A 59,176-nucleotide genomic window follows, 5' to 3' on the forward strand; every position below is an offset into this window, starting at 1 on the left:
TGGCAGAGGCAGATTTCTGCTGCATCCGAAAAAAAAATAAAAATTCCCATTTTCCTTCCTTCCATAAAATTAGCACTAGAGAGGGAAAATTAGAGCCAATTGAACCTTGTACACACTGTAAAGTGGAGTTTTTTTTTTCTTCTTTTCACTGGACTTACAAGAATGGAATAAGTGGAGTAAACAGGTAGAGGTTTATATCACGCAGTCAGTCATGAGATAACCATTTCCTCTGCAGACTGCAGGTGGCAAATTCTTTTCCATGGAACAATTGCTGATGTAGTGGAATCAGTAAAACATCAGATTAGAGATATCAACGCCTACACTACATATATAGCGGCAGAAATTCAGTTCTATTCGTATGCAGGGAGTTGCTTCTGCTGCAAGTGCATGAATGTCTACAACCCCACTCACAGGACAGTAACACAATTCTGTCAGATATCAACTCCGCCTAGTTGTAAAAGAGAACCCTGTTCACACGCGTGGAAAAAAGAAGCGAGCTGCCCTTTCTTCAGGCAGACTCCGCAACTGATTCAGCCCCGTCGTCCACCTCGCTGCAGCACCCTCCAGACTAGGCCCATTCATTTGAGCCTACTCTGGAGGGGGAAGCTGCGACTGTCGGAAGCCACGACAGTCGTGGTAGGCGCATTTTGGCCCTATTGTGACACGGCATCCTGCGTCACTCTGAGGACCAAAATCCGCTCCACGTGTGAACGGGGCTTAGTACTACATAGGGGCACACTAGTCCCACCAGGCTGCACAGCCTGGTCCCCTTTCAAAAAGGAAACAGCTTCCCCTGTGTGATGTCTCCCTGTGCGTCTTGTTTGTAAAATTTGTCCTTCATTTTTCCTGACAATTGATACCCGCATGTTTCGGGTTTTTGTTCATGTTTTGTTTGTAGGCTCTGCTGCACCCCAGCGTTTACAGGTTTCTTGGCCTCCCCCCCGCCCCCCAACTCCCGCCCCCCTTTTCTTTCCCCCATGCTGTGCCGTCAATTGATATTTTTGTATGCCATTATGGTTCCCCCCCCCCCCTTTTCTTTTTGCACCCTCCCACCTCCCTGGTTTTGTAAAACTTTCAATAAACTTTTAATGGAAAAAAAAAAAAAAAAAGGAAACAGCTTTGTACCTATTTTGGCAGTTCCCCTTTGCACAGGAAATGGTGGTCACTGCAGAACATAAGCTTAAGCAGACTGTGGAACAGGCTAAATAGATCAATATATATCCTTGGGTAGGTGATCAATTGAAAATCTGTGTAGTTCCAACCTCAGTGACCCCTACAGATCAGCATGTTGAGACTACAGTCTCTTATATACTTTCCAAACACGGCACCATACTTTGCATAGTGGTTGCACTTGGTATTGCAACTCAGTTCCATTCACTTGAATGGCAATGAACAGCAAATCAGGCCATGTGACTGATGAACATAATGTCCAATAACCTGTGAAGCTCAGGCAGTGCCACAGCCTACAAAGGTGCCACATCCAAAGGGCCTGGGTGTTAAGAAAACCCACAGGTATGTGTTTTTTCCTGTTCTTTGTCCTTACTAGCAGCTTTTTTTAAGGTGACAGTTATTCCTCTCGTGCTCCCCAATTTCATCGAGTTTGTGTGTAAATGTACCAAAAATGGACAACAGAACCAAAAGAAAGTGGGGGAGGGGAGGAGGAGAGATTGGACCGTTGGCATTCAACATATATAGTCAGCAGGTTTGGCCCATAATCATCTAATGTCCAGCATGCAGTATGGCACAAAACAAACCTGAATAGTGTCATACTATGTATGTATTATTTTAAAAAAACACCTTACCTGGCTCTTACACAGTCTGAGACTATTAACTACATAAACCAAGCATAGAATGTGCATAAATTTCCACCATTACTAATTTACCTTATTGCATAAACGCCACCTACTGGAATAAATGCAAAGGCACAGCAAAGTAAACACAAAGAAAAACTCAACGCATAAGGAAGGTTAAATAAATATTTTCTGAATTGAAAGGAATAAAAAAAAAATTAAAGTTTAACTAAATATCTCCCACCTATATACAGAGAAGACCAAAAACAAAACTATCACTAATGGCTAAAATATTTGATATTTTAGCTTTCAGTGCTAGTTTTCTTTCTAGTTTTGTCTTTTGAAAGAGCACTTGTTTACTCCACTCTGGTATTCATCTATATACAGAGAAAGTGTCCATATTACTAAACTTTTATGTTACTTGGGACATATGTAAAATAGCAGCCCTTATGAAAGAGATGGTCCAGAGGTAAGTGTCTCAATGACCCCAGCATCAGCAGGGGGGATAACCAGTTTTTTTTTTCTCCAGAAATGCTTTGATTTTAAACAAAAAAAAAAAAAAAAAAAAAAAAAAAAAACAACCCCATCCCATATCAGGCAGCAGGAACATCCACCATTCAAGTAAACAGTATATGCTATAAGACTAATAAACCTTGCCCATCATTCAGTAAGGGACTGATCGATGAGTTTCAGAGCGCCCCCAACTAGATGCAGACTTCCGGTGATGAGAATCTGAATGTGAGCAGCTTCCCGCAGCAGTACAGAACCAGAACTGGCAACGGGATGGTGGTGAAGGAGATTGGTGTCCAGACATGGGAAGTCAGGGTCCCTACCCTGAGTGGCCCACTGGAGAGCATGAGAGATACAGGGGAACACCAGGGAGTTGCAGTTTAAAAGCCTCTCTGAAGAAGGGGCAAGGAGTAGGGGCGCACCGCGTGGGCTGTCCTTAATCAGAGTATCTACCGGCAGGGAGGAGCTCCAAGTGTCAGAGCAGCTTCTCTCCTCCATCAGGAGGTTCCACTTCTTCTGGTTCTCCAGACATCGAGTGAGGACGTTCTCCAGAGTCACATTGTAATTCTGCTGATCTAGGGAAAGGAAATACAGAAGGTTGTAGAGAACGTATAGATGAAAGACAGCATTAGAGCAGTTGTCCAGGAATTGCTCTATATTATGGCCAAGCTTTGAGTTTTGATGGTCACATTGTAGAAAAAAAAATATATATTCCTGTAAATGGGTCATTCTGATTATACCATATTCATAGAGATTGTTAGATATAGTAAGAAGTAATTTTAAAGAAAAAAAAAATGTCTAGGGCAGCATTTTATAGCTATAGTTTGTAGGTTTTTTTTTTTTTTGGTATATGAGGTCTATTCTGAAAATAGCCATTTTCGTTTTACCGGCACCACTTACCACTGTTTATTCCTTCTTAGAAAACAGAATGGTCAAAAAACAAAAATTTTTTTTAAGAGCATTAAGGGAGGGTTCACACGGTGTGATGCGGCACGTCTACGCCACGGGAGGCGTTGCGGGCCGTACACGCTCCCATTGATTTCAATGGGAGCGGGGATCGTATGCGCCGCGCTATTTTGTGGCCGTGATTTTGCGTTACACCGTGTGAACCCTCCCTAACTCTGCGGGAACAAAAAAAAAAAAGGGGGGGGGGGCTTCCACCTTCCCCAACCACTTATATGGTGTGATCAGTAATGCAAACAGGTAAAAGAGGCGTCTTTCTATCAGATACTCCCCAACATCTCTTGAGCACTCCCCTTCCCAGTATTCCTCACCAGGCCAATCACCTCAGAAACCTACAAACAAGCCAACAACTAAGTTTGGTGAAAACATTTGACCCAAGTGCTAACCATCACCAGGAGACCCCGTTCAACTGACAAAAGAGTGTGCCATCAGCAGAATGAGGCTAAATGGAAATTTGCTCATTGGGGTGATGAACGTTGGTCACATTCACAATAAGCATAAACAGCCAAGCATGAAAGATTATTTCTACCAGCATTGCTCTAATGCAGGAGCAAAGACTGGGCATGCTGAACTTCACATCTGCCATGGAGGAAGTTACACTTAGGGGGACACCATAAATAATTTGGGGCTGGAAAATCGCATTAAGAGTTTCCATATTAGGGTCCATTCACACAGAGTTTTTGAGCACTGATTTTGACGCTGAATCCACGTGGAAAAAACTTCGCCCCATAGAGTTCTATGGGTTCCTCTCGCTTTATTTTTCCACTCGCAGAACTTTTCCGGTAGCGGAAAAAAAGCGAAACCCCCCCCCAATGCAGTCACAATGGGATACGGAAAATCCACGTAGCGGATTTGGGCGCGGAATTGGCAAAAACCGTGCAGAAAAACTGCTACTGGTTTTTTCAAGGTCCATACACTGTGCTGGAGGGAAAAAAAACAAAAAAAAGCCTAAAAAAAACGCTCCAAAAACCGTTTCACAAAATCATTTCCTAATTCCTAACACGGATGTTTTCCACCAAAAAACTCCATGTGAATGGACCCTTAATGATGTAGGTCACCAGTATGTGATTTGTTCAAGTCCAACACCTGGACCCTGCGCAGATCATCTGTTCTAGCATTCTCCCAGGGTGCTGGAAGCTGCTAGCGGACGAGAGGCGCATGCACTGTACAGTGCTTGGTCTGGAGAACTGCAGAGCTTCTGCTATTACAGTGCTGCATGTGACGCCTATCCACTAACAGCCTCCGACACCTGAAGGTTAGTCCAGATAATATGTGTGGGGTATAGGTGTCGAACATCTACACATCACATACGGATGACCTAGGCTGGAAAACCCCTTTAAAAGGCCATGTAAGGGGCCACCAGGGGGGGGAACCCATAAATAAAACCCCCAAATTACACACACACACACACACACACACACACACTCTCTTCAGGAGAAACTGCAGCAGATATGCAGAGACGGAAAAGTGCCACTTTATTTACTGCAGAGTTTCCACAGCAGCCAAACCTCGGGGTTTACGCCACATGGAGCCCTGGCCTGAGATAGGCTGGCTGAGTAGCCAATATTTATCATGCATGATTAGCTCTAAAAAGGAACTCATCACCCCGCCCCCACCCAATCCTACTTTTATCTTCAATTCTAAGAACTTTCTGAAATCTTCACATACGAGCTGCTAATATCAGTCTGACGTCTGTATCAGTCTTGTCATCACAAATACGGATTCGCAGTGTATAGAGGAACTACAGTATCTAGTCCCAATTCTAGGAAGCATCCCTGGGATGTCGAGACCCCACTCTGTAGTCTCACTATGCTCCATTGCATAGGCTCTCTGGACAGACAGAGACTAGATCAGTTTATGCTCGGATTTTGGCAGCAGTACTTCATACATAGCCCAGGAATGTCCTCACTTTTTGCCAAGTGTCTGATTTACTTCCTAACCGTTGGACCAGACAATGTTTAGCAGTGCAGGTTACAAGGGACACACAGAGCGCTGGGAAGTCCAGGGAATGTCTGCTAAATAATTAAAGGAACATTTATGTGGCGGTAAACACGAGATAGAAAACAACAGGCGTTAAAGGCGCACAACGACTTTATTTTATCTCTGCCCCTACCTCATGGCAACGTGGCATATCATTATCCGTCCGGTAACAGAGCCATCTCTTGACAGGGGTCAACTCATATTGAGGGCTTGCCAAAAATGGAGAGATTTGCCACCTGTTATTCCATATTATGTATCAATGTAACTGTGATATTGAAAATGTTATAAATTTTAAAAAAGTATTTTTTTTTTATAAATATATGTTTTATATTAAAAAAATATGTATATTTATTTCATTATTCTTAATCAGAGCAGGGTATGCACCAAAAATACCCAAATAAAGGCTCATATAAAAACTAGTAGCTAAAATATAAAACTTGATTGGAATTCACTGTATATGCCACGAATACACAGCATATAAGACAAACAATTGAGGTAGCCACAAGGATATATGTACAAATAGCTGCAAGTAATGTAGTAAAAAACTAGCTGCTCCACGCTGTGCTTATACTGTCATCATGACCTCCGCTACATAGTTCTTCAGATTGGATCCACCTATACTGCTAGCTATTGGGGAGAGCCTTTATATATATATATATATATAAATATATATCTTGTATTACTTGTTGGCTCTATATGTTGTTTAACTGCATTTTTTGCAGATACACATATAATATATATATATATATATATATATATATATATATATATATATATATATATATATATACACACACCGTATATACTCGAGTATAAGCCGAATTTTTCAGCCCAGTTTTTGTGCTGAAAAAGCCCCCCTCGGCTTATACTCGAGTCAGCAAAAAAAAAAAAAAAAAAAATTTTTTTTTTTTTTTTTTTTTAGGGCGGTGGGTCTATGACCAGCCACAATATTAATGTATATAATCTCCCATAAAATAGTGCAAAAAAATAAATAAATAAATGTTCTAAATCGCTCCTTTCCCTAGAATACATAGAAAAGTAGAAAATGACTGTGAAACACATACACATTAGGTATCCCTGTGTCTTAAAGTGCCCGGTCTACTTAATATAGGGGATCTGCAGTGCTCCTGTTCCATCAGGAAGGGGTTAATAGGAGCACTGCAGATACCCTATAGTCAGCCAGGCTGAATTCCAAGTGGGGGAAAAAAAGGAAGGGAAGGCACAGACAAAACCAAAACACCCTTCCCCATCACCCAGCACCTACTGCACCCAAAAACTACAACCATTTTAATTTTTGAAATTTTCCAGTAGCTGCTGCATTTCCCCCCCTAGGCTTATACTCGAGTCAATAAGTTTTCCCAGTGTTTTGTGGTAAAATTGGGGGGGGGTCGGCTTATATTCGGGTCGGCTTATACTCGAGTATATACGGTATATCCTTGTGGCTACCTCAATTGTTTGTCTTATATGCTGTATATTTGTGGCTCATCTAATTCTTATATTGTATCTGCTAATTCTTATATGAGCACTTATTTATTTGGGTATTTTTTGGTGCCCGTTTATCTACGTATAATATTATATGCACATATTTTATTAGCGGTTGTTCCCTCCATGGAGTTATTTGTTTCTGTGTCCTGGCATTTTTATTTTTTTTTTATCTTGTCAGGGTTTGTGTTATATGTGGTCTATTTTTATATTTATTATTGACAATAAAATTTTGTGAATTTTTTACATTGTTTTTGGAGGTTTCCCTTCTTTTCTGTATACTAAATTTGCATATGGGGCGATCCTATTTTATAAGGTATATAGGTTTTGTATGCAAATATTGTCCAGGATTAGAAAAACATGGCCGCTTCTTCCTAAAACAACACGACAGGTTGATTTTGGTATTGCCTTACTAATAACATCAATGGAGCTAGGCCGCAACTCCAGAAATCCATGGATAGTTTCTGGACTACAGAAGTCATGCTTAAAGATAGAAAAAAAAAAAGGTGAGAAATCACCCCCTTTTAAGTTCACCTATCAGGTTCCGCTATTTCTTTATTAAACTAGTGTCTCGACCAATCCGCTGGAGCAGTTACAAACAACCAAGTCCTAGAAAGTCCCTGCCAAGATACTAAAATGACATAGAAATTCTTCTTACCTGCAATGTCCACCCCGGACACCTCACTGATGTTGGGACAGAAGATGGCATAGTCAAAATGGCAGGGCTGAAAGAATAGACACAACTAAGTACAGGACCTGCACACACAGTGTGATTACCATAGCTGCCACTTATAGTATACAGCATAGACTTTGCCATAGACCATTGTGGAAGATACTCTTTTTTTTTTTTTGTTGCTCTATATAGTAAATCTGCCTTCACGATCTATGCTCACTGTCAGTGAATAGAAACACTGGAGGGAGATTAATGAAGCCTGGTGTTTTCAATGTTAGTCTTCATACCGCATACACCAGCAGAGGTTACACCTCATTTATGACCATGTACACGCTTTGCAGGACCATTTACAACTGCAGCATAGTCTACAACAGTGTGGATTTTCAGGCATTATTTACACCAGCAAACTGGCGTAAATGATTATAAATCTGATGGAGTCATTGCCCACACCATGCGGTATAAAACGGGCAACGTAAAAAAGGATGAAGTTGCAAATTTGTGGCCATTTTCGGTGTACAAGGAATACTAAATCTCCCCTATTAACCTTTTGGATTCACTGGCTCAAATCCTCTCCAGACTTAGGTGAGTGTTTGTTACTACATTTCAGTATATACATAAAGCAACGTGCATCAGTCTAGTCATGGCTATCAGGCTGAGGCCACTGCCTAGTATAATACACTGTAGCAAGCCCAGCAACTGTGCAAGCTGGAAATTACTAAGTTCACTGACAACAAGCAAAGATCTTGCAGAGGGAAGCAGATAGCGCCGCTCACTGCGTAGTGGCCAAACCAGGTTATTGCAGGTAGATTTCCAACCACTTGAATGGACAACAAGTTGTAGTGACTCAGTTCAGCCATTAAACAGAGAGTGGAGCTGTCTGCTTGTATACGTGTGAACCCAGCAATTGGTGATAACCACATACAGTTGGGTTTCACTGTGTACAGTCACCCATAATCTGTATACCACTGCCAGCGGGGCAGGTTTTCAGTTTCTTGATATAAGTTGCCATTCATTGCCAGCAAGAGGTCCTGCAACTCCACTTGAAACTAATGTAAGATTAGTGGATAAAACGCAGAGGTCTCCACACTCACCTGTAGAAGTTTTAACAGAGCGGCAGTGTCCCTGTCACCCGTGGCATTGAACAGCAAGACCCGCACCACAGAGCCTCTGCAAAATAATAAAACCGCTAAGTGATTATTATGGTTAGTTACACAACGTCACCTACTAACAGAGAGAAGGGCACCTACAAATAGTGAACCCCCCACCCCGGTAATACAAGGACAGCCCATTGATGGCAATGAGAACTGTGTAATGCTGCATTTCTCCTGAGGAAAAGCTCCAAGGAAACTAAATTATCTTTTTTCACAGATAGCATATGATCTCAGGGGTCTCTATTAGGGTAAGTAACCTCCAAAAAGCCGCCTTCTCAAGTCAGTGACATCACATTCATTTGTCATGTGGCTTTTGTTGTGGTTGTTGTCAAAACCCCAGTTCCATCATGAAAAATCCAGGTAAACTTGGAGGCCCCAAGTAACGAACATTATAAATATCCAAGTCCTAGAGAATCTCTAACCGTAGTAACACCATGTACAGAACACATGCCTGTGGTCTATAGTCAGGATTGCACCGTTGCACTGTAGCCATGGTAAACTAACATTACTATGCTAAGATTATGAAGAAATTGTAAGCACTTACTCTCCAGCTTTCTCCTCATTGAGCGCCATCTCCTGGAACCATCTGACACAAGCCTTTATACTGCTGTTGGTGTGTGCACCATCAATGTAATAAGATATGGGCCCTCGCTGTACAACCTGTGTACGTCCCAGCCATATCGTATGCTGTAAACCTACACGGATGAAAGGGTATAGCGTAACAGAGTATGAAACCCGTGGCAATAAGTTACACAAGCTGCATCACTGCCACCTAGTGGTCAAATAGATAAACAGAATTAAACAGTTGTGATTCTGCAGAATTAATTTTTTTAAAATTCTCTTACTTGTATAGTGCCAACATACAGTGTAGGAAATAAGTATTTGATCCTTTGCTGATTTTGTAAGTTTGCCCACTGATAAAGACATATATAGTCTATAATTCTAAGGGGAGGTTAATATTAAAGAGGACCTTTCATCAGATTGGGCACAGGCAGTTCCATATACTGCTGGAAAGCCAACAGTGCACTGAATTCAGTGCACTATCGGCTTACCTGAACTGTGCCCCGGGTAAAGCGCTATCGGTCCAGGTACCGCTTTACAGTCAGAAGGGCGTTTCTGATAGTCAGTGAGGAACGTCCTTCTTCCCAGTAGCGCCCATCGCGCTGTACAGTGTGAGCGGGGAGGAACGTCCCCTCCATCTGCTCACAGTGCTCGTCCATAGATGAGTATTATCAGGAGGGGAGGAGGCGTTCCTCCCCGCTCACAAAAAAAAAGGACTTAATTGGTGGCAAAACCCCTGTTGGCGCACACAGCAGTCAGATGTTTTTTGTAGGTTTGCACACATGTCAGGAGGAACTTTGGGCCACTCCTCTTTACAGGTCATCTTTAAATCATTAAGATTTTGAGGCTGTCGCTTGGCAACTCTGAGCACAGGCGGTGCGATGTAGTGACATCATCATGCCACCTGCGCTGTGATGTCCTGCGAATTACCGGCAGTCCTCTATGAGACCTTTCAGTTCTCTGCTGTGTCATAGAATTAAACTGTATCAGCGTGCACAGGACAGCATGCCAATACAGCAGAGGAGCTTCTGGGATTCAAGTCATCAGGCTAAAAAGCCTGATGCTCTGGGTCCTGGGGTCCCCTTTGAGGACGAGGGCCCTGAGCAACTGCCCAGTTATCTCCAGCGTTCCCCATTTAAATAAATAGAGCAGAACATGGAGTCCAACCAGTGGGAAACCCACCGATCAGCAAGTCACTCTCAAACCTGTGGATAGGTGGCAATTTGCTGTGGCTGGACAACACCTTTATCACAACCCCCACATTTATGCCAGGGTAATGGATTCACTAGCAGGCCTTACCTTGTACCATTGGAACAGAGGGTCGGAAAACTGACGCAAGGGGAAGAGGCCACTTCACTTTAGGAACTTGCTGACTTGGATTTTTTGTTTCACCAAAACCTGCAGGGTCAGGTAGAAATTGTTGGATAATTGATTGTTAATAGTCATTGTTAATACAACAATTGTTGATAATGACCATACTTCTATCAATCCCATTGAGTTAATAAAAGTGGTCACTTTTACAAATTTTGGAAGTCAAAATACCTTGACAGCTTTGTTGCCGGAGCCATGTTTGTGCCAGCTGCAGCGCCAAGGAAGCATTGATTCTTTGATGATCTCCAGCCAAACCAAGATGAAGGGCAGTGCCATCCTCCTCATACTCTGCCAAGTCTGGGCACATATACAGGGGGCACTGTGACAACAGAGCACCAATGAGTAAAGATGCCTAAGGCCGCAGGACAAGGGGGGGGGGGGGCTGAAAATGGGCAATAACTCACCCCTATTTCTTGGGATCTGTTTCTTAACACATCCAGGGGGCTTGCAGGTTGAGGAACAGTAAATGCAGGAACACCTGGCTGAGAGACCCAAGAAGTCAGTCTTATAAACATTCACTCTCTCCCAACAGGGTCAAAATATGCTTAATACATCAAGTTATACGCTTTGTAAGTTTTTGGTCTGCTAACAACATATAGTCTGGAGGGCTACGGGATTTTGGTACCTTTTCTGTCAGCAAGTCAAAAAGACAGTGCAGAAGCATCTTTACTACACATTGTCCATATTTGTGTACTGGTTACTGTAGGCCCACTAATCCTGGGACTATACCGCAGTACCAGATATAGCCAAACTGATGAGCATGGCAACATGTGGAGCAATGCAGTAAAGAGAGAAACAAGGCACCTACTCTGGAAATTGATGGAGCCCTGGGAGGGCAAAAAGACCACCATCGATTACAGATTGATATTTTACTTTCTGACATTAAACAGAATGTCCAATTACTACTGCAATTATTTGTCCCCATATATTTTACCCATATTAAAAGGGGTTTTCCTGGACTTAAGTATCGATTGCCCGTTAGGTGTTGGGTGTAGGACCTCCTCCACTCTGATATTGATAATTTGTCCCGGAGGATATACTCAATATTCTTCTTTAACCGATACATTACATAGCTGATGGCTAGACCCTTGTTCAACTGACCACTTTCTATACCATCTGACCTACACACATGCATGCTTAGTCCAGATGAGATGGGGATACAGTCATCGCTACACCACTTATGTGCTTGGGAACAAGAAGCACTTGAAACCCAATAGCTCATCCCATCTCTCTGATCTAAATCTGCAAAAACCACCTCACGCCTAGAGAGAACCAGATTAAGGCTGAGGCCCCATGATGCAAAAAAAATAAAAAAAAGCAGATTTTTTTGTTGCAGATTTCGTTTGAGCCAAAGCCAGGAATGGCTATAATACGTCTACTTTATGTTCAATCCACTCCTGGCTTTGGCTCAAAAAAACGCAGCAAAATCTGCAACAAAAGAAGCTGCATTTCCAAAACATGGAGCCTCAGCCTAAAGGGATTTTGTCATTACAGACACTGTGATGAGGGGCTAAGTGTCAGATTACTGAAAGAATGGGATCAGGAGAATGGGGACCCAGAAGTCCCCCTACATCCTCAAGGTGAAAGAAGCACGCTGGTGTGGATGAGTGACTGCCACTCCATTCCTTCTATTAAGCTTTTGGGACCACGATGATCTCCAGACACTCCACAGAAGTGAATACAAAACCAGTCAGGCAAGCACACTGGGGCTTCATTCACATGCATAGGAACTTCCAGGACCCAGTTCTCATGATCTCTTGGGTTGAGACCCCTTTATGAAAACATGGAAAACATGTCTCGACTGACTGGGCAGATGAAAGAAATGCAAACATTCTCCAAACCTTGAATATGCCAGCTTTCTGCCAGGCAATCTTCTCAATGGTGTCCCCCAGGACAGCTGTATGGTCGATACCAAGAGAAGTAATCCCACAAACAATGGGCTTCCTGCAGGAATAAGGACAATTGGTGGTAGCTGTGTTAATTAAAGGAGAGCAACATTGAAAACTTGGTCCATGTCAGATTATTAGCATAAAAGCAAGCTCATTCTAACACCTTCAGAATATTGACAAGGTGGCACTGTGTTATAACTGCACCAAGTTATTCCATCAGGTGATATAAAAATTTCATATACATTGGGAAATAGATCAGGACATAGGCAGGCACCTACTTGATGATATTTGTACAGTCATAAGCTCCACCAATCCCAACTTCAAGCACAGCCAGGTCCACCTACATCACAGAGGAGGAGAAGGAGATGGTAAGACATGAAATAATAATGAGAAAAAAAAAAAAAAAAAAAAAAAAAGATACTCTGAAGAAGGAAGGCTTGGTCCCATAGGCATACAAACCTTCTCCTGCAGAAATATGTGGAAGGCCATTATCGTCAGGAAGCGGAAGTAAGGCGGCATGGAGCCCACGTCATCGCTCTGAGGAAAGGAAGGAGGACATGAAATATGAAAGATCAGACAAGGACACAATAATTTACACAACCTTATTTACAAGATACACACAGCTGCTAAGACAAAGAGGCAAGACTGAGCCACTGAGTGCTGTGGCCCTGAGCCTATGAGCTCAGACTTTGATGAGTTAATCAAAGCTGATCACAGCTAGGGGGCGCAATGCTCAGGAAACTGCTTCAGACCTTTTGTTTTAGCAATTATGGGGGCCCTATCTAGACAGTCTCATGTTTTTTTTGTTTTTAATTCCCCTGCATCAACTTGGTAGAGTTACAGGTTGGACTTTACCCTTATCTACTATGTAAAGCATCTAACATGACAAAACATTTGATAAAACAATATTTGCAAGTAAAGTCAAATAAAATTGAAATGTAATTAATCCAACGTGACTTTTGGTGCAGAACTCCCTCTAATCCAGCATGTGACAGAAGTCACATGGCAGATCAGCAGGAAGGTACGTGACAGTCTGACCCAGCATCTCCAGGGGCACATGTGTAGGCTGCACTACTTCAGAGTGTGCATCCCAGGATGTAAGATGGGCACAAGATGACAGCACTTGATGACTTGGCATAGCAGCGACCCCAAGGCTACATTCTACAATCACATCTGTGCCGGGTGTCCGTCAGTAATTGGCAAAGAAAAATAAAGTGCTGTGATTTCAGACCAGAAGAATGGACATCCCAGCACAAATGTGAACATAGTGTCATCATGCCAGATCATGGAAACTATCCTGCACAATTTAGCATGACTAAGACTGTACAGAGTCCCTATCCATAGGAGCAGTGAGGGTCCAACACCTGGGACCTCAAGCTGATCAGTCAAGGTGCTCATGAGTGTTGCCACCTCTTCCATGTGACGATGACATCAAGTCTATTGGTCACTTGGTGCGGCACCAGCTGAGTCCCCTTCAAGAGAATAGGGCGAGCTGAAGTACTAAGCACAGCCACTATGATATCTACAGCGCTGTAATTGGTATTCAGAGAAGAGCTCACAGTATTCACCTGAACATAGCAGCCTCTTCAACCAGTTGATTTGTGAGAGCCCCAGGTTTCGGACCCCACTGTACAGATTATTAGTTTATCATTAATATAAATCCTAGTAAACCTCTTTTACACCTTAAAGATCCTTCTAACAATATTGAAGGGGGTTGTTAAGGGCTAAAAGGAAAGGTATGCTGTATTTATAAAAACAGAGCCACGTCCATGGGCTGAGTGTGGCATTGTAGTCACCATTTACTGAAAGGAGCAGGAGCTGCAGTTACAGCTACAGAATTGGGCAGAGATGGTGCAGTTTCTGTGGATCTTCTATTCTACTTCTGAACAACCCTGACTTTCATAGATAAAATGCAAGGAGGATGCCTCCAGAAGGCCATACTGCCAATGTCAAGGGAACACAGGAGCTCATTTGTGTACTGAGAAGGATCTGCAGATGATAAGGAACCTGCAATTTAAAGGGGTGGGGGGGTTGTTCAGTCCCAAATGGAATATTTTCATACTGATGACCCATCCACAGGAAATGTGCATACTGATCTAATGAAAGTAATTGGAGTGCTGCTGCAATTCCCGGAAACACCACTATACAGTGGACAGGGCTGCAGTGTTGATTCAATTACTTATGCAGGAGTGGTGCTGCACATGCTCCCTCTCCACTGGAGCAGCTTCCAATGTCTGGTGGCTGCCCGAACATCGCATCTGTGCAGCGTCCATGTGTCAGTCCCCCACAGTGCACATACTAAAGACTAGAGATGAGCGAGTATATTTGATCGAATACCTCCGCTGCATAGTTCTTGGTATAAAAAAAGCGCCATTGAAGATGGGAGGAGCAGTAAAAATGTTATGCCACTCCCAGCTTCCCTGGCGCTTTTTTTACACCAAGAACTATATTTGATCGAATATACTCGCTCATCTCTAAGACTATACTGTGGATATGTTATGACTATGAAAAGTCCACATGGAGCCCGACAACCCCTTTAAGACTTATTACTAAGTCTAACCTTCACCAAGACCTTCAGAGTTCACACAGGGACATTGTAGACATGTGTGTTTTTGTACAAACAATGCTGCATTTTGTCTACACCAGGTAGTGCCAGCTATTACATCATGCAGAGTGATGGGTCTTTACAGAAGAGACTTTCGGTGTCACACCCCTTGATGTCAGTCAACTACACTGTCTGTTCCCTCAGCAGTCTCCACAGTTATTTGAAATGTAAAAACAAACAAAAACCCTTAAAAAGAGGTTTTCTGGCCCCAAAAGGATTTTTCATACAGATGACTGATCCTGTGGACAGGTCCTCAGTATGTGATCAGTAGGTCTGACACTAAGTTACAGCAGTGGATAGGGAGTGTATCCAGGCGCTCCTATTGAAGTTATAGGAGCGGATCTGCCCCATCCACTGTGCAGCAGTTGTTCTGAGGAACTGCAGCACTGCACCCATTACTCTAAACAGCAGCGTCTACATGCTCGCCCACCCATGAATAACACTTTTTGCGCCTGGATATGCTATCAAACTGTACTGCAGGAAATCCACTGTCATAGAAATGCTATCAGAATCCGAGACAGAGTCTAGACAACATAAGACTTTTGGCACGACAACGGCCCTGCAGTTAGCCAAAAACTGACCAAAACCAACAATTTCAGCCATCTATGTAATATGTATGGGTTTCTTCAGCCATTACCTCTGATAGATATCATTAGGAAGGACACGAATCTTAGCACGATGCAAATTTCATATAGTCAGGGGGTGACATTTGTGGTGTGACATTGAATGCACTGGGTATAAAGCTTTATCATATGAAATAATAAACAGCCATATATTCATCCACCCGAGCTGACCTTTGTTTCTTCCAAGCGGTTGTACACTTGCCAGAAGTATTTACTGAATAGCTCCTTGCTGATCGGCTGCCCATTGATCCGAATCCTCTCCCTGACCTGTACCAAGTGTGGAGAGCTGGGAGGGAGCCAACAAGAGAAGAGGTTAACAGAGTGGATAAGCATGCGTTTCATCAGACTCCATGCACATTAAACATTTTATAGGATCCTTGTTTCCAGAAATAAAACAAAAAAGGGGAAAACAAAAGATAAAGAGTCTCATACAAGGAGTGTCAACAGTTGCCTCTAGCAAAACTAATACAGCATTACATCTAGTGCAGGGCCTTTTTTGGGCAGATTTTGACATCAAGGTACCCTCCTAAGCGTTCTTTGAAGAACTTGAGGACTCCTGCTCCACTGCCACAGGCCCTGGATCAGGTATAACACAATATTAGTTTTGTGGAATGCTCCTTTAATAACACAACAGCACAACTATACCTGTAGAATCCAGTCTTCAGGCCACAATTTCTAAGAATCTGCTCAGTGAAGGCACAAGTGGATCCCTTAAAAAGAATAAAAGGCAAAGAGTTACAGCTCAATATGTATTTATAGCAAGTTAGAATCAGAAAATCATAACAAGTCCACAAGGGGAGTGACAAGGTAGGAAGCAAGATCATAGAAAAGAAACTAGGGATGTACTGCTTGACACAATCTAAAGATGCTCAAGAACAGGATCGTTGACCATCTAATGTAAATAGTAGTGTCCTGACAGTGGATTTTAGGAAAGGCCTGGGCCACCAGTTGTCTAGCAATGGCTTACTCCTCTCTTTATCTACAATACATGTACATTCAGCAGAGTGTGCAGGAGTGTAGGGTAAGAATACGTATTTTTCGGACTATAAGACGCACTTTTTTTCCCCAAAATTTTGGGGGAAAAGAAGGGTGCGTCTTATAGTCTGAAGGTGGCGCCCGGCATCCGCTGTAATAGAGAGGCGGAAGCCGGCAAGTGATAGACCCCGGGGCCTGAGACATCGCTGCGCTCCCCTGTCCTGACTTCATGCAGGGCAGAGGATCGTAGCGATGTCTCAGGCCCCGGTGTCTATCCCTCCCCGGCATCCGCCTCTCTAGTACAGCGGATGCCGGGTCAGTATCGGTGGCCCCTTCTCCCCCGGGGCCGGTCCCCACCGGCCCCGTACCTGTGACGTTGCAGGCCGGCTCCTGCGCGGCGATATCGCAGGAGCCGACCTGTTCGGGTGACAGCCGGGAGCCTAATGAGGCTCCGAGGCCTGTCACTGCTGTATTAGTATTGCGGCTGGTCTCTATGACCAGCCGTAATACTAATAGACAGAATGGCCCATAGACGGCAATACACTTGTATTGCCGTCTATGGGACTTGCGATCAAGTGACCGCAGGTTCAAGCCCCGGGAGGGGAATAAAATAGTAAAAAAAAAACAAAAAAAAAAAAACTTTAAAAATATGAAATAAATAAAAGTTCTAAATCACCTCCTGTTTTTTTTTTTTTCAATACAAGGTGATCTAAGCAATAGATATCCTCCAAAATGGTATAACTAAAAAGTACAGCTGGCCCCGCAAAAAAAACGCTCTATGCATCCCCGTACAGCTGCAGGGTCACCTGTCAATGTGGCCTTGCAGCTGTTGCAAAACTACAACTCCCATATAGTAAATATTTTACCAGTTTTTGCTTCAAAATTTTTTTTCCCTATTTTCCTCCTCTAAAACCTAGGTGCGTCTTATAGTCCAGTGCGTCTTATAGTACGGTACTCCGCTAGAAGTGCATGGCTGGCTTAGCTTCAACAATTTTGTTTTAGTTCACACATGGGCCGGAGTTCAGACCTTTGGGGACAGAAAACCCCACCGTCAAAAGAGCAGACACAAACAGGGACCCCATTGACTATAACGGGTTGGTAGGATGTCTGTTACTAACTGGAATCTCTGGCCAAAAACCATTAGTACCTTTTCATCCGGGGATTTAAGACAGTTTTGTCCTGGGCGGACGGCACAGATGTGAACTGAGCCTTACCTCTACAATAATCATTAGCCTATGACCTTGTGATTTTATATAGATAGTAGTAGGTACATCATGCCATATAGAAACTTTACAACCTTGTACAATCGTAGAACCCCAGAACCCTGTGTCTAGTTCTGCAGCACTGTAGAGTACAGAAAAGTCACTGTACAATTTACCATTCTCCAGCCATGAAAGCTGAATGTGGTCACCCTTATATAGAAAGCAGCATAAAAATGGCATCCAGCTTTCCTAGAAACTGATATAGCTAAATAAATACAATGTGTAATTGATGCAGACACTGAGCACCTTCTTCCATAACTCACCTTCCCCTTTGTTCCAGTAACATGTATTATGTTCAGCTGATCCAAGTCCTCAACCTGCAGACAAATAAAAAGGTATCAGACTACACCCAGTGTGTTCACAGTCTGTAAACATGAAGATACAAATTACAGCAATTAAGAAGTATGCACAAAACAGTAGGAGTATCTCCATCAGTCCTATAAAAAAAAAAAAAAACCTTGAGTCTTCAGTAGTTGATACCTTTTTTAATGGCTAACTAATGATGATGATGATGACAGATTACAATCTTTCGAAGCTCTCGGCTTCCTCTTCAGGTAAATTTATTATTAGTTAGCCATTAAAAAAGGTATCAAGTACTGAAGACTCAAGTTTTTTGTTTTTTATATTTCGTACCCACTGGCTAACACGGTACTAAATCAACCTTTTTCCTTATACATCAGTCCTATAGTAAGCGAATAGAGAGATGATGCACTACATTTATTTAGAGATGACACACACGTTTATATCGTTTATATCTTCATATAATAAGAAAATTAATTTTTCATACTGATGATCTGTCCACAGGATAAGTCATCAGCATGTCATCTGTGGGGGTCTGACACCTGGACCCTACAGAGATCAGCTATTCTATGCAGCCTCAGGTTGCCGGAAGCTGCAAGTGGATGGGAGCGAGTGCAGCATCACTATCGGTTCTACACGCTCTCCCCGTTCAATGCAACATATTCTGGTGACCGAAGGCTGCAGGAACAGCTGATCTATGCGGGTCCAGGATTCGGATCGACCCAGATCACATATGGATGACCTATGCTGGCAGGACAACCCCTTTAAAAGATACACAGTGCTATTTACCTGCAGACCACTCCTCTCCAAGAACCCTTTCATAGCAACAAGCTGTTCCTGGGGATCGCAGCGTTGTCTCTTTATCTGATCCAGGAAGCTGGCATTTGTCTGGAGGGTATTGAGAGTACGTATGGCATCCTGCATACAGAAACAACATGATCATTAATGGCACCTTGGAAGCTACTGTAAGAAATATTCATGCAGTGATTTCTGTCCCAAGTCTCCAGCTCACCGTATACTCGCACAGTAAAAACAGAAAAATGTATCAAACATGTACAATAATCCGGCGCTAATGTCTGGTCTGCCAGAGCATTGTGAAAGGCTATACAAGTCTTCAAAGCCAAATATAGGCTCCCAGGTGGTCATAGGTTAAAATTGCACATGAGTAGTGCTGTGGTCCTCTGCCACTCATTGTGTACAAGCTTAGTATGTTGTACATGACTTGTGACAACACCAGCCAATTGCTTACCGCAGCTGCGACAGGTCATAGCAACAGAATCCAAACATCAAGTATGATACCATTGGTGATCCATTTGCAGGCCCTTTCAGCTTATGACAAACTGCAACAAATCCAGCAGCCGTGTTATAAGGACTAGGACCACACGGATTCCATTCCCTGACAGCAAGCATGTCTAAAGCTGAAGAACCTTCCATTACAAGTCATTAAATTGCACATATTCTATAAGTAAAAGCACAACAGAAGTAGAGCAAATGTCAGCAAGCCTTGGTACTCCAGCTGTTGTATATTCCGGGGGTTGTTTCACACGTCCATGAATGTTCTTCTAAAGTCTTATGGAAGTGAATCCAGGATGCTGGGAGGTGGAGTTTCACAACAGCTGAAGATTTCTGATCCAATAAAAACAATGTACAATACCTTATTTTTATGTAACAACCGCCATTGTAATCTCAGAGTAATCATCACTATATTTCTCCACCGGATCAGTAATCCTGCTGCGGGCAGACTTTGATATGAGGTCTTCCACCTCTGCTGCATACTACTGACCAGGTAAGGCTATACATCAATCCCCCAAGGGGGGTCACTGACCTCTATGGGAAGCTGAAGCCTGACGCAGCAGAAACAACCACACGTGGGACATGTAATACCTTACCTACAGGCATGGCACAAGCACAGAAGAACTGCAATGTAGCCCCAGCCTGAGGCCTTGTTCACACTTCTGATATTTCACCCATTTTCTGCTCACTGTGTTATGCTTCTATCCTCTGTCCTTCACTTTATTGGGAAGAAACGTGTGACTAAAGTCTTACCATAGTGAAGTTGAGTAAAATGAGCAAACCTATTATAGGTAGCGGGCACAGGATGCACCTCACAGATGGAGAATTGGATTACAAACCATGGTTGAAGTCCCAAGCAAGTCTCCAGCATTTTCTAAGTCCAAGGGCAGCTGGTGAGCGAGTGATGATAGCCCGGGAGCTTAGCCTCCTGCAATATCACAGGGAATGGCTTCAGTGTTTACATGCTGTGATCCAACTATTATTGTACCTTAAACTCGGGTGGCACCCTGGTGTGTGAACTTGGCTGCCTCTGGAAAGCTGTTACACAACAGGCTCGACTAGCGAAGTGCCAGCCAACATTCCTCCCTCCGAGAAAACAGTTATGCCAGAACCTGCAGCCCGTCCTCCTGATATATACAGGGATGCCCATGGAGAAAAAGTAACCCCGGGCCATATAGCTGCCAGACAGCAAGGCTACGAAGGACAGAAGTGAAATCTGGGGATTATAGGACTTCATGTTATCTTATTACAAAAATAGGGACAGGGTCTGGTAAATATTACACAGGCCAAAAACAAATATGAAACCAGTGCCCCTCCCAACATGCAGATCAATGACCAAGAACCTGCTGAACCCTAGTTACACTGTAGTAGCATGCAGGCATGATCAGGACGTGTTGGGGTAGATTCACACACAGCACATTTGTTGCGTAAATTTCAGCAAGTGAGGATCACCTCTGTTCATCTGAATGGGGTTGATATGGTGGCAAGCATGTGGATTTTTTGAAAGACCCATTCAGAAGGTGAGGAAATATGTGTAATAGTGTATGTAATATATATTAATTATATTATAGTCATTAAAAGTCTAGTATCCCAAACACAACTTATTGTTTGATATGTGACAATCTGACAGCTCGGACAGAGGTCCCCCACCAAGTGCCTCATGTAAATGGAGTGGTTGTGCACATGTGTTATACCATTCCACTCACCCAAGACAGGTTCTTGTCATCCCCATGATTCCTAGCGGTCAGAATTCAAGTAATCAATGCTTAATGGATGTACTTGTCATTGGTGAGTGTTTCAGCTGTCAGACCCCCAGAAACCAGACACTTAATGGACCTCATGATTGTCGAGGGTCTCAGCCATCAGACCCTTAATCTTGTTTCATCATCGAGTCCCAGTGGTTGAACCTCAAGAGATCAACACTTAAAGTTCCTCTTAATTGTTGAAGATTCCACACATCGGATCCCCAGTGATCATACACATAAGGCTGGTCTTACATGATCGTAGTGGTTTTTGCGGTCTGCAATTTGCTGATCAGCGACATTAATTTTACTCCAAAAAGTCATTCTGCAGATGTCCATGTCCATTGGCATGTGCCCATAGAGTTCTATGGGACAGTCCGTGTCGTGATGTCCGTGACTTTGCGGACCTGCGGTATTCAGTGCGGACCCCGGTCACGGCACGGCACACCATGGATAAAATATCCAGTGGTATAAGAGGCCGCACTGAATACAATGTGTCCGCAAATGGTCCACAATTGAGAACCCAGAATTGCGGACTAAACTTACTGTCGTGTAAGACCAGCCTAATGGATAGGTTCTTGTGATCACCGAGATTCCTATCAGTCAGACCTCAAGCAATTGATACTTAATGAATAAGTCTCTTCACTATAGAGGTTCTAGCTGTCAGACCACTAGCAAACAGGCACTTAATAAATAATCCTGACTGCTGAGTGTCGGATCCATCAGAAATTTCATAGGTTCTCATGATGGATGTGGAGAGATGAAACATAGATGGCTTCTTATGATCTGAGGGTCCCAGCCATCAGCCCCTCGGTACCTGACCGACTCTCGTGATCTCCAAGGGTCCCAAGATCAGTCATACAATGGCCAGGTTCTCGTGACCACTGAGTATCCCACCCATCAGACTCCTGGAGATCACACACTTAATGGACAGGTTCTTGTGTTCCCAGCAGTCGGACCCCCAACCATCATTCCCCCACACCCTGCTCTGCAGATTGCAGTACCCAACAATGGTCACTAAAGGCTCACAATGTAACTTCTCCATGGCCATCATGTCCCCTCCAACTTTATGGCAATGGCCCTGAGCTGTCGTCAGTCACCAGCTGCACTGAAACATTGTAACAAACTACAAGAGAACTGACAGTGCATGCTGGGTCTTGTAGTCCCCCGGCACCTCGCTCTGCTCTATCTCTGAGGCTCCCATGTGCTGCCACCTCTGAATGAGTCATGTGTCTGGCTGATGTAATCGCCTCCCCCTTTGTCGGGTACCTGATACTCCATCTTGACAGCAGGGGCGGCCTGTGTGCTGAGAGCTCGGGACTGTGACCTGGCAGCAGGGTATGGCAGCAGCCTGAGCACCGCGTGTAGTACCCGGTACCGTGGAGCCATGCTGGGGGCGCCAGACACACCCCCTGACCCCGCGGTAACCCGTAGAGCGACACACCAACGCCGCCATGTTGCTTGTGGCAGGAAAAATGTAATAACTTCTATAAGGCGTATGGGGTGACGTCACCTGACCCCGCCCCCTAGCTTTTGGCGCGCAGACCTAGTTGCCTGTGGCATGGGTCAGGTGTCGCTGAGGGCTTGTGACTAGATAGTTATAATGTAGAGGACAAGGGCGACATTTTCTGTGGTGATTAAGACTGCAGAACATTTCTATGACCTGCATACAGCACAGATAGTGTTAATAAAGTTGTTTTAGGGCTGACATTACCTCAGAGTTATACCCTCAATTTGTGTAAATGGGAGAGTGTGACAACCCCAGACATGTAGTGAACTATCAGACTTCAGATATGGTGGCAGTAATGCAAACTCTAAAAAGAAGAAGTTTTGGTTGTAGGACGTTGACTAAGACTTCATTCAGATCGGTGGGAAAGTTACAGAATTTGTGCCACAAAAACTATCCTCCATATATAAAGTGGAGGGGGTCCGACCCTGAGAATGGGTTGGGGGGTGATTTATTCCTGTTGTGAATATATTGGTAAACATATATGCGCCTCTGCGCCCCTTCACTTCAATGGGAGATCCGGAAAAATACATCACATGGCTATCTCTGATTCACAATGAATGGGGGGGGGGGCGTATAAACTCCAACACCCACCCTGGTTCACTGGAGGAGGCCTCACATAACATTTTTTTTTTTTTTTTTAAAGTGTGACTTTTTGTGTATTTTTCCCCTTATTAGTGTTCCCCTGATACCTGAGCAGTACCCAATAACTTAAAGGGATATTTTGGTTATTTCAAGTTACCCCTTATCTCCAGCATAGGGGTTAATCTGACAATTGGTGGGGTTCTAATATGTCACAAGAATGTAGGTTCTATTTAGCCACCTGAATAGACCACCAGGACCAGTATCCGTGCTGTCACTCTCTATGGGACTGCTGGAGATAGCAGAGTCCATAGTCCCATAGAAGTGAATAGAGAGTAATCAGTTACGTTATAGATTTGGGGGTACAAGGGACTAGAGATGAGCGAACACTGTTCGGAACAGCCGTTCCAAACAGCACGCTCCCATAGAAATGAATGGAAGCCGCCGGCAAAGTCTGCGTGCCAGGTGCTTCCTTTCACTTCTATGGGAGCGTGCTGTTCTGATTGGCTGATCCGAACAGTGTTCGCTCATCTCTACAAGGGACCCCTGTTCTTGACCATTGTAGGTAGGAGATAACTTGGAATAACCCTTTAATTCAGCTTCAAGAATCTGCCAGGTGGAATTTTTTGGCTTCCTATTCTCTTCAATTTGCTTGTACTTGTCTCTTAAAGAGGACCTTTCACCATTTTTCCCAAAGGCAGTTCTATATACTGCCGGAAAGCTGACAGTGCACTGAGTTCAGCGCACTGTCGGCTTTCCCGATCTGTGCCCGGTGCGAAGAGCTTACGGTCCAGTACCGTAGCTCTTCTATGGTCAGAAGGGCGTTTCTGACAGTTAGCCAGAGACGTCCTTCTTCACAGCACAGCCAATCGCGCTCCCCTCCCTCTCCTGATAATACTCGTCTATGGATGAGCTGTGTGAGCAGAGGGAGGGGGCGTTCCTCCCCGCTCCACAGCACAGCGCGATAGGCGCCGCGAGGCAGAAGGACGTTCCTGGCTAACTGTCAGAAACGCCCTTCTGACCATAGAAGAGCTACGGTACCGGACCATAAGCTCTTCACACCGGGCACAGATCGAGAAAGCCGACAGTGCGCTGAACTCAGCGCACTGTCAGCTTTCCGGCAGTATATAGAACTGCCTTTGGGAAAAATGGTGAAAGGTCCTCTTTAAACAAGCTAACTTGATGACTTAGTCAAGAGACCCTGGTTTGTCCATTTGTTCGGCACTGTAGCACCTTATTCTAGGTTCATATGTCGTCTAGGTTTCCATTCTTACCCTCGGAGCTATAGACCATATTTAGGTTCATCAGGTATCCGCCAGAAAAATGGGAAGAAAAAAAGACTTTTCTCTCTGTATTTTTCAAGCGGATATGGGGACAGAAAATTTGAACGTGAAGCAGGCGCAGGTGTGAACTTAGCCTTAGAGTTAGGTCCATGTATTGTGTTCATTGTGTTGTCTTATCTGTAAAATGATATAAATGGCTGGATCCAGTTACAATAAATTGGGACATATATATATATATATATATATATATATATATATATATATATATCATAAGACTGTATGTCTGTGTCCCCCGAGCTTGTGATGTATGTCTGTTTTAATAGGATTTCACTGAAGATATTCAGCAGAATTTGGTCAAACATAAATTGCTTCAAGTAACATTAGTTCTTGCTCACAGAACGTATACCCTTATGTGTTCCTGAAGTTCATCTGTCTTACGAGTATAAGGTTTTGTGGGAAATCGGCTTATTTGCACAACACCACACATTCATTCTGTCAAGGACATAATATGTAGAAGCAGAAAGCAAACACATCTCAGCCACAAGTTAGTCTTTGTCACTGACTCTATGACTGCTATCTTATACTAAAAGGACAGATTGGAAATTTGTATATAAATTTGTATTAGGCCTAACACGCAAACAACTGATGCCATTATAGAAGTCCAGGTGCCGCTATTGCACCTCTGTAACATGAAGTATAATACAAAAGTTGTTGAATTTTTATTGTTATACCAATTTATCTTTAAAGCGTAACTAGATCTTTGAACAACTTTTGATTTTATGTCAGTGTTTGTCATTAAAACATTTTATAATGCACTATAGTAACAAATGTTGGTTCATTCTGTGAAATGCTGCATTTGTACAGTCTTTCCCTTGCTTCTGTTTTAGAGCTGTCCCCTGCTTCTTACTGTGCATGGTGAATGGACTGTGTGAAGAGGAAGAGTCGTCTCAGTTATCTCAGGCATTATAAAACTCATCTTCCAGTAAAAACTAATAAAAAAATTGTTAGCACTTTCAAAAAATTGCAAAAAAAAGACATATTTCCTCTTTTATTTATTTATATTTTCTCAGATATTAAAAATATATAAATTATATATATATACCCTATGTATCACCGGAAAAAAAGATGGAAATGTTATTTGACTAACCCAAAGGAAAAGATGTTGTAGGCCTCCAAACTGCATGGAAATAAAAAAGCAACAATGTGCCTGGCCCAGTACCATTAAAAATGGCCCATTGCTAACTTTGATCACTGTGTAAACAAATGGCCATACATTTTCTTTGCATTTGATAAATGGATGTAAAAACATAATGTGTATAGAGCCTTAGCTTGTCACTCTTAAATGGGACATTTATAAAAATTTCTGCAGCTGAACTGGCACGTGTGAATTATGGGCATATGGAGTCGATATACCTCCGTACATGGTGGATGCACATGGGAAACTCTGGAGTTGAATCTGCTTAAAATCTGCCGACAGAAAAGTCCTTCAAGGAGGAAACCCGGAGGACCCCATTAAGTCTTTGAGGTCAAAGGGTTTCCCCGTGTAAAATTCTCAAAAAACAAGAGCTCTGAAGGTAGCCAGAAATCATCAGACTTCTCCTCAAGCAGAGCTGAGGAGAATTGAACAAGCTAGGCGTCAAGCGGCTCTTAGAGCAGGTGAAACGCTGGAGCAGGCGGATCATTGATGCCAACAACACACTCATTATATGGCGTTCCAGCGAGCTGCTGAGATGCCAGAACATTCACAGGCACGGTGCGAGGAACAAGTTCAGTGGCAGGCCCGCTTGAAAGCTTCCGAAACACCGGAGCAGGTGAACAATCGCCTGCAGCAATTTGCTGAATATAGGCGGATCATCGACGCCAACAACACGCAGACGGAGTCGTGGGCAGAAGCTAGTATATAATATGTCATCTCTTCTAATAACCTCCGTATAAATAACTGTTTCAACCTTATAATAGCCTCACTTATTTGTAATAGTTCTCCCCTTTTAAGGGGGTCTATTATAAGGGGGGTACAATCATACTATGATTTATAATGGTGCTGTTATAAGGGAGGAACTAATAATATATAGGGGAACTAATATAAGGGGGGACAATTATATACAAACGCCCCCATTTATAGATAACATGTCATCTTTTATACTAAGCCTAATACTAATATTCTAAAACACTCGCATGGCTTTTCCAAATGTGTCAAGCTCCAGGAACTCCATTTTAAAATCATCTCCAGGTGGTATAGAACACCTGTATGGCTCCACACCCACAAACTTTCCGACTACGATTCGTGTTGGAGATGTAAAGCGGAGAAAGGCTCAATGTTACATATCTGGTGGGACTGCCCAATCATCAAGAGCTACTGGGACCAAGTCCAGCTTGCTATTCAGAGGATCACAGGCTCTCCTATTGACCTAACTCCAGCGGTTGCGCTGCTATCTGCTCCCTCAAGTGAGTTTAGACACCACTGCAGAAACCTTCAGACACAACTGATTGAACTGTCTAAGTCTTTAATACCTTATTATTGGCTGAAACCCGAGTCTCCACCGATTTCCCACTGGAATGAGAAAGTCTCACAAGTCGCGCGTTTTGAAGAGCTCCTGAGTTGACCACTGGTACACATGATTCTTTCCTTAAGACCTGGAAGCCATGGTTTCAAGACCAACATACATCCATCAATACTGACTAGATTGCTTACTTTTGAGGTCCCACCTGACGTACTTAACTTTTATTTCTATTTCCACCTGCACACCTGCCCCCCCTCCCCCTGCCCTCCCCCCCTTTCCTTTTCATTTTTATCTGTTAAATTCTATTACTTGTTTGTGACCACATTATTCGGCAGCTACTCTCCTTCAAAAGTACTGAGGCTCTAGGGTTGCCCAGATGAATGGCTCCTCCACGTCTGATACTTGGATCTAAAATAGCTGTTTTCTTATGATATGCTATGCTGTATGTAATATTTTCTCATCCTTGAGCATTTCTCAATTTGTATTGTGTGCTTGATGACACTTGTTATACCAATAAAATAAGAATTTAAAACAAACAATCTTTTATACTAAGCCCCTTATATATAGTAGTTTCCCCTTATATGTAACAGTTCCACCTTATATATAATACCTCACCCTTACAATAGCCTCCCTTATATTTAATAGTTCCCCACTATAAATATTAGCCCCCCTATAAATAATAGTTTGCCCCTTTATCAGGTAATCCTTTTCCCGTACCAGAAAACAATAAATCTTGTACTCACCTTACCGCGCTCCCAGATCAGAGAATGGATGACCTAGATTTATTTATTGATCTTCATACTTTCATCTGAAAATTAACTTTGATTCGTCACTTTGAAATCTCTATGGGATGGAATACGAGTCATTTTCTGAGTTTGCATCTTATTTCAACTGCAACCAGTGGCGTATCTCTCTTAGTGGAAAATCCTACAAGAATACCCAGTTTTGGATATAGAGCGAACTGGGGAACATGACCAGATATGGACAAACACCTTATGTAAATCCATAGATTGTAACAGTCTAGTAGATTGGTGGAGTTTGCACTATAAAAAATGGAAGGACAATGTGCCAGTCAGTCAACTTTGATGTATCAGATGAAAATTGTACAAAGGACGATTGTTAAGAATCAAAGTCAGGTATTAAGGTAACGTTTTTCGAGAAAAAAGGTATCCTAAGTGCCTCTCTGGGAAAAGAAGCAATTGGGGGAATTACGCACAACTTCATCACTACATACATGTTAGCCCAGAAAATGATCAGATCCATTGGCTGATGTTGAATGACCTAACACCCAACTATTGGCCACAGTAAGGCACAGTTCACAAGGTAGAAAATGAACAGTTGTTTGAGGCGGAATCCATCTCAAGATCAGTGGTGGATTCTGCCATGTGGACAGGCACTTAACAAAGTGTCAGTCATACATGGTGGCAGGAGTAAGAAGCCTGCACAGAATATCTAAAAGTTCAATGTATACCACTGGACGTTATCAGGACTGGTCTAGGAGAAAGGAGGCGTACGTGTTAAATTATGGAGAGCCTCCACCTAGTTTTTCACCCAGGGGCCTCCACCAACCTTAATCCGGCTCTTTATACAAGTTGTCACCCAACTTTTGAGTAAATTAGATATAGCTACAAAATGGCCGAAGGGAACATTTAGCAACTTGACTCAAAAAACTGGTCTGTAATTACAGATGCCTGGAAATCCTGTGACAATTTACAGTACATGCCACCTTAACCCGGAGCAATGCACAAATACCAAAAACCCAAGAATAACCCGTAAATACCTTGTATTGTGCAGATTACTGTAACAGTGAGCTATACTGATATGTCTACGTGACAATATGGTGGTTCCAGGTTGTTTGTACCAACAGGTACCAGAAACTGGGAATGGGCATGTTCACTACTAGAATCCTAAAAGGAGGAAACAAGAGAGGCAAGGCTGACCCCACACATGAAATAGCTGCTGATCAACCATCACCCAATCGCCCCATACACATGCATGCTTCTCTCCTGAGAATAAAGGGATCTAATTCCAACATCTGCCAGAGGGGCAAAGTCAGGAGATCTCCATGAACATTACATGGTCAGCTGGTTCTGCCAAAAACAGCGTACTGTATATGGCCATCTTAATGCAGTGCCTCATAGGAGTGAACGTAGGAAGCCGCATGTACATGGCATACAGTATATACTCTTCTCTCAATAGAGCCGAGACACGGAGAGTTAGAGACCCCATTTTAGGTTTCGGTCCCAAAGGTAGAACCTGCATCTATCTGACATTTATGGCATATGCTGTGGATAAGTCATATATGTCCCAGAGCCGCATTACATATGTTTTGACAGTTGTCCCCACTCCGAAAAAAAGCAAAACAAAAAAACAGAATTGGTATATCTATAAGAAAACTAACGTGGGATGCTTATGTTATATTATGATCTTAGATCACATTGTAATAGGGGTCCATTTGTGTCCCCCTGCAATCTTCCTTTACACAGCATGGCTTATGGCAGCTTGCACATGCAGAATCTTCCTCCCTTGTACTCTACTGCCTCAAAGCACTGGAGGAGACAGGGTAGAAGGATTCAGGATGTCATGTACCTCTCTGTGAAAGGAGAAAGAGCAGTAAAGATCTAAAGTTAGTCAGCAATAGTGTGGTAACAGGGACTTGTGGACCGCTCAGTTGCAACTGTGACGGCTGCAATCGCTGAAGCTACGTCACTGGGCCCCCACTATTTAGGTGGACCCAGTGATCCCAGATTATCTGCCCCCATTAGCAGATTTAGTGCTGAAAATGTGAGTTGTTTTGGTGGCACACACATTGATTTCTGCAAATCCTGTCCAGTGGAATAGGACAGTCACCAAAATTTCTGCAACCAATCCGACGGTCATTTAAGATTTTCCCCATTTCCGGGGTATCCTCTAATGCTAGAGATGGGCAACAAATGCCACAACTAAGTAACATGACAGACGCCCTTGTCCCTTAAGCTATATGTACCACCCACACAAGGATCATTCCATATCACTATACTTTACCCTAGGGGAATTTTTTGGTTTTACCTGGTACTGACACTTGATCATGATGTACTGTCATAGATACCAACCCCTAACACACCTACACAAGGATCATGCATTGTCATTATACAGTACATTACCCTGAGGGGCATTTTTTGGTATTACCTGGTTCTGACACTTGATCATGGTGATCTATCATATGTACCACCCCCTAACATACCTACACAAGGGTCATTCAAGGTCAGTATATGTTACCCCCAGGGGCATATTTTGGTTTTACCTGGTGTGGACGCTTGATCATTGTGAGCTGCTTCACATGTAAACTTGTCACTGATAATGATCGACCAAAGGTTATAGTATCTAGTGGTGTGTACGAGCAGGATCATGTACTCTGCGCTGTGTAAAGTTGACAATGAAGCAGATCCTCATCCAATCCCGACAATATTTTTGGGAGGTGTGCACACACAGAGGAGGAGTTGAGAGGATTAGTGCAGGACAGTGTATTCTCCCAGGCATGGCTCCTGGTTATTACCAGCATGTGATGTTCACTGGTAAACGCCTCGGGTATCAGCTGACAGCAAAATTTAAGTGAATTCCATAAGAATATGACTACAACGCTATCTCCTCAACCCACAAACTCAAGGGAAATCGTAGATAAAACACTGCATATGAACAAAACCGTTTGGATCTTTTAGGCTGAGTTCATACGTCGAAGTAATAATGCATTTTTTTGCCACAATTTTGGAAAATCTGCAGAAAATGACACTAAAAGTGTGACTTTATCACAACATGTGAACCCAGCCGCAAGACAAGATAATCCTTTAATAAAGTGGTATATAAAATTTAAAGATGTTTTCCAAGATCCATGGGTAATGGATACACAGGATAGGTCATCAGTATCAGCTTATTCAAATCTACAATGATCCACTGATGCGGTTGCTAGAAGCTGTATACAGAAGATATAGCAGAAGCAGTGAATGGGTGCAGCTACAGGGTATATCTCTACACTACATACAGACTCTGTATACTGTAGGGGTGATGCCAGGGAATTGCACCCATACACCTCAATAGGTGCAGAGCTACTTCCACACACACATACACACATATATATATATATATATATATATATATATATATATGTATATTGTATACAGCTTTTAGCAGTCCGATCAGCTGATCGGTGCAGGGTCGTGCTGTTGACTTCCACCAATCTGAGAGCGATGACCTATCCATTAGCCATAGGTCTTGGATAATCTCTTTAAGACTCTCACAAAGGAGCCCTCGATTCAGGACCCCTCATCCTTTAGGCTGCATTTTTTGTTGCAGATCTTGCCGAGTTATTTTGTTTGTTTTTTAGTCCAAATCAAAACGAAAAGGAAATATAAAAGGCAACAGTTACACTAATCCCTTCTGCAAATCCACTTCTAACCTTGGTTATAAAAATAAATCAATAAAAATCGCAGCTTTTCTGCAACATGTCAATTCAGCTAGAACAAATAGCTGATCTCTATAATATGATAAGATGCCCAGTTAGTGAAGAGAAGTGATTTTGTTGGGGGTATAAAGGACCCCATTCTCATGATTGGTGAAGATCCCAGTGCTGCAGATTCATTGATCCACAGGACAGGGTGTATAGTAGACCCATGTCCTCTGAACAGCCGGCATGCAAGACTACATTTCCCCTGCAGTGGCCGACAAGCAATAGTAATACAATAATAACAGGGCATACACAACTGTCAGCAGAATACAGGCTGCCACTGGCAGGACACTGTACTCCGCAGACACAGGCAGGTGCTATAGAAGTAAATCACAATAAGAAATAACTAGAGTTAACTAGCAGGTCATACCTTAAAGGATGTCTCCACCATTCCAGCTGACATGATGCGAATGTGACAACAAACAGCAATTCTCCGCAGTATAGTGTCAGTTTATAGCCCTAGTCTCAGTATATGAACTAAGCCAAAGGTCTATGACATGAACCATCAAAGTAGAAGAACAGACGAAACTGGAACATTTCCAGGGATTTTATAAGAATGTGCGGTGCAGACCTGCTGGTCAAGATTCAGAACACACACCCAGACATTACAATGTGCTTGTATTGTGTTAGCGTCTCTACTTGTGTAGCTATCTGCTATCTAGTGTTGTTTCATCCACCAACTTCTTTGTGTTCATGGAAAGTTTGCAAACAATGGGCAGAATTTAAGACTGCTATTTCCTACCTTAGTTCGCCCCTTAATTCTGGCGTATCCCTCGATGTCTGTGTGCCCTGTTGTCTCCTACCTTTCGTCGTCTTCTCCGCGCCGCCGTTCGCCTACAATCCCGGTTTCTCTCGGTATGCAAATTAGCTCTCTCGCAGCACTGGGGAGGGGCCCCCAATGCTGCGAAAGAACTCTCTCCAGCACTGCCTCCATCTTCGTCAGGAACGGCCTCTTCAGTCTTCTTCTTCTGGCGGCGTCTTCTTACTTCTAGGCCTCGGGCAGAGCAGACTACGCATGCCCACAGGCCCCGAGAAAATGGCCGCTTACAATACTATGCAAGCAGCCATTTTCTCGTGGCCTATGGGCATGGGCAGTCTGCTCTGCCCAAGGCTGGAGACCTTAGAAGTTACAAGCCACCACCAGAGGAGGCTGAAGATGACGCTGCTGAAGAAGAGGAGGCGGCGCTGGAGAGAGTTCTCTCGCAGCATTGGGGTCATCCCCATTGCTGTCTGAGCGCTGGGGTACGCCCCCAGTGCTGCGAGAGAGCTAATTTACATACCAACAAGAACCGGGATTGTAGGCGAACGGCGGCACGGAGAAGACAACGAAAGGTAGGAAAAGAATAGCCTTTCTTAAGGCTATTCCGACGTGGAAAAATGTCGTCTGAAGGATAGGATCGCTTTAAAAAGTGAACAAAGATTATGCAGTATTCAAAGGATAGGTGTTAGCTGTCTGATCAGTAGGGGTCCGTAGATAACAAAAACAGTAGCACCAAGTTCCCCTGCCTGAATACATCAGTGGCTGCACATTTGCGTCACCAGGCCAATTTACTCTATGGACTCTGAAGAAGCAGGGGCGAAACGGTCCGTCGGGGCTCAGAGTGGAGGTCGCAGCTGGTGAGCAGTAGTTTATGTATATGCTTCACATTTTGTCCTATGTAGGTTGGCTTATGTAATACTGGCATGTGTGTGTAACTTTACATTGGTTCTGTTACCTTATATGCTCTTACTATATAGTGGTGATGTGGGTATGCTCTTTGCAATGCTACAGATATTTTTCAATTAAGTGCCCTAATCTTGTGATATTGTGGGCAATAGGAGCCTATTTACATTTATATATACAAAATACTGGGCCTCTCTATACACACATTAATTGTGGGTGTTCTCATCCCCTACACCACTAGCAGATTATACACCTGCTGGAGCTGCTCAGTCCAGTGCGACCTCCACTCTTGTGTGTTTTTAAATGTTTTTATGTGTTTGTGTTTTCCTGATACCAATATTTTTTACAATTAAAAACATTTTTGTAACAATAAATTTACATTTAAAATCAAAAGAATTTTTTGTGTTATTTATACATTGATACTTAGTTGGTGCGTTGAGTTTTTGCGGGTATCTTTGTTTTTTATCTAGTATTGAGATTGCTTTGGGTTTGATATCAATTTACTCTATGGGACTGCTGGAGATGGCCAGGTGCTGTACTTGGGTATCTCCGACAGTCCCATAAAGATGAACACAGTGGCAGTGTGCATGTGCAACCACCACTATTCAAATGTGAGACCCTATAGCTGCTCATCCTCTACAAAGCTAAAGCCCCACATAGTGGGCCACAGCACAAAAAAAAAAAAAAAAAAAAGTGCTGCGGGAAATAAACAAGGCAGCAACACTGCTTCCATTATATCTATATGGAAACTGCCAGAGTTTTCATAGGTATAGTTGACCTGCTGCGATTTCCAAAAACTGTAATGTGTCCGCAAGTATTTTTCCACAGTGTGTAGATGGCAGCCAAACTACAGCATTTACCCCTTGTGGAGCCCCGACCTAAAATATATTTTCAAACCATGGTCCGTTTATGGACAGAACATAGACTAAAGACACAGCTGTGTGAAGGCTATGAGCTATAACTATGCTTCCTAATGGGCTGCAGCCGGTATTATAGGAGGAGCAGCTCTGCTATAAAGGGGCTCACAAAACCCTAAACTGACAAAGCACAGTGTAAAGGGGCACTCAGATTTAGAGAAGCGCAGTATGAGGTTATAAGGTGGGTGACTGAACTGGTATAGTATGTGCCATTTTATGTGATGAGCAATGGATGACACTGCGCCGGGCACACACTGGACAGTACTGTGTGGCAGTTTGTGGACCGTATGGTGGTACAACATGGATTTTGTATGGATATTATTTAGGCAAGTAATGACAAGATCAAGAAAAGGGTATGGGGATTACAGCACATGTCGTCAAGGACCTTCATACCACACATATGTGGTAACTTTGTGTTAACCCTATTGTCAATGTAGTTGCTTACATCACAGTCTATAGAATTGTGCACCATGACATTGTGCTAGAATAATTCACATCAACCGGTGCATTATACTGGCCACAAGCAAAAAAACAAACAAAAAAAAAAACAAAAAAAACAAAACACACCCACATATATGTAATGTGAAGCAATACATAGCTTCTGATCTAAAATAAGTGTATGCAAACCCTCCTAACTTTAAAATGACTCAAAATGATCTCTGAGATCACAAGCAGACATGGCAGAATGCCTAGACATGAACACCGTAGACTGGCATGAGTTTGTGTGCCAAACCTTCATTTTTTATTTTTTACAGTGCCATCTAGTGTAAAACTCTGGTATACTGACAGTGTCCAGACTGTGATAAGTAAGGCCTTGCTCACATCTGTGTTTGGTATTCCAGTTGGGGGAGTCTGCCTGGGTATTCCCCCCATGAACGGAATACCAAACGCAATTGCAAATGCTGAGCAGTAAAAGCACAAGGACCCCGTAGACTGTGAACTACTTTCCTGTCCGTAAGATCCCTGCAGAGATCTGGCGGCAAGCACAAGAACCCCATTATAGTCTATGAGGTCCGTGTGCTTACACTGGCACACAGCTTGCAATTGTGTTCGGTATTCCATTTCGGGGAGTCCTCATGTGTAGATGTGAACGAGGGGTAAGACTGGGCAAAACTAAATAATTCAGTGTTACCAACTGACCATAGGTGTATGTGGAACGCAGACGTCTGAGTAAGAGTGTAGGAGCTCTGCTTGTATTTCAGTATGTAATGTAATGTAGTAATGTAGATAAAGAGCTGCAGCGCAACCACCACAGATTTGACATGGCTGCAGTTTTTGTATCTATTACTTGAATAGGAGCTGGTCTCAGCTCTGTTCACAGGAATCGCACATCTTATTTGCATGGGGTCTGGGTTTTGCACCTTCACAGATCAGATACTGATGGCCTATCCGGTCAGCAGTAGTAAAACCTTTTAGGTTTTAGACTAACTGAGAAAGCTGTGCACGTGCTGCATACACTTTCATTGCACGCATGAGATAAAGAAGTTCAGGGACATCCAATCTCTAGATAGGTGCAGGTCCCAGGAGTGCGATGTGTTGGGAGGTGATGAGGGTCAAGCCTCAATCAGATATTGATGACCTATATAGCCTGTACCAGGTCTTAGACAAAGCTTTTCATAAACCAACTACTGAAAGACCGTGCCTGGAAAGTCTAGCAGCCCCTGAAGATCAGGCCGCTCATAGGTAGTATAAAACAACAAAAATAGGAATAATACAAAACCCATTTAATATTTCCTCTACACAAGCATGTCATACATTAAAAAAGGAAAGATCAAATGACTTATGAATGCAGTAAAGAGCTTCTCATCGGTGCAGACAGTACGAGCTGTGTCTGCAATCCACTAGAGAAGGTGACAAGCATTGCATTACATCACATACAAATGCAGACGGTATATGCCGCAGGAGATGTACCAGAGTCCATATACAGCGGGCAGATCAGCAATAGCTAGCACACAGTGCTAAGGTGCTAATCCATAAGATAAACTTCCAAGATAAAGAAAGTGTCATTAGCAGATGCCACGGCTGGGCAACCAGAAGATTATTATTTCTGTCTAGATCCAGGCAACACATCAGTTCTAGAAACATTAGTGAGCCAAGTGGATAACGTAAGACGCTTGCGATGAGTGACGCCTCTACACAATCTACGTCTCTCAAGTAATCACCAAATGACCTCAAAATACCCGCTCAAATTCAGACTGGTTTGTGGCAGGGTTCCTTCCCTGATTGGCTGGCTGTTGGGGCATGTGACCACCTCTTCTGCGAGGAGGGGCCAAATATTCGAACATAGACTGGTTGTGAGTGGAAAGCATGTTCTTCAAGTCAGAAGGCATGGGGTCAGACCAGAAGAAATCGTGGTTGAGCGCGTCGTCACTATCGATTCTCTGTGCCGGGTCCAAGACGAGCAACTTGTCTATGAGGTCTAGAGCATAAGCGTCTTTCACATAAGCCTTTAATCTTTCCTTTACTTTCCGCTTTTGACCTTTCGGCAGTTCCAGCTTTTGGTAGAGTTCATATTTATCCACATTTGGCCAAACCTGCAAATATGAGAAAAAAGGAGATTGAAGGATCGGAGACTAATTCTGTACTCTCTTCTTACCATGTCAACTCTGAGACCACAATTCTAAGGCTTTGTGGAAGGTATATACCCAACATACAACACTGCCCCAATCTATAATGGCTGATAACAGGGCCCAACAGATTACAAAGTCCATGGAACATCTAATGTGGAAGACTCTCCTGGTAGCAGGTATCATAGTGGGGTGTTGAATACATAGAAGGATTGGGCATGAACTCTTTCTTCAAAAAGGGGCTGTCTCATTAGCAACTCTTAATCCCAATCCCCAGTGATCAGGGCGACAGGCGACCAAAAGTCCCCCTAAGGCTTCCTTGTGAATGAATGCCAGTGCATTTATGTGACTGGTGCTCCATTCACCTATAGGATTACAGTCCTGGCAGCTACACAGAAGTAAATGGAACACTGGTCACACAAGCACACTGGCGATCCATTCACAAGGAGGGCTTAGGGGGGCTTTTAGTGTGATTCTACAAGGGACAGTCCAGCTTTACAGGCATTACTTACCTCGGGTGTAATAGAGCCACACAATTGGCTGATCAGGGTCAGCTGATGCTGCTCTGTATTTCCCTGCATGATAGGGCTCCTGGTCCACATTTCTGCCATGATGCATCCAGCACCCCACAAATCAATGGGCGGCCCATAAATCCGTTCACCTACAGCAAACATAAAGAAAAAGTTAAATAACTGAATATAAAAACTTCAATTCACATTTTCAAGAAATAGGAGCTCCAAATTTTACAGGAAAACATTTATTCAACGTATTTCAACTGAAAAAAAAAAAAAAAAAAAAAGTACCAATACTGCATGCATATATTTTGGATGTGGTTTTAACTGGCCCATGAGAATGCACCTTTACGGTCGAGTAGTGCAGTAGTTTTAGAATATGCTCATGTCCATATGTATAGTGTGCAGGAGCCATCCTGACCCTTCAATACAATAATGTAAGGCTAATTTAGACTGTTCACGTTTACATCCAACATGCAGTCCAATTCTGATGCATTAGACTGTTCACAAGCCCAATGTCGGACATGGGGCATGTGCACAGCAGATTTTTCCATGCAGACCCTTGCTTCGCATGAAACAACTTAGAGTTGTATTATGGTCCGATTCTCCAGACCACTAGAGCACTGGTCAATATGCAGTACAAGATTTCTTCACACTGACAGCACATGGACACGGCACCACAAACAAAAAAATACTGGTCAGTGTGAATAAACCCTAAAATAGAAGCGTCTCTGTGGCTACTTACCTAGAAGCAGTTCAGGAGGTCGGTACCAAAGTGTGACCACTCGATTGGTGTATCTGTTTGGCTGGCTGTTCTTGGCAAGGCTGAAAGCTCGAGCTAATCCGAAGTCAGCAAGTTTCAGGACGCCGTCTCTAGTGATGAGTACATTGGCAGCTTTCATGTCTCTGTGTAGGATCTGTATAGAAAAATAAACAGCATTCAGGCTCTGTTCACACTGAGTGTGTGTTCACAGTCAGTCTTGCAGCACTTTTTTTTATTTGGAGATTAAGACTGATCTGCACCAGACGGACACCTGGCGCAAATGTGAACACACCCTTACACACTACAGCGAAAGCAGGTACTCTAAGTGCAGAGCGTGGACTCACCTTGTTTCTGTGGATGTAGTAGAGCCCGTTGAGAAGCATTTGCATGACTTTCTTGATCTCGGAGAGGGTGAACTTGACGTGTGTATTGCTCAGCAGCCCAGCTAGGTCGTGCTCACAGAAATCAAACACCAAGAAGATGCTTCCTTTGTATCTATTATACTGGTTCGCTGCGGGAGAAACTAGGTGGGCAAGAGAGTCTCGGAAAGGTTCTGACACTCACAGCAGAAGCATATACATGAAGCATTATATAAAGTGTACCTGTTGCCTGGCACACAGCGCTCGTGCCAGCATCGCTCTTAACCATACTGGCAGAAGGCTGCAGCAGGCGACAGATTCACTTTAATACATGACAAAACCAACCAAGACCAATATGTACTTCTTAAGGGGAAAATAGATTAAGTAGATTTTCTATCCATTTTTTGTGCAGATAAATTCCCTCAATGTAGCCATGGCATTGTGCCAATATACATTGTACGCTGTAGGTCACACCCATGTAATGGGCAGGTCTCTACACAGCCCCACTACCATTTTACTAATAGTTCCCATCCTGAGCGGAGCCAAGTGGGTACAAGATTATTCACAATTGACTTTGGTCTTGCTTAGGTTTGTTACTGATGTAAACCCTCAGTGCCAAGGTGCAGAGGAAAAAAAGGTGAAGACCTCCACATTACATTAAATTACAAATCTGCACCTTAAAGTGGTTTTATGGCCTAAAAATATTGCTATTGTATCCCAAATATAGGAATATTAGATTGGCAAGAGTCTGATGCCCAGCGCCTTCACTGATCAGCTGTTCTCAGCAGCTGATGCACAGAGAATCGAACAGGAAGCAGACAGTGCTGTTCTGAGTGTAGTGGTCAGACCAGGGTAATACAGATCAACGCCCCTTAAAGAGGACCTTTCACCATCTCAAGGCTGTGCAGTTTTCTGCACCATGTCAGTCATGGGCGCCAAAAATAACGGGGTTCAGAACTCCGCAACAAGGGGGGCTAGAGACAAAATTCAAAGTGCCCCAGAGTCTGTGCAACAGTGCCTATGACATGGTGCACAAAACTGCACAGCCTTTGGGTGGTGAAAGGTCCTCTTCAACTAGAACGGGAGCTGAGCTGCAGTAACTAATTTCAGCCACTACACAGAACAGCACTATCTGCTTCCTGTTCCATTCTCGATGCATCAGCTGATGCCAACAGCCGATTGTAGCGGAGATTTCTGGCATCAGTAATGTATTTTGCCAAGAAAACCCCTTTAAGGCTGATTACATAGGGAATGGGCCAGGGAAAATCGGGAAAGGGTTTGTCTGAATTTTTCTGCAGCAAAAACCCACCATAAATGAGGTGTTTTTTGCAGCATAACTTTAGTAAGGACTGTGGGTTTCCCACTGCTTTCACCCTTTGTATTGTGCAAAGAGCCGCAGCAAAAATTGACATGCAGTGAGGTGTGAGCCCGCACTGCAGGTTTATTTCACAACTGGATGAGGTTTAAAAGGGTTTTTTTTTTCAGGCAAACTGGAAAATAGCAGCATTACCCACCTACCCCCCTATCCTCCGTTTTCGCATTTGGCCCACTGTTTCATTCCATGCTGGCACCAGTGGGTCTAGAACAAATGTGATCACAGTGGCCAATCACTGACCACCATGGTCGGACGCCAGTGAGATCACTGCTGATGTCAGCAAAATCAAACACACGATCACTGGCTCAGTCAGTGCCAGCACAGAATAGAACAGGGGACCAAACACCGCAACGGAGAACCAAGGAGTAGGAAAATCCCTGAAAGTCTTATCTGCTGTTTTGCTATTGTACATTGCAGCAGGTAGGACACTGGGAAGGCCAAGGCAGCCAATCTGCTGAGAGCGCATCTTGTGGGAAACCCAGCCTTACTGTTTAAGGGATACATCGGCATCAGTATTAGTCAGCATGCAGATTATACCATTAACAATACAAAGAGTTAAATCTACAAGAGGCAGACACACAACATTCAGCAAATTTAGGTTATGTCCACAGACTCCAGCTGACACCCCACCCACAGCAACCAATGAGGCATTACCATCAAAACTGTGCGGGCAATGGCAACCATGAGGGGAATTTTGGCCATGTGTGGCAGCCAGGGCATGTAGACATAGCCTTACATTTTACACTCCTCACATTTTAAAGCCTTTTTACTTGTGAACATGCCTCATAAAATGAATGAGGTCAGGCCTGCACACTTCTCCATACCCAGCGGCACACCATCTAGTGGCATTATAGGAGAATGCAAGCTGCAAAAATTCAATTAAAAGGATTTTCCAGGACTGCTTTTTTCTTTTTCTTTTAATGATCCCTATTGATAAAGAGCACTGACATTGTGTCACATTTCCTGCTATGAGAATGCAAAAGCAGATGTGAGTTTACTAAAAGTGCAGGGACAAGGATGTCACATGACGTGATCCAGGGATGTCACCACAACCCATTGCCATATTGTTTACATGAAAACATAATCTGTTTATGGAGCTGTGTGGTGACATTTCTATGACTGTTACTGCAGTTTGGTTTCATTGAATGAATGGAGCTGTAATACCAGATACAACCCATGGACATAGGTGGCACTGTTTCTAGAATATAGGTAGACATTTCATTGTCCTGGTCTAGGGTTATTCCTCCTGAGCCTCATATACACGTGCTTAGCTTGATTACTCATGTTGAGAGGGAGTGGGCAGATGCCAGACCTCACTAATGTTAGTGTATCCTTGTACAAAGATTAGGCATGTTGATTTTGACATGTCCCATCCCTTAGTTTTCAAGGACAGAGTCAAGAAGTGTCAGGACACTCACATACAGAGATACTTGGTGGGTTCATCTAACATTAATCCAATGTGTATGGGGCCCTTAAGAAAATATGTGGTTGGACAGCAAAAGATGAAAGAGCCTGTATATTAGATGCCCTTAGTAGGAAGATTTACAGATAGTTGCCCTGAATTATATTTTCCGATATGTTCTAGAAAAAAAAAAATGCAGTCCCAAAAAAACCCTTTAACTGCTGGCACTGAGTCGGGTCTTTGTAGTAATCAGCTAGTGACCATGCTCAACACTGTCACTGTTGCCAAGCACTAAATACATGCTAGTATTCTGAGATCAGAATATTCTGTACCTTTGGTCCTGCAGATCTCTATGAGGTTCACAACATTCTCATGTTTTAGGAGCTGAAGGATCTTGATTTCTCGAAGAGCAGTGATCGGGAACTGTGGAAAGTGAGAAAAAAAAATACAGTTATATCTGTTCCTGGGAAAGAAGTGTGGTAACTCATAAGTCCGCCATTGTCACCCAGGGGAAAAAAAAACAACTCTAAAAATAAAACTCACTGCACAAATAAGTGAATGCAGGGACATAATGATATTGATGACCTATCCTTAGGATGGGTCATCAACTTTAGATTGGTGGGGGTCTGACATCCAGAATTGTGAGCGCTCAGACCAGAAAGTAGCTGCAGTGGTCATTCATTGTGCGCCAGATAGAAGACTGGAGGGGAGAACTTGAATGGTGCTGGAGCACCAGGCAATTTAACAAGTATATAAAGCTTATTATGTTACTTTACACCATCACCTGCCTTTGCAGCCATTTTTTTTTATTAATCTCAGACACCCCCTTTAATAGAAGGTGAAGATCCTGTACATTCTTACTCGCCACTTACCCCTTCTTTCTCATTTTCCATCAGAACTTTCTTCAGGGCCACTTTCTTCCCCGTCTGTCGATGTTTTGCCTTGAATACTTCACTAAAAAAAGAGAATACACAGCTGGTCAGGGGGGCTCAGACTTACATGGGGTCATACAATGACATATATATATATATATATATATATATATATATATATATATATATATATATATATATATACACATACACACACTTATATTATAGGATTCTAAGGATAGGTCATCAATATGAGATCACCGGTAGACCAACACCCAGAGCAGATAGGGGAAAACTACAGTTGCACAGTGAACTACTTGTACCTTTATAGTAGTCTATTACTAATAGTATCCAATATGACGTTTATTCTATACTATTGTGCACCGATTGTCATTTTCTAGTGCTAAAATATTTATTATATTAATTAATAAATAAATAATTGTAACAGTTAAAGAGCACCATGAATTTCATGTTGTGTGTCTCTCTCTATATAATAGCAGAGGACAGCTATATACTATTAGGGTGTGTTCACACAAAGGATTTGCCACGGATTTGGCCTCCGAATCCAGAGCAGATTCCTCTTGGAATCTGCCTCCCTTTGTTTTCAATGGGAGACAGAGATCGCAGCAGGACGTGGAAAAAGAAGCGACCTACTCTATCATGCCGCAGATTCCGCCAGTGGGGTCTGCAGCTCAATACCCCCTCCTGCTTTGGCCCATTCACCCAGGCCTAATCAGCAGCAGGATGCTATAACATAGTGCTTGATGCACTGCAGCGGCATCTTGTCACAGCAAAAATGCTGGCAGTCTTCATTTTCCGCCATGTGAACATACCCTAAGTTTGATGCCTTCTACTGTCATGAAAAGTTATTGACATTTTTAGCAGTATAATAATAATACATTATATTTATATAGCGCCAACATATTCTGCAGCACTGTACAATTTGTAGGCTTCAAATAGACAGATACATAACAGAGAACGTCATTTCACACAATGGGACTGAGGGCCCTGCTCGCAAGAGCTTACAATCTATGAGGTAGAGGGGGTGACACAAGAGGTAGCAGGGGCGGCATTGCTTATGCAGAGGGCAGACAATTTTGTAATAGAGGTGACTGTCATTACACAAACAAAACTTTATGAGCCATCACTAGTGGTATCCTTTAACATGTGGATGGAGCTTGGACAGATAGCCTGAAAAGACATCATATCATGTGGGGTAATGTGGGAGCGGGGACAGAGGAGGGTTAAATTTTGGGGATTCTAATTATAGTACGGAAGGGTTTACGTTAGGAATTGGGATAGGCCTGTCTGAAAAGATGTGTCTTTAGTTTGTGTTTGAAGCTGTAGAAATTGGGAGTTAATCTTATTGTCCGGGGTAGAGCATTCCAGAGAAGTGGTGCAGCTCGGGAGAAGTCTTGTATACGAGCGTGGGAGGTTCTGATAATAGAGGATGTAAGTCTTAGGTCATTGAGTGAGCGGAGAGCATGGGTTGGGCATTAGACAGAGATGAGGGACGAAATGTATGGAGGTGTGGCATTATGGAGAGCCTTGTGGATGAGGGTGATAACTTTATATTTTATTCTATAATGAATAGGCAGCCAAGTATAATAAAGGTTATATTTTCGAATAATGAGGAAATTGGGATTTAGACACCCAAGGTCAGTTTATCGTTTATCCTTGTGCGCATAGTAAATCAAAAGGCCAGTATGCTGCTAGTTTCACTGGACTACAAAAGCTGGACTACACTAAAGACCACCATTCTCTGCCCTAATCCCCTTAGATTTGCTAATTCTATTATTCCAGCTTCATCTCCTTACACTTGCTAATTCTATAGAAAGTAATTTCAGCAGTAACTTAATTTACATTGCAAACATGACTGCCAGAATTACAATAGAAGTTCACACCTCTATTGTGACCCCTCCCTACACACAGACCCTCTAGACACATTTCCTACAGACATTAAATGGGCTGTCTCCAGACTATTGTTGTCTGTGGCAAACCTAAATGCAATTAACAAATAAGATCAGACAAAATGGCCGACCCATAAACATGTCCAGAAAATAGAACTTTAGAAAAAACAGATCACATAAAAATAATACACCAAATCTGACATGGACGGCCTATCTGAAGGGGTTAACTCTACGAACACCCCTTTAAATGGCAGCTCTCCGCATACATACGGTGACTGTGTAAAGCTATGTTCACACAACATGAGCTGACTCCTTATAACACAACTAAGTGACTTTAAGGGACTCTCCATAGACTACAAGGCCGTACAGCCTGGCACTGAGTCAGCTGTCAGACCAGACTAGTTGCTTACAGGAGTCAATCACAGCCCTGCTTACAAGTCTTTCCACCACGGCTACAAATAAGAGCTGACACCCGATTGGCCGATCTCTCACCGTCTCACTGCCTCCACCCCAAGCCCCGCAGAGACATGTGTCTTACCCGAATGTCCCCTGCCCGATCTTGGCGAGCCGCTCGTACTTGGAGACCTCATCGCAGTAAGGGAACTCCAGGGCGTCGTAGTTCTTCGCCATGGCCGGGCCTGAGGAGGACGAGGGAGGAGGCTCAGACCCGGACGGACCGCGGCTATCCGATTCCGGGCACAGGCCGCCGACCCCCGGCCTCTCCCGGTGCTGAGCTGAGGAGTTCAGGCTGGTGGCTGCCAGGAGCTTAGCAGATGATTGGGATGGAGAAGCCTGCAGGGCGAGGGCTGTCTAGCGGCTGCTGGCAGGCCACAGAACGTACAGAATGTCCGCGATAGAAGCGCCACAAGGTAGAATAAGCCGAGGGGGAGGCTGGGCAACAAAAGAAGGGCGGAAGCATCGCAGGAAGGGGCTGGGCATCGTGACATCACACAAAGATGGGGGCGGGAGCAGCATGTGGGAGGGACACAATGGGGCCTGCCCCAGATATTAGGTAGTGTCTATGATGTTGGGGGTGGGGAAGAACTTAGGGGGCAGTTGGCCCTGCTAATGGTATAGCTGGGGCAAGGACAATACAATAGACCCCGAAAGACTTCACTCACAGAGAGACAACTGACGGCTAGTTACTCATTGGAATGATTTCACTAAAGGAGTAAAGGAATAAAACATAACCTTTAATAACAGGATATTAAATCCAGAACATGTGAATATAACCCAAGTGATTAAACTTGGGTGATCTATTAGTTTACAATAACCAATCCCAGCTAGAAGATCACATTCCCATAGTATGAGATAATGTTTTCCATATGTACTGACTCTTATTAGCTCAGTAGTAACCTAATCCCACCAATATTCAAAGATACTAGGGTGCTGATAGTAGATAGGAAAGAGGAGGGGTGTGTAGGCTGAGCACAGTAGCTAGGTCAGTGGTCCCTAGGCCCTATGCACGGTTCAATTTGTATACCAGTAAAAAAACATATACCTATGTCTTCAATTTGGAAAAAAATCCTGTTTGATTTATCACTAAAGAAGGGTTCAGTGAATGTGCAGATGAAACTGGTGGGATCGGTACCTCAAACCCCTCAATCCCTTTTCAGCGTCCCATAATAGACTCATAGGCACTAACACCTAAGTACTGTGTCCTACCACAAAGGGCGTGGGAAGTGCAGTTGTTAATGCAAACTTTTTAGTTTTTCACTCGAAATACAATCCTCCTGATGATCTGTACTTGCTGATCATGCTGATAGACCCCCACATATGTGTGAATAGCCTTTAAAAAGGCTATTCAGGCACGGTAAATGTTATATTACACTAAAACAGAGGGGGGGGGGGGTAGTTTAATATAACATTTACGGTGCCTGAATAGCCTTTTTAAAGGCTATTCACGCATATGTGGGGCTCTATCAGCATGATTTTGCTGATAGAGCCCCTTTAAGTCAGTGAAATGTGTTAAGGAGCTTGACTACAATGGTTAGATAGGATTAGCATTTGTATGAGTCTATTGTGGGACACTGAAAAGGTGATATCCCTGTCTTAGCTATTCAGCCTCTATCTATTCACAAACAAAGGTTAACCCAAGAATTACTAGTGTCTCTGAGCTGCCTGTAGTAGACACTTTATAGAGAGGGATGTATATCATGAATACCTAGCTACTGTGCTCAGCCTACACACCCCTCCTCTTTCCTATCTACTATCACAGGGGTAGGGAACATACGGCTCTCCAGCTGTTGCAAAACTACAACTCCCAGCATGCACACTTGCTCTGCTGTTCTTGGAACTCTCATGGAAGTGATTGGAGCATGATGGGAGTTGTAGTTTCACAGCAGCTGGAGAGCCGAAGGTTCCCTATCCCTATCAGATTAGTGGGGATGCAATGGCTCAGACTGCCACTGATCACGAGAACGGGGTACCCAGCATGCAGCTTTTGGCTATTTACAGAACTCCCATTGGAATTAATAGAGTGATGCATGTGCTGTCTGGCCTTTGCTCCATTCGGAATGGGGGAGAAAAATCTCTTATTCTCCTGAATGGTGGAGAGCTAAGTGGTCAGACCCTCAACCAATCTGTAAGCTATAACCTTTAAAGGGATCCTATCACTCAGACACTATTTTTTCTAGCTACCACGTCGGAATAGCCTTAAGAAAGGTTATTCGTCTCCTACCTTTCAATGTCTTCTCCATGCCGCCATTCGCCTACAATCCCAGTTCTTGTCGGTATGCAAATTAGCTCTCTCGTAGCACTGGGGGCGTCCCCAATGCTGCGAGAGAACTCTCTCCAGCGTCGCCTCCTCTTCTTCAACAGCGTCATCTTCCTCCTATTCTTCTGGCGGTGGCTTGTAACTTCTAGGACTCGGGCTTTGGGCAGAGCAGACTGCACATGCCCATAGGCCACGAGAAATTGGCCGCTTGCACAGTATTGTAAGTGGCCATTTTCTCGTGGCATGTGGGCTTGTAGGGATTGTAGGCTTGCCGGGATTGTAGGCGAACGGCGGCGCGGAGAAGACGACGAAAGTTAGGAGATGAATAGCCTTTCTTAAGGCCATTCTGACGCGATAGCTAGAAAAAATAGTGTTTCAGTGATAGGATCCCTTTAAAACATCTGAGAGGATCTTGGACAAAGGGGAGACCTCCTATAGAGGGCAAATCAAGCAGGGGATGCTGACAACTCCCAGAATCTGTGCACAACTCCAGTGTCCAAGCATACATTCAGGCATTGAGCGCAGTGAAGTCTTCTGACTATAGATACATGTTTTATGTTGGCCAAACCTTTTAAAAATGTCTATAACCTTATGCCCTAGGCCCCCCTTCAATGATGAGAACTGGGATCCTGCGCCTCACATTTGAATGCAGCCATGGTCACCCATTTATCACCTATCCTGTGGTTGGTGACTACTTACCTGTACAGTGCCAACATATTCTGTAGCACTTTACTTAATTGTTTTTCATGGTTCAACCCAAATTTCACCTTTTATGTAGCTACCAGTGTCGGGGGGTGGTGGCAAACATAGGGATTGCACCCCAAAGGAGGGATACTTGGGTGGTATTCCATTATATTATGTTGAATAAGATATTTCTGGTTCATACAACATGAGTTTGCCGTTTTCTTCGGTCTCTCCTTGTAGGAGTATAGATGTATGTATGTTATATTCTATGGTGAAACCGGGGTGACCCCAAACCTCCCCGGCAATGAACACATAGCAATGAACCTCTGTGCCCGCCACTGTACCCTCAGCACCGGACACAGAGTTTCCAGTCACTCTCCTGCCTTTTCTAATACTGGAAAGAAATTAACCCCTTCCTGTCCAGCTCTCCCGTACACTGGGAGGTTTGGTTCAGCTGTACATGCATGTATGTTTAATGCACCGAGGGGAGTTACCACTGCCAGACAGTGGATGGTGAATTATCTGACCTAATAACAAAGGGATTGGTTGTTAAACTTCAACATGTCCAATCTTTGTAAGATAATAGACTTGTCACATCATAGTATAGACAACTTTGCTCTAATGTGTATGGAGGCCAATATACTGTATCCAGTGACAGCTGTTCTGTTCTTTTCTTTAGCTCTGTCTAAAAGAGTGAAGTTGTGACCAGAGAACTCTCCTCTATTCCCAAATGCATATGGATTGTGGTTGTAAAATTCAGACAACTTCTAGGAAGATACAACATGATTTCCTTGTGTAAGCCGATGTCTGGTCAGGTAATGGAAGGGGGGGGGGTATACATCACCCAGACTACTCAGGTGGGTGAGATGAGAAAACTCCAGGTATGTTTGTTCTCAGCAGACAACTTTCGTTTGCTGAGAATTTTGGTAAATGCTCAGTACTGGGCTGGATTTTTAGGAATGGCAGGTAGGTTGGTAGTGGGAGCTGTCATTCCACCCCCCTCCAGTCCACACTTTGGGGATGTTCCGGCAGTGACTCAGCTGCAGAGGGTCTCCTTGTCAAGGAGGCTTAAGAAGCTAGCTCCGGCAGCAACACTTGGGCAGAGTTTGGCTGGAGAGCTGACAGAGAGGGCATATTTTTGGGAGCTGTGTCCTGACTTATTCAACTGAGTTGGGATTTCTGTTATCCTAGGTGAGGTAACCTATTCTATGTTCAGTTAGAGCCTAGCCGGGCAGGGATTTATTTTTGTATTGTTTCCTTTTGTTGCTGCACTACCTTTTTTGAGTGAAAATAAAACTCTATTATTGTTTTGGACTAAAGAACCTGGACTTGTGTGTCTATGCCACCCCACCTAGCAACCCCAGACCCTGACACTTGTTATACATTTTCTATTTTTACCTCTACATGTCATATCTCTTCTGGTCACTAGAGGTCACTATCCTGATGCCAGGCAGTCCCTGAGGTCCATAGCTGTCTGCTGTGAAGTCCTACTATAGATATGATGAATGCTAAAAAGGCTGATTCATTGCCTCAGTTGCTGCAGAGCATTGTGTAGGAACAAAGAATGATCTGCATGTCAGTCACTGCTCTTATTTACTGACTGTCCCTTGCTGTCTCCAGGAGGTCTCTACCATTTAAGGATTTTCACCAACAAGAGCTTTATACATTTTCCTAGCAGATATTCTTGGCCATGGCATAATTGTGGCACTATTTAGAGACTATAGGCAGTGGTGAACCTATCCTCTCTGCTGCCTGAGGTCGACGATCAAAAGATGCCCCCACGTATTGAGTCCGGGGGTGTGTGTGTGTGTGTGGGGGTGTTCATCTTCTGATCGTCCACCTCAGACAGCGGAGAGGTTGGGGGTGCTAGCGGTATAATAATCGGAGCGCCAGGGGAGGTGAGGGAACATAATAAATAGTGTTACTCACCTCTCCGGGATCCGATGTTAATCCTAGCAAGCTTCGGTCTATATGGTAATGCCCAGACATCATGTGGTCTGGGATATTACCATATAGGCCCAAAGCCTGTGCTAGCAGTAACAGTCTAGCCTATTACTACTAGCACAGGCTTCGGGCCTGTGCTAGTAGTAATAAAAAGAAAAAAAAAGCCGGTTGCCGCGGCTGCTGCCCCTTCTGGAGTGCCGCCTGAGGCGCCGCCTCACCTCATTAGAGGTGTGGCGCTGGATATCATCCCTTCTTGAGTATCAGATCATTGTATGGGATCTGTGGCATGAAGTGGAATAAGAAAGAAGAGTGTTCCTAGATGGAGATTTAGCCTTGCTTATTTAACTCTGATTCTATCAAATTTTGGATAAATGATAACTTTATTGATGCATATTAATTAATACACCATTAATTCCAAAATTTAAAAGGAGCCTGTCGGCAGTAATTTGGTTATAAATCTAATCAGATTATAGGGCCATAGTAAAATGGGGTCAGGGGTAACAATCGCTAATGGCTCTGGAACCCGCTACTGGCCACGCAGAGCCCACCGGTGCGGCTGAGCCCAGACTCAGTGCCTAGGACACTGTGCTGCAGAAGCCCCACCAGGGACGCTCCAGGTTGGGCACCTATCTCCTCTGCCTCTGAGAGTAGGTCCCGGACTGGGAGGAATTCTATTAGGCGACCGTGTCCAGTGGGGGTGGAGAACCCCAATCCCCGACCTTCTTCTTTCATTGCGGGGGGCTGGCCCTCCCGGCGATGCTCAGCTGGGGCCCAAGCAGTGGACGATTGTTCAACGTCCTGTTGCGGCTGCTGCAGGGACGCTGGCTCTCCTTTATTATTGAGCTCTGATCAAGACCGTGAGGTGTTGGCGTGTCAGGATTCCAGATGTCCGGCTGGTGGGATCACAGCTCCTACACAGCCTGGTGAGTACATGTCACTGTCTTGTCCTTTTCCACCTATACTTATGTCTCAAGGTGTTGGGGTGGAGAATAGGCCTAGGTCCTCTATGAATAGAGATGAGCAGGTAGTTTTGGAACAGGGTGCGCGAGCTCTTGGGTAGTGTCAAGTGTGTAAATTCAAACATGCCTGCTCCCATTGTAACGGGGTGTCCCACGGCGCTTCCCGGTGTTTGCGCAAGGCAAAAGGTAAATCCAGTTCGGGTGGACAAGGGGGTGACTCCAGTGAGGCTGCAGGAAATGCGTCCTTACCTAAAAAGATATCCTGTTAGGTTGTAGTTGTTGTGCTGAGGCTTGGCCGAGTGACTGTGTAGAAAGGGGGCTGATTTGGTAATTTGACTCTGCTGGAACTCTTTCCTATAATTGTGGTGGTAACCATTTGGGGGATCTCTTCTGGGATAAGAAGGGGCGGTTCCACTGAGATAATATGGGGGTAGTGCTTCCGATCAATAATATGTCTGCGTCCTCTCCGCCAGTTGTCCGGTTGCTGCTTAGGCTAGTTCTGCATTGCTTATGTTTGAATGCTTGGGTAGTGGCGGTGCATGTGCCGGGAGTAACTAACTCGATCGCTGACTCTGTGTCGTTTTCAGTGGGATCGCTTCCGGCAACTGGCTCCAGGGGTAGAGAGTCGGGGATTGGAGTACTCGGCAGACTTATGGCAGCTAGTTTGAATGCAGCAGCGCACTTGCTGGATGCTGCGCTGGCTCCTTCCACACGGGCGGCATATGTGACAGCTTGGGGTGCCTGGGAACGTTGGCTGAGAGAAATGTGCGTTGGATCTTTTGTGGATGGTAGGGTTGGCGCATTGCTCTGTTTTCTGGGGAAGGTGTTGGAGAAGGTTGGTCTGGGGCTAGGGTACGGCGTTTTATGGCGGGTTTAGCTTACAAGTTTAGATTGCGGGGAGAGAGTGACATCACAAAGGTATTTGTGGTGAAACAGGCTTTGCGGGGTTTCAGACGGCGGGTGGTGTGGGGCGATACGTGTCAGCCCATTTCATTCTGCTTGCTGGGGCGGTTGTATGATGTGTTAGGTGGGGCGTTTGAGTCGGCTTTTGACGCAGCATTGTTTCGCCTGGTGTTTACATGGGCTTGTGTGTGGGTGAGCTGGTCCCCCCGTGTATGTGACGAACGGGGGGTTTGTTAGCCAGAGAAGTGATTTTGGAACTGGTTCTTGTTATTTTTTTGGATCAGGTGGTCCAAGACTGAACAGGATTGTAGAGGGTGGTTTTGGGGGCTAACAGATCGGCCTCGCGCGTGTCTGGTGGGGTGCTTGCGTGCTTTTTGGGCGTACGGCCTGCCGCGGTCATGCCCATTGTTGTATCATGCTGATGGTACTTCATTGTCCAGGTACCAATTTATGGCGGTCTTGCAGCACTCTCTGACTGCATTGGGCATGGATTCCGGAGCGTACGCCCCTCATTCATTCTGTATCAGGGTGGCGACTGTGGCAGTGGGGTGGGGCCTCTCCTAATCTCAAGTGCGGGCTATAGGAATCCTCGCGATATAATTTGTATATTCGGTCTCATTTGCTGTAGTGATAGTTATGTTCTGCGTGTTTGTTTGGCTGTTTTTTCTTCAACCTTATTTTGTTCCTACAGGTGGTCTGGTTCCGCTGGTATGACTCTTCAGGCATTCCTACGTGCATTGGGGTAATTACTGTAGGGGATGTCACATAGGGCTGGATCAGAATTTAGAAGGTGGGTTAGGTTTGGAACGAGTTCCCCTTTAAGTGCCTATCTACAATAAAGCAGTCATGTATACAGTAAAATCTTACCATTGTTTATTCTTCATTTCTTAACAGTGACCACTTCCACTATCACCATGCAACCAGCCACTGAGAAGTTATTCTACGGATGTGCCATTCTGGCACTATGTGGGTTCGTGTTACTGACCATTATTGGCGCCTCTATCTAACATTACTACAAAAATCATCATCGCGCACACTTGGACTGTACGGAGGAAGGCGACCTAAAGGAAGTTGTCCTTCGAGAAGCCGGCTTATGAAGAGTCAAAAATCACTGAGGTCCAGAAACCTGAATCTATTGCTGCGTTGCTAATATCAATACAAAATGTCATACAATTGTGCAGAAGTGACATCAATGAACATCTAAAGATGAGCCCCTACCGTGTCCCAAATACAGTATAGACTACATGTAAAACCACTGAGACTTCTTCTACTGGGTGACCATGGGATGGAGTGGAGGAACATTTGGACTACCAGTGGTCTTCGGTGGGTAATCCCAAAGAGACTCAATGATATTGAGATCAAGGCTCGTAATTGAGAAAAATAAACAACCGATATTTTAATTTGCTACGTTTATTGTAATATTTTTTCCACACCTGCTTAAAAGTTCTGCACAGGACTATAGTTTAATGAACTTGACATTAGATAATTCCACGTGTTTCAGAATAATGTTGCCGGGCTGTGATTAAATGGCATGGACGACACATGGATGACATCTGTGTGCAGCCAGTGCCTGCACAGTCCCATTCTCTCAGGTTAGTGAGCATGGGCCACAAAACGGACTGTGAAATACATGCAGGGCCACTTTAACCATAGGGAAAATGGTGCACTGGCCTTATGGTTGCAGGAGCCCCAGATCCGGGCACCAGACTTTCTGCCCAGGAGATCTCCACTCAGAACTGTATCAGCATGCCATGCACGCTGACTCAGTGTCTTTTGTGGGCGGCGCTACCCAGATTGTACAGGTCAGTGTTCAATGGGGGGAATGGGTTATAGGCTGTGAGGAAAAGGGGTACATGGTGTGCAGGCTGTGTGTGAGAAAGTCTGCACCCCCATTCCTTCCTTTCTCACATACAGCCTGCACACCTATGTAACCCTCCTACTCACATTCTGCACCCCCCATTCTGCCCTATGTGAGCAAGAGGAGGGAATGGGTGGTGTAGGCTGTGTGTGAGCAAGAGGGGTACATGGGCATGCAGGCTGTGTGTGAGCAAAGAGGGTGACCTGGGGGCGCAGGCTGTGTGTGAGAAAGAAGGGGGAATGGGGGTGCAGGCTGTGGGTGAGCAAGAGTGTGGTGGAATGGGGAGTTCCCCCCTCCAGATCACCCTCTTGCTCGCACACAGCTTGCACCCCCATTTCCCCTCTTGCTTATACACACCCTGCACCCCACGTCACCTTTTTATTCACAAACAGCCTGCACGCCCATGTACCCCTCTTGGAGGGGGCCCCATGACAAAAGTTCGCCAAGGGGCCCCGCCATTCCTAGTTACGCCACTGGGGGGCCCACTTATGAAACCTTTACAGTGGGCCCACCAATGGGTTAAAACGGACCTAGATACAGTGAATTCAGATGAGAGAGGCTGGTTCTCCTCATAGACTCCACACATGTCTACAAATTGATGCTCTGTGCAAAGGACTGAACATTGTGAAAATCTCAGTTTGCAATGAAAGAAAAGTCTTCTATACACTTGAATCTACTTCGGGCTGCTTGTGTGACTACAGAGAAGATATTATTCACAGACAGCAAACAGCTTTACAGATTGTGCTCATAGATTTGTCATTGTCTTTTCCCTGTGTTTTAGCTGCTTTCCTGCGTGTATTTGTAGTCCAGCCTTGATCTCTTATCATATGGTCACTTGGACTTTTCTCAGCTATTTGTTTGCTATTGTACAGTTACTCCTGGCAGAACAGTATCAATAATGGATAGGGGAGAGGGTAGGCTACTCTTTATGGTGCATGTCCACAACTTCAGAGACACATGAAAAATATAATAATGTGATTATTTGCGGCAAAAACACTGATAAGACACCATGCATGAAAGCTTATATAATCATAGACTGCCCAGCAAGACCCTGAAAATGTTTCAACTTTCCTCAAAAACCCATGTACCCTTTTAATCTTTGGCTCCAGATACCTGCCCTTAGCATTGTAATGCATTGCATTAGTGATCAGATCCCCTTGGGTGCAAGACCCCTAGGGTGTCTAAGAAATGCAAAAAAAAAAAAAAGTTTAAAAAAATAAAAATATTAAAAGTTCAAATCTCCCCCCTTTCCCTAGAACACATATAAAAGTACTTAAATCCTGTGAAACACCGACACATTAGGTATCCCTGTGTCCGAAAACGCCAGCTCTACAAAAATATTTTTTCTATACGGCAAACGCTGTAGCAGGGGAAAAAAAGTCAAATGTGCCAAACCACTTTGTTTTTTTTTTACTGTTTTGCCTCTGAAAAAAATTGGAATAAAAAATTATCAAAGCATTAGCAATTCCCAAAAATGGTATAACTGAAAAGCACACCGAGCCCCGCAAAAATGATGCCCTATGCATCCCCGTACACGGAAGTATAAAAAAGTTACAGTTATCAGAATATGGCGACTTTTAGAAAAAAAATTTTTTAACACAGTTTTGAATTTTTGTTAAGGGGTTAAAATGTAAATAAAACCATATAAATTTGATGTCCCTGGAATCGTACCGAAACATAGAATGACATGTCATTTTGGCTGCACGGTGAATGCCGTAAAAACGAAGCCTGTAAAAAAGTTGCACAAATGCACTTTTTCTTCAAATCCACTCCATTCTGAATTTTTTTTCTAGCTTCCCAGTACATTGTACAGAATAATTAATGGCGGCATCATGAAGAAAAATTTGTCCTGCAAACATTAAGACCTCATATGGGTCTGAGAGCGGAGAAATAATAAAGTTATGGGGTTTGGAAGGAGGGGAGTCAAAAATGAAAAACGAAAATCAAAAAATGCCGTCAGCAGGAAGGGGTTAACTCCTTCTTGGCTGAGCACTAACTAATACAAGATCTCCCTAGCTATATGAGTTATATACAACCAATGCTACCAGTCAATAAACATGAAGTCCAGCATGAAGAAAAAAAAGTAGTAGTTTTATTTATGCCCATTTTTCACGAATCCCTCAATACACTGAAACATATAAGTAGAGTGTCCAAGTAGAATGGGCGACCCTCCAGAGCAAAATGTACATACATTCATTTCATGTACGTTCGCGTGAATCTAGGCTTAACCTCATGGCCATTTATTTTTTAATGGCAGTCACACGGCTACATTACATTCAGTGCATGTGAATATGGGCTATTTGTATGAGCAATATTTTGGCTGTACGTTTTTACGGACCATCAAAATATAGGTTACATCCTAATTTTACCCATTTTTAAAGATCCTTCAATACATTAAAATGTATGACTGATCTACGTTCATGCGGACTCCTTCGGGATAGAATACAAGCACTAGTGTGAACCAACCCTTAGGCTCCGTTCTCACGGAGTAACACGCTGCTCATTTAGACACGTACACACGTCAGAGCGCAGCGCTTCAAAACAGATCCCATTGATTTCAATGAGTGCTGGCTTATGCGCGTAACACATTGAAATCAATGGGTTACAAAGCCTCCCAATGATTTCAATGTGTAGCACGCGTAAGTCAGCACCCATTGAAATCAATGAGATCTGTTTAGAAGCGCCGCACTCTGACACGTGTATATGTGTCTAAATGAGCGGCGCATTACTCCGTGAGAACGGAGCCTTAGACAGGTTCTATCTGACACCCAATCCCCACCTGTAGTGTACACCCTGCACAGCATTATAACCTGAGCTCTATCACCTGGACTGAGGCACATGAAAGCCCAGCTCTAGATAGACAGAGAGTAATGGACCCCAGAACCAACCTGTCATTCCATGAAATCCATACCGGGAAACTGAACTCACCAAGTATACTCAGCATAACTTTGCTAAGGATACCAATGTCTCACCCAGCTTTTCCTGGATGAGATCTAGGACATATACGAGAAGAGAGAAATGTAGTGATCCACAACCACTTTCCCTGTCACTGTCTCACTTATGGTACAACAGCAACTCCGTCCTGTTCAAATTAATGGGGCTGAGCTGCAATAGCAAGTACCCTATGATACTGTATGTATTTGTGCTGTGCTTGATATTCGGTCAAGAGGCCTCAATACACATCCAGACGCTGTGGCCTCTTCAATCAGCTGATCTATGGGGGTGCCTGTGTTGGACCCTCTCTGATCACATTGATAATTTACCCAAAGGCTATATATCAATTTATATCCACTTTAAATACAATATGGTGCTGTTTAATATAATGACGGTATTAAACTTCATTTGGCATCTTACAAAAATAAACAAAAAAACTTTTTGCCTAGGAAACTCAATAGACTTAGCCCGTTCTATTTGCTATATATATGTAGTCTTCAGTCTATTTGCTATATATATGTAGTCTTTAGTCGGCCTGTCACCTCACTTCTCTAATGTTCAAGACCACAGGAAACCGACAAAAAGCGGAAGTGAAGATTTACACCAGATGACAGTATAAAAAACTATAGGTAGCACAGTATACAGATCACTAGTATGGTCTATCTGCAAGAGAATCAACAAGGAGGAGGTTACTTGTACTATGAAAGGAGTCTTCACACCTTCCAGATAACCATCATTCTCAGAATTGTTCTCCTCCCTCCAATACAACCCATCATGTGGTTAAAGGGCTCCTCAGTAGAACAGGCCTGATAGATGCTTGGTAACCTACTATAGAGGCAGATGGGATACTGAAGGGTTAAAGCTGTGTGCAACTAGTGAAACGGATGTAAGAAGCTTCTGTAGCTTTGCCTTTGCAAATCGGTGAAATGGGGGACAATGCAAAGAAACCAAACTCCAAAAAATTCAGTAAGTGTTACATTGTATTATATAATACGTTATTATTTATTGGGCTCTCCATTGTTGATAAACTGTATCATGTTGTCTGACAACAACTGTATGAAATATAAGAAAACCACTTTAGGCTGAGGCCCCACATTGTGGAAACACAACTTTTTTTCTTTTATGTTGCAGATTTTGTTGCATTTTTTTGAGCCAAAGTCAAGAATGGCTATATAAGCAATAGGATATATATAGGAAGTTCTTATACGTCTACCTTCCGCTCAATCCACTCCTACAACAAAAAAAGCTGCGTTTCCGCAATGTGGGGCTTTAGCCTTAAGAGCATGGACATGGCCCCAATAACTTCCATGATTTGCCAAAGTCCTGAATGGCAATTGTATGGTCATCTTTAGTGATCAATAGGTCAGTGTGGTGACTGGATTAGAGATAAATTTACTTTAAGATAAATTCACATATGGCAGCTTTTTTTTTTTTTTTGGTAGAAATTTCAGTAGCTGTACCATGTATTGTATATGGTCTGTAAAGGGTCATTCACATGTATATTAAGGCTCCCAAAATGTCTGAACCTAATGCAGTTTATATACATAAGATTAGCCAGGCAGGTTTCTCACCCTCCTCCCCTGTACACATGCATATTGAGTTTGGAGGTGGGGGTGTGCAGGTGTCTTGAATGAGGAGAGGAAAGAAAGCCACTGCCATACGCTTCTTACTTTGAATTATAACCCCAAGAACACCATGCTCAACATCTCCTAATCTCACTGAAGACGAGTGGGGAATCCGCCATACATATTAGATTGCTGAAATCCAGGGGATTAGCCATATACATTTAATGTGTAGGGCCAGCTTCAGAGGGTCTTCTAGTTTACTAACGCAAGTCACCCCTGAAACAATTGTAGTAGGTTTTTTGTTTGGCTAACAGAGGGGGCTCCTATGCTCATGATGTTCTCCCCATATGTTTCTTACAATTGTTGTAGTTGTCCAGATGAGGCAATCCCTTTACCAATCTATCTAGTCCTGGCCATTGCAAGGATTACATAGGTTGGGGTTTGAGGACATTTTGGTCTCTTGAGATAAGCGGCACCGGAGCTGTCTGGCCCTTCCCCCTATACATCTATTAGTAGTGTTCTTACTGTGTGTTGTCATGTGTGATGACCTCGTAGTAAAATCCACATAGCAAATATCATTTTGTAACTATTCTGTGGGGAACAGAAGTGACAATAACACCATATGGAATTTCCATCTTCATCATCAGTGAACCCAGAATGTCAGCTGAGATGGGGGGACTCCATGTGAGGACCTGGATATGTAGTAGCTCCAGGCTGGGGGTATGGTGCAGACATTTAGGGAACTGCAGTAACCGCACTAGTCTAATACATTACGCTGTATTTATCACATGCCATTTTTGTAGTCATTTTTGGCTCTGACTTGATGCCAAAAAAACAGCTGATCTGCAAAAGTGTGAAAAAGTTCTGTTTTTTTTTTTTTTGTATGAATCCGTGACAACAAAATTTCATATATCTGCACATGAAATATAATGACATGGAAAGAGGCATACAGAGCCGTACAGCCCTATAGACTGCTATGGATGACGCATCATAACTATTACCTTAATGCCTTAGTAATAAATTACTTTATTACTGGGGGGTGGGGTGTCTGTTAGTACTTTTTAAGGTTAACTCACATGTAACATCAATCTATGACCTGGTGTGGTATGTGGTCACATTTTTGTTCATGGAAAACCCCTTTTATATTTACCGCTCGGCATTACCTCTGACAGTCTGGAAATTGCTCAGAGAGGTTTCGGGGGAAGGGGTCTTCGTAGAGGATTCATGTCAAATCTGACGTTATGATAACTGGTCTGTATGACATAATGGTGATTAATATTGTGGCCTAAAATATGAAGTCATTTTTTGGAACCGCATAGATTGGAAACTGCCATTGACTTCAGGGGTACAAAGCCTAAATACGGAGATGACGGATCAAGGAAATCCCTTTCAGCTGGTTACAATTCTATTTGCACCACTGATGTAATTTCTTACTGCCCTCCAGTAGGCCTCAGCTGAAGGCTATGCTGGACGTGACTACCTAAAACTGACCTGTATACAAAAACATATTAACCAGAAAGGGACCCTATGTACAATACCACAGTCAGTCTGGAAAATGTGACCATCATGTGCACCCTGTTACCTAGACCACACCCAGCTATCCGAACCAGTCCTAAACAGTGCTTTGTGTATGGGATGCAGTGACGCCATGTAATGACATTGTCAATGGCCCATGACCCCACATAGACCTCTTTATTATATGGTAGAGTCTTTTCTTTTAAACACTAGTCAGATTTATAAAGCTGAAAAA

General features: G+C 43.6%; 2 protein-coding genes across 6 annotated transcripts; both read right to left on the reverse strand.

The window, feature by feature from the left end:
* Nucleotides 1-2,079: 2,079 nt before the first annotated feature.
* FPGS (folylpolyglutamate synthase) lies at nt 2,080-32,020 on the reverse strand. Of its 4 annotated transcripts, none has more exons than XM_075260308.1 (15): nt 31,894-32,020; nt 18,925-19,053; nt 18,099-18,152; nt 16,244-16,308; nt 15,770-15,884; nt 12,830-12,907; nt 12,649-12,710; nt 12,323-12,425; nt 10,886-10,963; nt 10,653-10,800; nt 10,410-10,508; nt 9,094-9,244; nt 8,490-8,565; nt 7,384-7,450; nt 2,080-2,875 (listed from the first exon to the last, which is right to left on the reverse strand). In XM_075260308.1, the coding sequence occupies exons 1-15, from the start codon at nt 31,924-31,926 to the stop codon at nt 2,451-2,453; spliced, it is 1,683 nt and encodes a 560-aa protein (XP_075116409.1). In that variant the 5' UTR covers nt 31,927-32,020; the 3' UTR covers nt 2,080-2,450. The 4 variants fall into 4 exon arrangements, with proteins under 4 accessions (XP_075116409.1, XP_075116410.1, XP_075116408.1 ...); XM_075260309.1 differs by lacking the exon at nt 31,894-32,020 and adding an exon at nt 30,327-30,347 and having other exon boundaries at nt 2,081-2,875; XM_075260307.1 differs by lacking the exon at nt 31,894-32,020 and adding an exon at nt 22,440-22,572 and having other exon boundaries at nt 2,081-2,875.
* Nucleotides 32,021-35,841: 3,821 nt separating this feature from the next.
* Nucleotides 35,842-44,753, reverse strand: CDK9 (cyclin dependent kinase 9). 2 transcript variants are annotated; one of them, XM_075260514.1, is made up of 7 exons: nt 44,402-44,753; nt 41,954-42,035; nt 41,414-41,504; nt 38,290-38,456; nt 37,928-38,099; nt 37,183-37,331; nt 35,842-36,637 (listed from the first exon to the last, which is right to left on the reverse strand). In XM_075260514.1, the coding sequence occupies exons 1-7, from the start codon at nt 44,491-44,493 to the stop codon at nt 36,275-36,277; spliced, it is 1,116 nt and encodes a 371-aa protein (XP_075116615.1). In that variant the 5' UTR covers nt 44,494-44,753; the 3' UTR covers nt 35,842-36,274. The 2 variants fall into 2 exon arrangements, with proteins under 2 accessions (XP_075116615.1, XP_075116614.1); XM_075260513.1 differs by having other exon boundaries at nt 38,290-38,468.
* Between the last annotated feature and the right edge of the window lie 14,423 nt (nt 44,754-59,176).

The sequence above is a fragment of the Leptodactylus fuscus genome, chromosome 11, assembly GCF_031893055.1.
Source record: "Leptodactylus fuscus isolate aLepFus1 chromosome 11, aLepFus1.hap2, whole genome shotgun sequence".
Taxonomy (NCBI): domain Eukaryota; kingdom Metazoa; phylum Chordata; class Amphibia; order Anura; family Leptodactylidae; genus Leptodactylus; species Leptodactylus fuscus.

Bases quoted from the DNA above. Each gene is read 5' to 3' on its own strand.
- CDK9 (XM_075260513.1), bottom strand. From the start codon at position 44,493: ATGGCGAAGAACTACGACGCCCTGGAGTTCCCTTACTGCGATGAGGTC. The intron at 41,505-41,953 runs GTAAGTGGCGAG...CACTTTCCACAG, and splicing joins TGGAAAATGAGAAAGAAGGG to TTCCCGATCACTGCTCTTCG. The intron at 36,638-37,182 runs GTAAGTAATGCC...TCATATTTGCAG, and splicing joins GTGGCTCTATTACACCCGAG to GTTTGGCCAAATGTGGATAA.
- FPGS (XM_075260307.1), bottom strand. From the start codon at position 22,559: ATGGCTCCACGGTACCGGGTACTACACGCGGTGCTCAGGCTGCTGCCA. The intron at 10,801-10,885 runs GTGAGTTATTGC...CTGTTGTCACAG, and splicing joins ACAGATCCCAAGAAATAGGG to TGCCCCCTGTATATGTGCCC. The intron at 2,876-7,383 runs GTAAGAAGAATT...TCCTTTCCCTAG, and splicing joins GTCCGGGGTGGACATTGCAG to ATCAGCAGAATTACAATGTG.